Source organism: Antedon mediterranea, chromosome 1 (genome assembly GCF_964355755.1).
Source record: "Antedon mediterranea chromosome 1, ecAntMedi1.1, whole genome shotgun sequence".
Taxonomy (NCBI): domain Eukaryota; kingdom Metazoa; phylum Echinodermata; class Crinoidea; order Comatulida; family Antedonidae; genus Antedon; species Antedon mediterranea.
The window spans coordinates 23595364-23667452 of NC_092670.1; the positions used below are offsets into that span (position 1 = coordinate 23595364).

The 72089-nt window shown below is 33.5% G+C and overlaps 5 protein-coding genes across 6 annotated transcripts; 3 read left to right on the plus strand and 2 right to left on the minus strand.

Moving 5' to 3' along the window:
* Window positions 1-421: 421 nt before the first annotated feature.
* On the minus strand, window positions 422-6951 carry LOC140063498 (ADP-ribosylation factor-like protein 4C). The gene is made up of 2 exons (XM_072109841.1): window positions 6650-6951; window positions 422-5980 (listed from the first exon to the last, which is right to left on the minus strand). Exon 2 carries the CDS (start codon window positions 5895-5897, stop codon window positions 5307-5309), a length of 591 nt encoding a protein of 196 aa, XP_071965942.1. The 5' UTR covers window positions 5898-5980; window positions 6650-6951; the 3' UTR covers window positions 422-5306.
* Window positions 6952-7082: 131 nt separating this feature from the next.
* LOC140063495 (tonsoku-like protein) lies at window positions 7083-20205 on the plus strand. Its single transcript, XM_072109837.1, has 22 exons — window positions 7083-7309; window positions 10209-10446; window positions 10797-10952; window positions 11743-11901; window positions 12164-12335; window positions 12519-12633; window positions 12978-13123; window positions 13492-13644; window positions 14161-14286; window positions 14399-14591; window positions 14885-14949; window positions 15332-15421; window positions 15549-15785; window positions 15930-16050; window positions 16172-17108; window positions 17399-17549; window positions 17663-17741; window positions 18065-18423; window positions 18540-18702; window positions 18823-18998; window positions 19160-19233; window positions 19720-20205. Exons 1-22 carry the CDS (start codon window positions 7120-7122, stop codon window positions 20048-20050), a joined length of 4431 nt encoding a protein of 1476 aa, XP_071965938.1. The 5' UTR covers window positions 7083-7119; the 3' UTR covers window positions 20051-20205.
* A 2646-nt stretch (window positions 20206-22851) lies between these two features.
* On the plus strand, window positions 22852-26396 carry LOC140063499 (ATP synthase subunit f, mitochondrial-like). 2 transcript variants are annotated; one of them, XM_072109843.1, is made up of 5 exons: window positions 22852-23000; window positions 23585-23689; window positions 24014-24130; window positions 25616-25658; window positions 26020-26392. In XM_072109843.1, exons 1-4 carry the CDS (start codon window positions 22985-22987, stop codon window positions 25642-25644), a joined length of 267 nt encoding a protein of 88 aa, XP_071965944.1. In that variant the 5' UTR covers window positions 22852-22984; the 3' UTR covers window positions 25645-25658; window positions 26020-26392. The 2 variants fall into 2 exon arrangements, with proteins under 2 accessions (XP_071965944.1, XP_071965943.1); XM_072109842.1 differs by lacking the exon at window positions 22852-23000 and adding an exon at window positions 23309-23469 and having other exon boundaries at window positions 26020-26396.
* Window positions 26397-26544: 148 nt separating this feature from the next.
* Window positions 26545-32106, minus strand: LOC140063496 (AP-4 complex accessory subunit tepsin-like). Its single transcript, XM_072109838.1, has 12 exons — window positions 32008-32106; window positions 31573-31645; window positions 31262-31353; window positions 31084-31177; window positions 30303-30370; window positions 30049-30184; window positions 29379-29624; window positions 28969-29059; window positions 28754-28876; window positions 28567-28645; window positions 28336-28470; window positions 26545-28145 (listed from the first exon to the last, which is right to left on the minus strand). Exons 1-12 carry the CDS (start codon window positions 32044-32046, stop codon window positions 27291-27293), a joined length of 2031 nt encoding a protein of 676 aa, XP_071965939.1. The 5' UTR covers window positions 32047-32106; the 3' UTR covers window positions 26545-27290.
* A 122-nt stretch (window positions 32107-32228) lies between these two features.
* On the plus strand, window positions 32229-49607 carry LOC140063497 (uncharacterized). The gene is made up of 9 exons (XM_072109839.1): window positions 32229-32294; window positions 33497-33590; window positions 34098-34324; window positions 34721-34786; window positions 35229-35334; window positions 35551-35666; window positions 35810-35901; window positions 36410-36495; window positions 48632-49607. Exons 2-9 carry the CDS (start codon window positions 33570-33572, stop codon window positions 48761-48763), a joined length of 846 nt encoding a protein of 281 aa, XP_071965940.1. The 5' UTR covers window positions 32229-32294; window positions 33497-33569; the 3' UTR covers window positions 48764-49607.
* Window positions 49608-72089: the final 22482 nt, after the last annotated feature.

Below are 72089 nucleotides of genomic sequence, written 5' to 3' on the forward strand. Positions count from 1 at the left end.
GCTCTAGTTAAGTTGGACCAGGGAAGAGTGAAATTACACTCTAGTTAAGTTAGACCAGGGAAGAGTGAAATTACGCTCTAGTTAATTTGGACCAGGGAAGAGTGAAATTACACTCTAAGTTAAGTTGGACCAGGGAAGAGTGAAATTACACTCTAGTTAAGTTGAACCAGGGAAGAGTTAAATTACACTCTAGTTAAGTTGGACCAGGGAAGAGTAAAATTACACTCTAGTTAAGTTGGACCAGAGAAGAGTGAAATACACTCTAGTTAAGTTGGACCAGGGAAGAGTGAAATTACACTCTAGTTAAGTTGGACCAGGGAAGAGTGAAATTACACTCTAGTTAGGTTGGACCAGGGAAGAATGAAATTACACGCTAGTTTAGTTGGACCAGGAAAGAGTGAAATTGCACTCTACGTAGTTAAGTTGGACCAGGGAAGAGTGAAATTACACTCTTCCCTGGACTAATTTAACTGTTATGTTTAGTTTTTCCATTAAATATGTAATGAACAGTACTTTGAACATCAAGTTAGTATCAAACGAACAAGTACTTTTTGTTATGTTAACAATTTTTCTGTCAAGCATAAAGGTTATCGAATATGTCAATTGACTAAATTATTTAAAACTACGGTATTGTTTAACATTCACACAGAATTAAACGTCTCAAATTTTTCTTTCAAATAAACAAGGCATTTTATTTTCCATATAGAGTTAAAACATTATAGAAACAGACTAGTCATTAACATAGCAAAATGGCATGAAATTAAATGCATGAAACAAATTACTTTTGGATTTCTTGAACATAAAAAGTAATAAAGTATACTGTAGGTGTGACATTCCATCGGAAGCCTCTGAACAATTTCACACCAGTTGAAAATCAAATCAAAATATATTATTTGGTTACAATACGAAGGATTGAGTAAGAATCATTTTGCATGAAGAGTGCAAATAACAAATTGTGTTACTTGATACCAAAGCAATGAATCACAACAAACTGGGCATGCTCACAAATAAAACCCGCATTGTGATAGCTTCCCTTACTCACAACAAACATAACATGTTAACATTTAATTGTTAGTTTTTGTAACCATCACAATTTATGCGCACTCTGTAAGGTTTGGAAGAATGCATTGATGGATGGTTGTCACACTTCATTGATTTCTCAAAGATAGGGATGCTTATTAAAACCAAAAGTCTCATTATACTCCATCCATAACTAAATAAAATATCATCTTTACCTATGAAATTAATGTTAATAAATTTACACTATTATACATTATTCTTACCATATGATTTGACAACATAAACAAATTATTATAAAGATAAAACCAGTTTATCATAATTTAATATTTTAACTGTAATTATTGAATACATTTTTAATAATACTAATAGTAGTGCTATGAATACAAAATATCCAATATGGATTTGTCATCAAACTTTTAGATAGTGAATAAATACAATGTAATATGGATTTGAGATATAAGAAGGTAATTATAATAATAAGGAATAGTTGATTGAATTTATGGTAATTGTTGTGGCTATATTTATGTGAGAATTGGAACACATAAGGGAGATCTGCATGGGTATATTTGCAAACTGCTTTGCTGTTGATGATATAGTCCCTACAGACAGCCTTATAAAATCACCATGCATATGATGATCTATTTTTGGATCTAGCGTAATACACAAACCTACAATAAGTGTGGCTGCTGCTGCGGCGATAGCAAGCCACAATACAATACATACAATATAGTATTGATTATATTATCACGCATGAATCTGCGTTTATCATAAACAATGCATACAAAACAGAATGATCATAATGCAACCATATTTGTGTATTTTAAATACCATATTTTCCTTCAATTAATACCGTCTTATTAGTTTAAAAACCATCATTTAATGACAATGAATACCGTTATGCATGAATGGGTACATGGGTAGACTTTTTTATCGTTAAAAACAATACTGAAAATAAATACTAAACATTGGAATTTCTTCACAAAATGAATCTAAAACTAAAAGATGAATATTTCAATTTTTTTTTTACAGTTTGATATAAATAATAAATGTATCATTGCATAAAATGAAATGTTTATTTTAACTAATACCAATTAAAAACAACATAACCTTATAAACAAGTCAATCAAACCAATATGAAATAATTTAAACAATTATGGATAATATTAAATTGCAAAATGGCTTGGAATGGGTCCCTACTGTATTTATTCAAGCATGGAGAAATAAGTATAATACAGGACAATATTTCAAGGTACAACTTTAAATGTATTATAATTAAAAACACCTAATTATTAACTCTACTTCCTGAATGGAAAAATGAATAACATTATAATATAATTTAATAATATATTTACAAATATTAAATGTGTTATTTATAGGTATAAGGTGACCTTAACGTATTGATTGTCTTATGCTAGAAAATTCTGTGACTAAATTACCATGTAAAAGGGAAACGTAATTAAAGCAGTTTTAATTTAAAACCACATTAAACAAGGTCAAAGTTCATATAATCACGAATACTGTAGTAATAATACATTAAATTAAAAAAAGAATATGTTTTTATAGCAGCTCAAGTTTTTCTAGGTTTGTGTAATACAACCGCACCATAGAACCTACAAAGTTAATAGCTATATTTAAATATTAATAAGACGTGTAATATTGCTTACAAAATAATTAATGATTTTGCTAGTCTACGTTATGGTACATTTCACACAGAGCTTTAGACTATCATATCAAATGGACCAAGAATAAACCATGTAATTAAATGAAACATGTGATATTGTTTAATTGTAATACAGTAGTACAGTCAGGTTAATAAATACCACCTCAGTACTTTATTTAGATAAAAGGGCAAATTGGGTAGTTAACAGTAGCCAACATTAAAAAAGAGAGCAGTGTAGATAGGAATTATTTAACTTTTGTATAACTGCCTATGAAGAAATTAAGTCTGGTGGTACATTGTCATTGTTGTCTTATTTTGTTTATTTAATGTCATTGTGTGAATTAGGGTCAATGGTCTATGAAAATTCTACCAAATCTATTCAAAAGGTGAAAGACTCATTGTATGTTGCTATTTACACTAGCATATTGACACTTTGCATTTTCAATGCTATCTATCAGAAACATCAAGGATCTTGCCACGATTTTAGACCAGTGTGAAATATTCTGCCCACTTTTAGAACAATGTTTTACCAAATTGACAATCCCTACTTACCATAGAGATATTATAGTTCACTATAATATCTCTATGCTACTTACAAATTCCTTGCATAAAATGAAAGCAACAAATCAGGTTTGATAATGACAAAAACAACCTGTTATGTCAGAACTTTCAACAACAACTAGTGAAGTATTAAGAATAATAATGCCTGAAGGAAAGAATTAATCGGAATTACAAACTGACCACAAGCACACTTTATTCAGACATAAAGAATGTGTTTAGAAAAAGGTGAACAACAACAAAACTTCAAAGGTTTTAAAGCTAAAAATCACAACGTATAATACAACTATTCTTAATGTTAATGAATTGATTAGCAAGCTCTATCTGTAAATTAAATTTTGGAGATAAAAAATCTGCAGATATTTAGGAACTTATTTAATAGTCTTGACGATTAATTCTATCTTTATCTCTAATTTTTGTTAATAACCAAACTATAGATTGATTTTAAGTGTGCAATAAAAGCATAATTTGTAGGTAATTTAAATTTTTGCAGATAAAACAAGATAGAAGAATTAACAACTATAAATTGTTGTCCAGAGGACAGCTGTACTGTAAGAAAAACATAAGGTTGTAAATTTTATAATCTTAATTTATAGCAAACAAACATACTGATTAGATTAGATTTCACAATAGTTGCCTATCATACATGACTCAGAGCTGAACCAATTTGGATTCTAGTCATCAACTACTACAGTAGCTTGTTCGTTCGTAGTCATTTCATTATTCCATACAATCAATATACGTAGATTATCATCAGATGTCAGATGGCTGTCATCCCATTGTACTGTACTGCATTAATTAATTAACAGATGGACTTTCACCGTATTAAACTAATACTATACAACATGGTACTACTATCCACACTATACAGTAGTATGTCAGTAGGGAGGATTTTACAAAATTATTATATTATTACTGTATATAATTATGTTAAATTACAAAATTAGTGTATATGTTGTTATCAAATAAAGCATATGGTATTCATATTTGACTTTTTATGGAGATAATTTCAGTTTACAGTTATTGTTGCCACTATAGATATCAAATTTGTTAGAAAATTACAGTTGATGTATTTTACATACAACTTGGTAATCTTGAATTTAGATCTGGTTTGTCATGGAATGGCTAAGCTATCACTAAACAGGTTCTTTGTTTAACACTGACTATGGGAACAGAACAGATTAAAAATGAATTGTGGTGTATGATGAACTAAACATTTATTTTTATCATTATATTTTAATATCTTCTAAACAAAAATTGAACATAAAAACATGGTTTTGGCCATTTAAAAAAACAGTCACAATATTTTGAGGAAACGTTTCTAAATAATTAAGCAAAAATATGTTTTTTTTTTAATTATTTAAATTTATAGCACTTTAAGAAAATTATATTATTAAACTCTTTCTCAATAAATAATTCCACCTTTTCAAAAAGTATAAATTGAATACACACAGTTTAGCACAACTTATACTAATTAATACAGTACATTATTTCATTTTCACACATGTGTAAATATATAATTGGTAGAATTTCTTGTAAATGTTTTTCCTGTATATTGGTTATTTGTTACTGATTGCTTACATTACACTGATCTGGTATTGGGAAAACGAATACACCGTTCGACATTTAAAATCCTAATACTGATGGATTAGGTCATTACAGGGTCAACGTTGGATTATTCTAATTCCCGCTCCTATATGTTGAGTATAATTCCACCGCTAACGATCATTTCAAATTTATGACTGATTAAAAACCGACATGAGCTGGCGTGCAAATTGCGTTATGTGTGAAAATACACTGACAGTGACACACATTTGAGAAACAACACATACCGTACTGTACTGTGTAACAAATTAAGACAAACAGCTCATCTATGTTCTATGGATTAAAAAAAGAATTGTTTCTTGGTGAAATGACAAATTAGCATATTTCCTGTCGGCACAAACACTTAGTACATTGCGACAAGAACATTTTCAAAAGGTTCACAACAACCAATCAATTACTTGTGAAAACGTAGCTGTGTAGCGAGACATTTAGAGTTAGTATAATTTTTGTTTTTTTGTCAGCATCACCTGCCTAACTTTTTCTGTTGTTTTGTTGCTTTTTTCTTCTTTTGAATCATCGTATAGAGGGCATCAAGTCCATCGGTCAAGCCCTCGCCGGTTATTGCACAAGCAGGCTGAAGATGAACCGGACAGTGGTTTCGAATGTCCTTCATTTTTAGCTCGTGATCTAATCTATCAACCGTCAATGCTTCTGGCAAATCTTGCTTATTTGCGATAATCAACAATGGAACACCAAGATTCTCACGACACGTCGTCACTCTCTGAAGCTCGCAACGTGCTTCATCCAAACGTTCTAAATCGCAACTATCGATAACAAATATAATTCCGTCCGTGTTGCGTGTGTATGATTTCCATAATGGACGTAATTTTTCGCTTCCGCCGGCATCCCAAAATCGAAAGCTTAATCCTTTCGTTTTTCCAGATTTTGATTTAATTTTTTCAGAGTTAAATCCTATAGTTGGTACAGTGTTTATGAATTCGTCAAGTTTGTAACGGTACAGTACCGTAGTTTTGCCAGAATAATCCAATCCGATGAGGACTATATGGAGAGACTGGAATTTGGGTAAAATCCCGGTTGATGAGCTTGACCCCATCGTGAACACCAATCTAAATAAGCAACTATACCATGAAAGACTTTATAATCCAAAGATGGCGTACATAACGCAAATATCCTGACCTGCAATTCAATTGAGGATCACATTATGTTAATCATTTTTTATTTAAAACAAAAATTCCAATGTTTTTTTTTTATTCACAACCAAAATTCAAACTTTTTTTCCATTATTATTAGAATTATGTAAAGATTATTTTTGATGAAGTTGATGTGAAAGCCAAAAAAACAAATATAGAAATCAATAGAAACAAATGATCAGACAATTTATGACTCAATTAAGATTACAGAAACCAATCAATAATAATTATATATCAATATTATATTATGCATGAATAAGTAAAAGGGTAAAAACTGAAAAACATGCATGCATTTATTGCATTGCAATGCAACAACAAGGCATCATAACATTGGCCTACTTTACAGTACACACAGAAATACATGAATCCAATTTATCTGTCTATTATGCTAGGTATTACAAACAAAACCAAATGGAGTTTTCTAATAGTAATAATGTAACAGATAATAATATAGGCTAGGTAGTAGCAGACAAATCAGTTAAAATGCCTGGGCCTGTGTATCAGGAGGAATACTAGGCCTATATCCATCTCCCTTCTCTACATTCATTTTAACACCACCCACAAACATCATTATTTAATAGCATCTGTTTGTTTCACTGACGAATGGATTACACCTCCCTGAGACAAGACTGAGTGAGACAGAAAATTTACTTACGAATTCTGAAAGCTCTGAACTCCAAAATGAAACCTTTCCTACAAAAACTTCAAGCAGATGTGTTCAACTAACAATTCTTTCCTTCAAACCGGCAAATTAAGCCGACCCTCAGGGTTTTTTCAAGGATCAAACACCAACTCACCAGCAGTCCAGCTAGTCGTCTGACTACTCAGTTACTGAGGCCAGACATTTTATGCATCCTTGACGATCAATAAACAAATGACGTTATCGCCAAGATCTTTAAACGTAAACAAACTGTGGTTACCAATTTGTTATGAGGGCGGCAGTCAATCAATTATCTTTGTCACAAATGAATATTTTTTTATTACATTTTTTATTTTCTATTCTGCTTTGAGTAATAGAGTAAATAATGTAAATGCATAGGCTATGTAGAATTGGAGTTATTAAGGTGCGGAGAGAGAGAGAGTAAGCAAAAATAAAGGCTTTATGATTGATCACAGGTGTGTGCCATGTGTTTATTTTTAATGATTTGGAAAAAAACCCCCATAGATTGCGCCCTCAACAAATACCAAATAATCTCGAGCGTACACACACAACTTGACACACGACACGACTCGCGGGTAATTTGTTTTTGGGAGAAAGATTACTGTATTGTTTGGTTGTTCTTTATGGATATCCATTCGAAAAAGCAATTAAAGCGTAATTGTATATTTTGATTTATCTATCCCAGTTGTTATATGTTGTATTGTTCAAATAGGCCTAGCTAGGCCTGTATTAAACTCGGCTAGGCCAGGCCCTCCTATTATTTGCCTTCACTCACACGCTTCACGCACGGACGGTCCATAAAGGACTCGCCTCGATTCGCAGTTACTAGGCCTAGACCTACTTAGGCGAGGGCCTACTGTGTAGGCCATACCCAAGTCCTAGTAGTAATACAGATCCTGGCCCTTTTGTAGCTAGAAGAATAGAAATAGAACTATAGGCCTAGCTAGTAGAAGAAAGGATAAGGGCTAGGCTAGGCCTAAATAAATACGTTATGACTAAAGATACGGTACCGTATCCATACTTTTAAAAACTAAAGGTACGGTAATTATAGAGGGCGCTATGTAATGTGGATGTTAATCAAATAGGTTATTGCATTGGTTTTCTGCAAGCCAGCTGTGTAGCCTAGTGGGCATGTGGTGAGGCTTTGGCTTAAGGGGTTGTAGGTTCGATACTCTTCTTGACGTCTTTTTTTTATTTTTTTTTTTTTAGTTTTTAATTTAAGAGAGATTATTTAGAGGGTTAGGTTTTTAATATTTAGGAAGGAGTTTTATATTTAGGAACGAGTTTTATATTTAGGTACGAGTTTTAGGAATGCAATTTTACCGTACTTTTAGCAAACGAAAGCGCCCTCTATAATTACCGTATCTTTAGTTTTTAAAAGCATGGATACGGTACCGTATCTTTAGCAACGGCGAAATAAATAAGCTTTTATTTTATATCCCTAACACCCATTTTTTCTCGGATATTTGAAAGCTTTTTAGCGGAGTGGGTAACTAATGATATAAAAGATTCTTTAGATAGTAAGCAATTTGGTTGTCGTAGAGGCTCGTCAACTTCACACTACCTCGTAGACTTGATAAATTCTGTTGTATCTGACCTGGAAGGGGGTAGCAAATATTTAAACTTATGTGCTGTAGACTTTACGAAGGCTTTCGATCGTGTGGATCATAATGTTGTCATAAATAAATTAATATCCATAGGAGTGAGGCCGTCCATTCTTCCTACCGTTTGTAGTTTCCTCTTAAATCGCACATGCAATACCAAAGTTAAGGGAGCCACCTCTTCAAATTCTAATATTACTTGTGGGGTGCCCCAGGGCACGAAGTTGGGTCCCCTTCTCTTTTTGGTATTAGTCAATGATGTTGCTGAGGGAACTGACAGGCGGTGGAAATATGTGGACGACCTCACTCTTAGTGAAGTAGTTAGAAGTAGTGATAGACAATTGTTGCAGGACACTTTAAATCAACTTGATGATTGGTGTTTGATAAATAGAGTCCTCCCCAAGCCATCCAAGTGCAATGTGATGCGTATTTCCTTCCTAAAGTCCGACTGTCCTCCTCCCAGTTTCAATCTAAATGGCCATGATCTTAAATGTGTAAATCACATTAAACTGCTTGGTGTCACCTTGCAGGATAACCTTAAATGGGAGATGCATATTCATGATATCGTTGCTAAAGCATGTCGACGTTTGTACACTTTGATTATACTTAAGAAAGCCAAGGCGCCTTGTAAAGATTTACTACAAGTATATACTTGCTATATACGTCCTTTAGTTGAATATGCATGCCCTGTGTGGCACAGTTCAATTACGAAAGACCAAACTAAGTCAATAGAAAGAGTTCAAAAAAGAGCTCTACGAATCATTTATGGCATGAACTATGTATCCTACGAGTCTGCTCTTAAATTGTCAGACCTTCCATCGCTAGTTAACAGAAGAGTCCAACTCTTACTGAAATTTGGTAAAGGAATAATAAAGTCCGATACATTTAGAAGCATTCTTCCACCTGTTCGTGACATTAGCAGAACCCTGAGGTCTGCGAGTAAGCCTCTACTCAAAATCCCGTTTGGTCGTACAGAAAGATTTAGATCTTCACCAGTCCCTTTTTTAGTCCGACTCATTAATGATGAATATTGAATAGGCTGGCACTATTTTAACTTACAGGTGGACCAATTTTAATGTGGTAAATTATTATTATTATTTTTTTTTTTTTTTTTTTTTTTTTTTTTTTTTTTTTTTTTAAACTAGTTTTACCTTTTATACATAATGTATTTATATATTTTTATCAAATTTTGTAAAATACTACTTTTCAGCCTTTTGGCTGCCGTTGTATTTTGATGTCTTTTTATGAATAAATATACCTAAATGTATAAATAGTCTTGTTGAGAGTCTTGTTATACTATTATAATATTATCATATGATATGATATATCGGTCAGTCTATAATTAAAAAACCGAAAACAAAATAAAACAATCTAAATACCGAAAACAAACTTGTTAATGTCGCCCTCTACTGACGAGTGTTTCTAAAGCTAAGACCATGACAGACAGAAGACCGCGTGAAAAAACCAAGGAAGGCCCTAGGAAGGACATAATAGTGTTCACAAAATACAACTAAAAAGCGTACAAACTCAATGATAACACCGACCTACTTTCAGGATCTGTAAACATATTTTTATTGTAGTCTTTTGATCCAGAAACCAATGCATGTACTCCTCACACATTCATTGTGAATATTTTAATCATGATCAATTTAATTATAGATTTTATTTAATGAAATTGATAATATTAGAGACTACACTATAAAGTACAAGCTCACGATAACGATTCATAATAAAATCTATTCAGTAAAATTTCCGTAGTCAAGTTATAAAATATCATTTTATCCTTGATCACTTCAAAACGCATGCATAAGCAATGTTAGCTAACTAACTACAGTAGCTACCTTTCTTTTATTTTATTAAGTTGGGTTGTACTATTTACTAGCCTAATTTGTCTATTGTTTATTATTTAGCCCCAGAAAATTGATTCATTGTTTAATTGATGTATTGTTTAGGTTTGCAAAAAGATAAATTGAGAGCACAGTCAAATGGTAATTTCAAACAGGAAGCAGAGACTTGCAATGCAATTGGTCAGCTACTGGCAACGCATGGTGAATATGAGGCTGCTCTTGAGGAGCACTTCCAAGAACTACAACTGTCAGAGTCATTGAAAGATGTGATTGGATCAGCTGTAGCCAATCGACGGATTGGAGAGTGCTATTGCGAAATGGGTCTATATAAAAAAGCATTGAAGTGAGTTTAATAACAATGTGTTAAGGTAAAACTGTATAAATCCAATAGATGCACCGATTATGTTTTAATAACATAGGTAGTATGCAACTGACTCCAAATACAATATCTATTGTTTTACTTTTATAAGTTTAACTTTTATGTGTCTTTCCTCAAATAACAACACTTATAACAGCATTGCTCAATCTCCAGGTGCAATTGAAAGATGTATTATTGTCCATCAAAATATTGGAAAAAAATATAAAGATAAATAAAATCAATATATAGAGTTTGTGTTACGTGGCTACTTTTTGCATTTTTGTTATACCAATCAAAAAATAAAATAAAAACAAATTAGTTCTGCCATCTTTCAGATATCAGCAAAACCATTTAGAGAAAGCACAATCAGTAGATAACAGAGTTGAAGAGCAGCGTGCATTGGCAACTATTGGAAGAACTTATTTACTTCAGTCTGATATATATAATGATAAGACAGAAGCACTAAACAAAGCACAAGAAGCTTTTCATGGGTAACAGTGAAATGTTGATTTAATTATATTAGAACCCATTAAGGAGACACATTTGGTACCCAAGATTGGCATTATTATCCCTTGTTCATTAATAAGAAACTTGCTGATAATTATATGAAGAGTGGAAGTATTGTCGGCATGTTTATTTATCTGTTGATGTAACATTGTTGATTTTCTTGTACCCTTTAACTGTTTAAAATCTCCTTTAGTTTACAACCAACTCCACATTATTTCTTTGAACAATAATATTTGAACCTGAACCAGTAATGTTAACCTTTAATAGGGGTGTCCCAAAGAAGGACTTCTACTGTACCTATATTGTATTTTATTAAGTTACTTTTTGGGTAACAATTTTTGTTCCTGAAGTGGTCAATGCAGCAAGAGTGTAATCACTATTATGATTATTATTTTTTTTTTACTCTTTTGTTGTATACAGTGGTGTAACTCACAGGGCAAAATACTGGTTTAGCACTCCCAAGAGGCCCTCCAACGCTGGGTTGTTGCATTGCTCTGGAGTCCCTGGGTTTAGCCAGTGAGCGCTCATAGTCATTACGCCGCTGGTTGTATAGAATTGTTTTATTGTAGATTGGTACAAAATCTGTTCAAACCAAAGGACCAAATACTCTTTTCTAAACATTCCATTCACTTGACGTCTGTTATTCCATCAGTTAATTTTATCAATATCATGATCTATTCTTTTTTTTAATAACAAAAGTCTGAAGTTGGAAAAAAACCTAATTTTTAAATTATCTGAATATATCTGCCACAAATTAATTTAATTTTGTTTCAGGAGTCTTGATATTTGTCGTGAACTTGGTGGAAATGTGTCGGATCGTGAGCTAGCAGAGATGAAAGCTCGACTCTATCTCAATCTTGGGTTGGTGTACGATTCTCGACAAGAAGCTGAGTACTGCGCTAAGTTTATAAAACAGGCAGTTTACATTGCAGAGTAAGTTAAAGAATATTGTGTTGGAGCTGTAGCTTGGTGGTTAACATACTTGCCTTCCAATCCCAAGTTCCAGGGTTCAATTCTGACCTATTGCCAGGATCGTTGTTCACAGCTCTTTCTACTTCGCTTCCTCAAATGAGACAAGCATAATATACTTTGTCCATCTTTTAATTAATTAGTGAGTAAACTTGAAATTTAAAAGAAGCTAAAAACGACTACTGACTGAAAAGTGGCATAATTATATTTATATTGTTTTTAACAGGCAAAAAAACTTGCATGAGGATTTATACAGAGCTAAGATATCACTAGCAGGGATTTATATTAGGGATAGTAAATACTCACAAGCTCAACGCATGTATGAGGGCGCTCTTCAAGTTGCCAAGAAACTTGCTGATAAATATATGGAAAGTGAAAGTATTGTAGGCACTGCTAATGTAAGTATGTATCTATCTAAGTTAGAATATTGTACTACTTTAAATGTGTAAAATCTCCTTGAGTTTACAACCAACTCTACAGTAATTCTTTCAACTCATACTCTTTTGATTTAATAAAATGCTCTTTTGAACAATAATAATTGAACCTGATTAAATTATTATAATAATTCTTTTCACTATTAGATGTACCTGCAGATGGGAGACTTCAGTGTAGCGTGTAAATACTTCAAACAGGCATATAAGCTAGGCTCACAAACACCATTACAAAGGGAAGCTGTTATAGCAAATTTCAAAGCTGGTAATGTATTACTTTTTACTTTTCCATTGTTAACTGGTATACAAATCGCTTCTGAGGCCTTATAACTGAGAAGAAATCTAAGGTTATTTATGACCAGTAATAGATCCTCTATTAGTGCTGCCTACTGGTACATACTGGATCAAAACAGAGTCTAGTGAAGGAAACTGATCAACAGTAAGTCAGTTATAATTCAAGACTGCTGATTGATTGATAACTATATTTCAGAATGAAAATTCCATATACCGTTCATCAAACAATACAAAACGGAAAATCATAGTAAAATAGGATTTTCTTCCATTTAGTTGATTATGATTCTGTTTAAATTATTTGTTTTCTACTTTTAGCAATCCGAGGACGACGTTTAATGAAGGAATTAAGCACAAAGGGAAAAGAAGACGTTAAAAGTTTTCTGAGACTGTATGAATCACTAGGTGACCTGTACTGCAAACTTACAAATTACTCCAAAGCAATTGAATATTATCAAAAACAGGTGAATAATTGTGACTTAAACCTTATTAAAAAGACACCTTCAGGTATTGTCCATAGTGTGAAAAAAATTATATTTACCATTACATTCATGCAAACAATTTCCTAAATATGGGGTGTTCACTGAATATGGGTGTCTGCTTCAACCCTTAACCCAAGTCTTTAACACCTTTTCCGGTCTGGCATCAGCAAATTAAATTGGACGTAAATGTTTTGTTTTCACACAGCTATGCGCATATCGATTGCCAGATAGTCGTGTGGAGAGTAAAAACGAAATATTGCCGACCGGAAACATGTCGGAACAGGTGTGAAACTTAAGAATTAACATTCTAAACTTTTTTTTCAATATCTTAATTTGTTTTTTCTCGACAGCTTGAATGTGCGAAGTCCTTGAGCAAACCCGAGATAGTTTTGATTCCGATTTATGTGTCATTAGCAGCAACATACACTGATAACAAACAGTATGAAGAAGCTGTGAACATGTACAAACATGAGCTACAGCTTAGAAAAGGCAACCACAAGGAGGTACCGCAGTCACTAAGCACTCCCAAAAACTCTCTTAAATTCTGAATTTCTCAATACTTCCAACTATTAAATGTATTTTGAAAAACAGACTACTGTATTGTAAACGAATGAATAAAAAGAACAGTGTTTATGATAGTGTATGTTATGGTGGAAATGCTAATATCAGGGTTCATGGGTCATTGAAAACCTGGAAAATCATGAAAAGTCATTGAACATTTTGGTAGAAAGGTCTTAATTAATTATAGTATTCTTTGGTGAAATTCAACAGTGACCAGTGGCTAGAGTGCTCACTGGCTAAACTAGGAGCCCCAGAGCTTATGGAGGCCCCTGAGCAGTGCCCAGAGGGAAAAAAAATGCCCAAGGCCTTCAGCGTTGGAGGGCCATTTAGACCAGGGCCTCACACCTCTGCATTATGCCACTGACAATGACATGATTCCTGAACATAGTCACTAAATTAAAGCAACAATATTGATACAAAGATAGTTTGACTGAATCGTCTATATTTATACATTGCAGGCAGGAAGAACATGGTTAAACATTGCCAAGGCACAGGAAGACGGTGGGAAGCATTTTGCATTGATAAACAGCTGTCTCGAGAATGCATTGGAACGAGCTAGGAAAGCAGAACACCCTAGGTTACAAGTAAGGATGTTGATATTTTGCTTGGATGAATTCAAACATACATATTGCATTAATAGTCAACAGTGCTTCTTCACAATGAATATTATCTAAAATCGTCAGTAATTTTTAACAGTTGAGGGTTCTCAAAGAGTCTGCTGCCATTCAAGAAAAATTTGTGGAAGATGTTTTGTTGGAGAAAACGCAGCGACAACTACAAGAAGTAAAAACAAAACATGATCTGGACTCTGAGGATGATGAAATTTCAGAGGATGACTCAGAGGAGACTCAGAACGTTGAGGATGAGAGTCTTGATTTTACTGAATCGGGTATTATAATAGTTTTTAAATTGTATCTATCTACAATACAGGTACTTCGGTGCTATGTTGTTTACTTGCTTATTTAAAAAAAAAGGCCATATACTTGTCACAGCCATGCAAGATTGTCACAATTTGTTAATACATAGTAATATTAGTTCATAGCATTGCCATCATAAAACAGTGACAAACTTGAAGTAATAGATAAAAGGTCGAAATGAAAGTAATTAATAGGTTATACAATCATAGTTTATGATTGTCATTTTTCAATACAATATGTTACAAAATATTATTTTGTCTTTTAGAAGAATCAGAAGTCGATGAAAACGAAATTGTTGAAGGCGTGAGAAAACGGAACAAGAAGCCACTTGTAAGATGAAATATTACTTGTTCACAACTTTGTAGAATTTGAATGCATAACAAACTAGTTCATCGGCAAGATAAGATTAGATGGCAATGCAATTATATCTTAATTATATAATTGCTTTCAATTGTGTGCTGTGCAATCCTGGTTGGATTTTTAACCTTGCCTGTAAATAACTTAATGTAGGCTTAACAAGCGACTTTGATAACTCCAGAGGGCGCCATATTTAAAAAGTAAATTGGGACAAAAAAAGTTCTATAGGCGCTAGGGCCTAGATGGACATTTTTGTCCCGATTGACCCTGTAAATATGGTGCCCTCTGGAGTTATCAACATCGCTTATTAACATTTGAACATCAACATTATTATTTTGTATTTTCTTTTTTAAAGTTTATGCGTCGGAATGAAAAAGGTGAAACACCATTACACAGAGCTTGCATAGAGGGTAATGTTAATTTAGTCAAGAAGTACTTGGAGCAGGTATGTTACAGGCTGTTAATTTTACAGATACATAATATATAATATTAGTAGACTAGTACATTTATATATGTACCGGTTTTTATCCAATACTATATTTAAATTTTTCTTATATATTTGTTCTTTTTAGGGACATCCAGTGAATCCACGAGATCACTGTGGCTGGACACCACTACATGAATCCTGCAACCATGGTCATTATGACATAGTGGCACTTCTCTTGGACCACAAAGCCAATGTAAATGATCCTGGGGGAGAATTGTGTGGCATGGTGACCCCACTGCATGATGCCATAAATTGTGGTCATTTCAAAGTATCAGAGTTGTTGATCAGTCGTGGTGCCAATTTACACGCAGTAGATGCTGATGTATGTAATTATATTTATTTCATTATTTAGGCCTAATGCATTCATGTAGGCTTATGATTGAAAACGATCAAATACTTTTTACATTTAAAACAAATAAAAAAAAAGCTTATGGTTTCAATTTCCAATGAGTTTTACTTATTTTAGGGACAAACACCATTGAAGGCACTCTACACATGGGAAGCCAACTATAAGCATGATCTGGACAAAGAGGCTAGAGCTGCATGTGGTCGTTTAAAAAGGGTCATTGATGATGTCATTAAAAATGGTAATCTGATATTTTTGTAAACTTGTTTATATAGTCATAAAATAATAACCGTAGTTATATTGGTTTTTTGGTTTGCAGTCACATTGTTCTTTACTTAAATCCCATATGTTTATTTTGATAGGAAAATCAAATCTGTCCAATCTAAGGAATACGCTTGATAATGATCTGTTTTCTGCAGAGGATGATAGTGACCCTCTATTGGCAAGCCAACCGGAAATTGAAACATTTATGGAAACTATCCCATCACAAAGGAGATCATGTCTGTCAAGAAGTGCCAACAAAAGATTATCTCACCAGATGAGAAATTCTGCAATTGTTGAACCGGAGGTGGATTCAGATACTGACATCAGGATGGAAGAGGAAGTTGCATTGTTAAATGATGCTGACGACCCAATTAGTCTTCAGACAATAAGCACTCCTGAAGGAATCTTAGAAGATTCTGAAGAAGTCATTCCATCTCCATCACCACCAGTGTTTGTTCAAGAACCAGATGATGTATGTGACGCATACCAGCAAGCGATCAATGCAGTTGGCAGTGCTTCAAGCATCATTTCACAAAGAACACCAGTACGTCGGGAACCACCACAATCCACCAAAGAGCAACCAGCCCTAATTCCTGATGAAATTTACGCTGGCGATAATTGGTTAGTGGATGATGTCGGCAGGCAACCAGGAAAACGGAAAAGAGGGAGTCTAGATGGCATTGTTACAGTATTAAATTCAAATAGTAGAGTTCAGAATAATGCTTCACATTCTTTGACAAGATCATCAAGGCCACCGTCATCAAAACGAAGAAGAACAAAACAACTACGATTGACCAACTTGCAAGTGACGAGAGAACGAGCCCCGATAAATATTGATAGTGAAGATAGTCTTGATTCTGTAACATCACAAGAAGAAGTGTCAACTACAAATAGGCCGATAGAAGATGTCTCTGAACAAAGAAATACACCATCAGCCTCACATGAGGTAACCCACAGTGTTGAGGCACGAAGACCGGTGATGCGTGTTAGAGTTAAAGTTAAAGACAAAGCTCTGGCTATTCCAATTCCTGGCACGTGAGTATAATCATAATACAACACTCTTAATGGGACATTGTAGGGACACAACAAAGTTACATTAGTAAGGGTGGCCATAGTGTTAAAACATGGTGGTCCTTTAGGGTTGTCTCCTGTATTTTCTTGAATTATCGATCCTAAAATTAACCTTCTTGTGACTGTCTTGCACATTCTTTGTGTATCATCATAAGCATAATAGCCCTCAGCTGGTATAAAATTATTTATATGGTTTTTTGAATTTATGCCTAAAAAAACATCTATGTAAATAATCATAGCTTCATTTCACATAGAGACAAGACAATGAAATGGCTAACTGATCAAGCTTGCCAACGATATTTCAACATGTGCGGAGTTCGACCAACTCTCAAACTCCAAACACCAGAGGGAGCTGTTTTTGCTGATGAAGATATAGTGACTGACTCTGTGTTACATAATGAAGAAGTTAGTAAAAATTTGTAATTCATATTGAAATTAAACTTTGCGATGAAATAAAATAGATAAATAATATAAAAACAGAAAAAACACAATATAGACAATTTGTTGTTTGTTCGTAGGTTATTGCATTGGTGGATTCATGGGATATGCCGCCTTTAGATCAACGATACCAACGAGCTTGTCAGACGGCTAAAATAGGTACAGTATTAAGCCAATTGCATTGAATTTCAATATCTTAAGCTCTGTCTACACTATCAAACTTTATGTGACAAAACAAATGTGATGTGCCACTGTCACACACAGACACTTATCATAACTGATCAAGAGTTGATTTGATTGTCAGCATATGCTGTTTAGGGTCACCCTCTATGAATATATATGAAAAAATAAATAAATATCACTACCATATTTGGGCACATCACACTTTTTTTGTCAAACTAGTTTGATAGTGTAGACAGAGCTTTATAATTTAGGCTGAATGGTTATCTAACTTATTCTTATTCACTTTTTAATTAATTTAGATGAAAATTCTAAGATTGTAAATGCAATGCAGAAATGTGAGACAAGCTTAGAACTGGTGCTTACGAACTTAAACCTTGGTTCATTAGACTTGAACCCTGTTATCACTAGTCTTCAGTTACAGCACAACCTCCGACACCTTAAACTTCACAGTAATGCCATCAATGACGCCCTACTTCAGAGCTTAGGAGGAGACGTTATCATTAAGTTACATAATTTAGTCGTGTTGGATTTGTCGTGTAATTTAATTACGCATGAGGGGCTGCGACTTGTTAGCGATCGCTTCAAAAAAGATGGTCTGGGTCGTGATGGAAGTGATTCACACAGTTCTGAGGATGGTACTCGTCAAAAGCCTTTTCAAGTAAGAGCAATTTTAAATTGTTGTATTTATTCAACGAAATATTTGATATTAATGCATTGATGAATGTATTTGGACTTTCTACTTTCTTTATACCTCATTTATTATTTTATTTACAGTTGTTAGAAGAATTAGATCTGAGTTTTAACTTCCTGACTGATGACAGTTCTTTGCATCTTGCGTACATCGTAGAATGCTGCCCTCGTTTGACTAAATTAAAACTTCAGTCATGTGACTTTACTATGAAGTTGTTCCATCGACAGTTCATGGATGCATTGAAATGTAACTACACAATGTTTCCTCTTTTTTCACTTTTCTTTAAATTATTAAATTAATAATAATTTTTATACTCTTTGTATATGGTATAAAAATGTATAATTTCTTTCATATTTTGCTTCATAGCTCTGAGGCATCTTGAGAGCTTCAGTATATCCCATAATGCAATTGGAAGCACTGGAGTTGAACTTCTGCTAAAGAGCCTGCATCACACATCACTAAAGACCCTTGATCTAAGCTCAGTCATCAAGAATTCACATGGCAGTCCGGTGGGCTTACACCTGTCTCGATACATGTCACAGGTATAAAGATTCTGTTTTTAATTTCTCTTTTCTATATGACTACTATATTGCTGTATACAATAAAAGAACACAAAATAAATGATTTAAACTACCTCCTTGTAAAATTCCTCTCTTTATACCTTCAAATTTCTTATACCTTTTTACTGGTTATTTATCATTAGACTGATTGTTGTTTGGAGTCTTTGCGTATCAGTGATTGTTGCGTAAATGATGACGATATAACCAGTGTATCAAGGTACTGTATGTCTTCTCATAAATGTTTCCATTGTTAATTACTGTCTAAATAGTACTTCTAGAGTAGCGACCCTTTTCACCACTTGATGCAACTTTCAAGATTCAATTTATTATCACATAATATTACATACATGAAATTTGTTTTCCTAAAAAACAATTTAAAATGACAAGCATATGGGAAAAAAAAGTCTCTAAAACGGTTGGTTTTTACTTTGCATTGCCAAATTCGATAGATCTATTAAAACTTACAATACTATTTAGTGGATGAGTCACATCTTTAATTATCCATTCTAATTTATTAAGAGTCGTTTTAAACCAAACATGTGTTTCTGAGCATGCACAGAATGACTTTTTGACTCAACAGCTAGGACACATCATGAAAATGAACAGTCGCTAACAGCCATTGGTGGCATACTCACAGTTATAGATTCTTTGGCTCTTGTTGCATTAAAAATCTACTTTTTCATTACATGCTGGTTTCTTTCAGGTGTATGAACTCAAATACAACACTTTCATCTATTGACTTATCTTGCAATGACGATATCACATGTCTAGCGTTGCAACAATTACTAACCACCATCCAATCACACAAGCTTACAATAAAGAAGCTAGACTTTTCTGGCTGTCCGTTAAAATCGTTATCCGACACCTTGGCTGAAGCACTGCTTATGTCGATGTCATCTGGCTTGATAGAAGAAGTGAAATTAAATGGATGTGGATTAAAACAAGATCAGAACAGATTAAGACAGTTGTCTTCTCAACATGATACAGTTTTGAATTCTATACAAAACCAAATTTGTGAATTGTATATTAAATAGTTATAACTTACTACAGTATGCTCCTTGTTGATGCACACTGTAACCACCGCAAAGGTGGATTTAGAGAAGGGGCCAAACAAATATTAAGATGCAGCTTATAGGGATTATTTTAATAAATTGAACACTGCTGCATTAAATGAAATTACGGTACTGAAGTACATTGTAAATATGTAAATTACTGTATATTGTATACCAAATACTGATTATAGGAACTTCAATGATTACAATCTTTTTATAGCCCTCATTAGAATAATAATATCATAGTATTTCAATGCCTCGATTTATTTATTATATTACAAAAATTAAAGAACAGAGAGGATCAAGTGCAAATAAGAAGCCCAACCGTATTGATGCATTACTCTAGGCCCGATATAAACCACATTTTTTAGTTAGATAATACTTCAGTTGAAAAAAGTATTTTTTAAATTCTGTCTTTGTTGAAATACTTTTTTAATATACTTTTTATCACTAAAAAATCGATTTAATAATGGATACATTAAAATATGAAGTTGCACTATTTTATCTTTGTTTAAAAAAACGCCCTCTCCAGTCGAGCAGCAAAGTGCTCATTTAACCGTTAAAACGCTGTTTTTTAACTGCGCAGGTCACTGAGCATCGCCAAGTTATAGTGACTTCCGGTTCGCTTTTCACTTCGCGGCAAGCATTTTGCATGGGAATACCCTTACAAATCTGCTGCAATTTCCACCATCCGGGTTAAATTATATCTTTCTATATTTGGAAATTGTTACTCCTAATATGGAAGATTATTCCCGCCACAAAATTCTGGTATAAATAGCCCAGGAAAGGACGACAGGGCTTATTGAAGAAAAAAGTGCAGATGGAGGTGTTCGTTGAGGTAGGCTACATGATTTATTTGTTTGGTTTCGTAGGGAATCCGGCACTTTTCTCATCAGCACGGAACCTTTATAAAAACTTAGTGGTTGGTTATTAGGTTATTAATCTATCTTTTCTGAAAGTTTAAGCTTGGTTCAGCTTGTGGGACGGATTCAATATCCGTTCAAAGCTGGGGATATATTCTAAGCAGACTCCATCTTGGATTCGTATGTTTAGTACAGGCCGTGTGGTTGAGTAATTTCAATCCTTCAAAATCACTATGTGCAATCCGTTTTTAAACCAGTTAATATACCAAAATATGTTATTAGTAGCTTTTTTATTTTGGATTTGGTGCTAGTTTGGTAAATATTGCAATATAATTGTAGATTATTTGGTTGTAAAAAAATGTACCCAACTTGTAGTATTATCTAGGCCTCCTAGGCTAGGCCTAGCCCATTTGACGGAAACCCAGTGCTATTTGTAGGCGGATAGAGAGGGCCGCAGGCTAGTTTTTAGTGGCATATCGCCGACTTATTATAATCAATGTGAAGCCATATTATTATTATGTTTAAAATGTTGAATCTATATCCACTGGATTATGGATATATATCGTCGGATATTTAAAGAAAGGCCTAGGCCTAGACCTTTTTATTTAATTAATTTAGGACTATATTACGGGAAATTCTTTGCCAAAGAAAAGAAAATACGTTGTGGCTGTTGGAGGTTTGTAAATATATGACAATAATGTAGCCTAGGCTAGGATAGGAAGGACTGTGGAAGGATGAGGTAATTTGGATGGTCGTACATATGATATTTATATATACAGTATTGTGTATAGTAGTGATCATGGCGACAAAATTTAGGATGACTAAAGTTGACATTAAAATTATTTAACTATGAATAGCTCATTATTGGTGTTTTTTTTTTCTTTCAGGTTTCTAAGAATAAACTATCCGACTTGTGATTCATCTTGTGCTGCAAAAACAATCCTATTTTGATATTTGTAAATTGATGTACGTAACAGACGTCTTTAAAAATAAAAAAAAAATAAAAATTTTATTATCGCGATGATTTAACTCAAATATTGACATATATAACTTGATATTTTAGCCTGAGCAAGCAAGATAGTTTGATAGGCATATTTTACTTCGATGTAAATAAGATATTACATGTTATACTGTATGTAAAATACTTTTTTGTAAATAAAATTATTTAATGGTGGTTAATTTATTAACTTGTTAATTTGTTTGTTAGTTATGATGTTATACTATTAATTATTTAGTTAGTAACCAAAGTGGAGTGGATTCGTGGCAGTTGCAACTTGACTGTAATATGCATATATATAATAATATTTACTTCTTCTTGGATAAAGTTAAAGCAAAATAAGCAATAATAAAAATTAAATATTTATTTTGCCATAAAGAAAGCAAAAACTAAACATACAGTACTATATGTACAGTAATACCATGGACCTATAGGTCCATAGTAATACATACTGTAGTATTGAGCACCAGTAGCAGAGACGTCTGGACAATCGAATATAATCGTTATCAGCTGTCTGGGTACCCAAGGCTAGTGCTAGAAAATGGCGAAAATTCGTGTATTCATTCGCCGTCAGCGAAATGAATCCGGCACTTTTCTCATCAGAAGCAAATCAACAAATCCTTTTATCAGTTTGTTTTGATATATAATCTGGATAATATATATTAAAATGGCCTTGGTTCAAGCATGTTTAACAGGTAAAATCAGATTTTTTCCTACCTAGGCCCCTTAGCACTGCGGTACCCTACGCCGTGTGGGGGAACCGATCTCGGCAGTATTTCTTAAGTAGCCTATCTTTCGTAAAATCCTTAGTTGAATTTTATTAATATAAATTTAATTGTATGAATATGCTATTTAAATGTTATTGACATTTTTTTTTGCTGCATTTTGTAATTCCGCACTACTTGCTTTATCGCGATTCCAAGATGGCGGCAATTCAAATTTTGATTTGGTAATAATTCGCGAGGTCAACCACTTTGCTGCCCGACTGTCTCCAAGTCTCGTTGGTAGCGGATCACATTTTATCTTTTGCCGGTGTATTGTTCCGCTTGATTCAACATGGCCGACGGTAAAGGTGAGGTTTGCAGTAGTTTGTAAAAGTTGCATAAATGAGAATAATCTATTAAATATGAATACTTTTTGTAAGAGAATTTATAAATGAATGTCATTTGAATGTTATATTCAATTTTAAAAACGTAATGCAATAAAAGAGAAGGCCTAGAATGCGTTATTATAGAGATTAGGCTAGGCCTCCGCTCGCCTATAAAAACGACTTCATTTTTATAATATGCATGGTCGGTTTACCGCATGACCTCTGGTTGCCACCGATTTCATTGGTGACTTGAAGCATCTAGGCCTAGCTAGTAGTAGAGTAATAGTAGCGCTAACTTTGAGCTTGCAATTTCTTTCCATGGCATTGTGAGTCTAGCTTTAGTGCAAAAGAAAAAATGTGATTTGTTGGATTTTGCATTTCTTGGAAATATGCCATCCATGAATGTTCAACGAAACATGTAACATTTCAATAAAACATTTGTTGTTGAGAGGTTAGTGAATTGTTCAGGGTAAACTAAAGTCTATAGGCCCAGTCAGGACAGGTTATAATATTACCCGCTATCTAGCCAATTTTGTTAACATATAAAAAAAATTGTTCTATTTCAGCCATAGCAGAGATACCTCTTCGTGAAGTGAAACTTGGTCAGCTACCGAAGTGGCTTGCAACATGCTCCTTCACACCAAGTGGAGTGAAAAATGCTGTTGTTAGAAGTGCGTATGACAGTATTTTTGTTCTAATCTTTAAATTATAGATTGGTGTCAATCTGAATGGTGTTCAGGTTTTAGAGACTTGGCAATGTATAGGAAAATTGTTATAATGCACTAGTAAAGAGCTTACAGCATCACCTCTCATGTTGTTGCGAGTCCGGCTGTAGTGCAATAATAATACTTGCTCAAAAGACATCTTGTTATCAATTAGTTACAAGTTTGATAGACAAGCAAGTTACATTGATAATAAAAAAAAATAAGGATATACAGGTAATTAAATAATAAATAATATCTACTTTACTTAGTTCTTAAATATGGTATTCATAGATTTCTGGCGGTACCATACCAAGTACATCAATGTGAGGAAAGCTAACATTGCTCCTATTGGCCAATTTGTAGCGTTAACCATCGGACTAACATATATATGGAGATTCAAGAAAGAAAGTGAGTTTATTTTTCAAAAATGTTATACAGTCAACTCTCCCAATACCGGACTCTCCCAAAACCGGAATTCACGAAAAACCGGACTTTTTTGGAGGGCCCAATTTGTCCCTATTCTAAATGTACTGTAATTTATTATGAAAACCGGAATACCCAATTCCGGAATCCGGACAAATTATGAAGTACAAAACATGAAAATTAGCGTCTGAAAACCGGACTGACAGTTAAAAAACTCCAAATATTTACGAAAACAACGTAACATCGTCGTCGCTGACTCGGATTCAATACATTCACAATATACAAAAGCTTTTAACCATACCCTGACCATGAAGTGCGCGACGTTTCGCGGTACGATCAAATAATGTTGCCATGGAGCGCTACACTGTGATTGACAGGTCAGTTCATTGTTAACCCACGAGGCGGCAATTGCTTTGTTGCGTATCGAACTGCGGTGGGCTAGGGCTTTTTCACATCGAAGCGCAATGTCTTAATGTCTATCGTTTTTTAGCAGGGAGTTGTTAACAACTCCCTGTTTTTTAGCATATGAATTGTTCAAGTTCAATTTACATTCCACTTTGTGTCTTTGTTTTGTTTAAATTATTGTTAAATTCACAATTGCAATAGGACTTTAAAAAGGAATTGTTTCACTAAAAATGTGCATCATTATAAATTTGGAAATCATTATGGCAAAACGTAAACGGACTGAACTTGACTTAACTAGTGTTAATAAACTTTGAAATGTTACCAATTAATTATTGTGTCATTGCTTGGCTCATTTACCTAATCAATTTTCATCATTGCTATCAAATTACGTCAAAATAAAGGAGCTTAAAAAACATGTGGTCCAGGTGTGGGCGTTTTTATTTGATTATGACACCTCTGCACATGCGCATCAATCAAAGCCCCGCTTTGCTATTTTTATCACCCATGCTGCTGCTGCTAGCTAGCTCACGAAAAAAAAACCAATAAACAGACCGAAATTATGTTCACCGTACGTACGTAGGCCTTTTTGCCGTTAAAAACACATTGAGAAAAAATAATTTACTATTGTAACATGTTTTATTGGTACAGTAAATAATGTAACTTTTAAAAAAGGTAAATTGAATATTAATATTAATAAAGTAGGCCTAGGCCTATCAGTATTTATTTAATTAAAACTAGCTTGACACAATCATAGCCTAGGCCTTCCCTACGCTAGACCGCACCGGGCAGCATTCCGACCGGTGATTCAAAGCATTTTCAGTGACAACGTGATGACTTTAAAAATATGTTTTCAGGAAACCGGACTTTCGAAAAACCGGAAAATATATGCCCGCCCAAGGGTGTCCAGTATTGGGAGAGTTGACTGTACTATCAATTTTAAAGTATTGAAAACAATTTTTTTTATTTCTGCTGTTTTATCTTTTTATAAATCAATTTTGCAGTAATTCAAAAGCAGTTTCAGTTTTATGTTAATGAAATTCAAAATAAAATGTAATTTTTTTTCAGAGCACCACAGAATCAGAAAATATCACTAAACTTAAATAACAGAGTGAGTATATTGGATAGATTATACATTAACTTAATAATAGTTTTTAATTTGCATTACTTTTGAGCTTGCAATAATCTTTATTATATTACTGCGAGTCCGGCTGTAATGCTAGAACAATACTTGTTCCTTACGCAACTTGTTGATGTACAGTAACATGTTTGTGTGAAAAGGCAAGTGACAAAACCTACTTGTTTTTACTTCAGACATTAAAATATGTCGAAAAAGGCTTAAAACTGGCACCCATCTCCACAAGCTGTTTAAACCATTTAGCCATTATTTGTTGACACTCACTGATACTGTATGTACTAACATTTTTGGAGCCACTATTTACATCACTGATTATGTAATTTTTATTTTACAGGACACCACAAATTACTGAATTATCAACTGATAGACACGTAGATTACAGAATTAAAGAATTGACTATATTATCATAATTACCACTGTTGCAAATACAGTTCGTTTTTGAGTGAAAATCCATTAGTGTTTAGTGGAAATCCGTCATTATGTATCATGTACGTTAATGGATGTTAAGAAGATCTGACATGTTCATTATGGATGTTAAGAAGACCTGACATGTTCATTAGGAAGATGTGGCATAGTTTTATGTATGCCAAGATCTGTATGTTCATTATGGATGAGAAGAAGACAATCACTATGAATGCTAAGAAGTTCTTATTCATTACAAAATAATTTACCTAATCCCATAAAACATTCTTGCTGTGAACTGTTAATTATTAGCAATACAAGTTGTTATAAAGAGTTGTATTAAAAACAGATTGTTTATGTTACCTCAATAATGTGGTTGTTATGTGTGTATAATATTTGTACAGTGTTAAAACTATAAATTACAAGTACTCCTAGTTTTGGCAGGTACTGAGTCAGGTTATTGGGCAGTCTTAATTTTATGGGCAGTCGTAATTAAAATTTCCAGTTTTTCCATAAATGTAGCCACCTGGAGAGCACAGCACAATGGTTGTTTCACAGAAATTAACTGAGCACAGTGAAGGAAGGACCGGTTTCTATGCATTCTTTCCCATGTAAGTAGGCTACAGCATTATTTGTATTCAGATGGTTTTCAATTGTCATTCCTCAATCTACACTGCTTATTTTGTTTATTTGAAATGTATTACCATATATCCTCCGGTATAATCCAACTTATGGTCTAAATCCCACCCTTATTTTGTCTGATTTCACAAACGGGCATAGTCCCAGTTACTGACTTTTGGTCTGGATGTAGGCCTCTCTATAGCCAGTTCAGATGAGTTTTTAAAAGAAACGCTTACCAATTAATAGGCATAGTCCCACCACCCAAAGTCTGCCCAATTTTTTAGTTTTATACCAGAGGATATAAGATATTGTAAAGTATATTTTAAAGTAATATAACAATGTCTGTGTATAGCACACAACAGGCTGTGTTGCAAGTACTGTAGTTTCATAAGTTGTAGGGCCTATTAAATGTACATTCTCTTCCAGTGTGTGTTTGTTACAATCTTAAATTGTAAAACAAAGTCATATTTTCATGTTCGTAAGGTTTATTAAATAGATTGTTTTGGCTATGATTCACTGTACAAATATTATATAGAAATAGATTAACAAAATATTTTCTTTCAAAATGTCCAAACTGCAAATCTATTTTCGGATTGCAGATTTCATAGCCTCTTGTACAAAGTCAAATTTCTCTTGCGCTTTTGGTTTAGCTTTAGTGTCATTCTGTCCACCTACAAAATCAAAGCCTGCACTCTGCCTCCCTAACTGGAGAGGTAGAGCACTGGTTCCGCTAAGATTACTGGTAGACAGCTGCGGAAACATTGCAGCAATTGAGTTTTTATCTAGAGATTGCTGCATTTGCAGTGGAGTACTTGTTTGCATTTGGTTCAAAGGTGTTCTTTCTTTTGGTCTTCCACTCGCAATTTTAACGTCAGTTTTAAAATTTAATGAGGTTAATAGATCACCAATGTTACTTTCATCAGATAACAGATCATTAGAAGAATATGTTTTCTCTGGTTCTTTTACACAACCCTCAATTGTAGTAGAGGGATTTATACTAGAATCAGTTTCCTCTATCGAATCTTTAACATTGGCAATGGTATCCCCTTGTTTTCCATTTTGTCCAATAATTCTTGGATTGTCTCCATAACGTAAATTATGTCCTGTTTGCAAGTCCATGTTTTGTCCACTTAAAGGTATTGTATCAGCACTGTCCACACTTTTTTGTGTTTTCTCTCCGTCTAATTTATTTATACTTTTGTTTTGTTCTATTACCAAATGTGTTAAGGTTTCTGAATGTGGCAGATTGCTCTTCGCATTTTCCGGATCCTCTTTGGAATGATTAATTAAATCTAAGTTGGAAAGTAAATTTTTATCTAAATCTTTGATACTTGTATCTAAATTTTCCATTGTAGCTGGTGATACTTTTGGTTGTTGAGTTGTTAGAATGTTTCTTATTTCGTCCTGTTTGGCTGTGCTTTGGATTAGGCGTAAAATCTATTGAAAACAAAAATTAAATCAAATTTACAATACAAATCTAACCTTTTAGAATTCTATCTACTAATCAGTGTCACCTGAAAAGTATTTGAATGACCCATAGCCACTTTAAGCAAAACAACACAAAACTTTCCCCCTCTCTTTTCCATATCTCCCGATTCTCCATTTCAACTAAAGATATCGCATTCACCTTTTTGGCTTTTGAAACGGCCTGTTTGCTAGTTTCTTGAGATGAAATTATATCTTGTAAAGAACTGTGTAGTTGATGAATGTCATGTCCTAGTAGATCGGTGTTTACGAGACGTTCAATAGCACATAGTGCCCTCTATAGAAAACAATATGTAGAAGTGATTCCTAGTCATTTATTGTGTCATTTAATGTACTGCAAAAAATATTAAAGGTGAATATAAATGCTACTTACCATCTTAATAACATTTTCTGGGCGAGCAATTTTGTGGATTAGGAATTCCAAAACCTTATCACAATTCAGGGTATCACACCTAACAAACGAAACAGAGAAAATATCAATATATTGAACTTCAACCTGGCTAAACATTTGATTTTTTAATAAATGTTTGGTGAATTTATTAGAAAACTTCTAGTTCTACCTTCCTTCTAATTCGTCGAGTTCTTGACGAGAAGGAATAGACCTGCCCTCATTGGTAGTCACAATATCCTCAACACATTTAGCCTCTTCAATCCAATCTTCAACAACAGCAGCAGCTTGAAGTCTAATAATAAAACAATTCAGTTTAAAAAGTATCAATAATAATGTAGTCAATAGCTTAATATGTATGGCAGGTTAGTGGATAAATGTACATACTTCTCTGATAAAGGTGTGCTGCCGTTACTCAGATCACTGCTGATACCATCGGATGATCCATCTTCTTCCCATCCTCCCCCTGCTTTACCTCCTGTTAAAATAAGTTGAATGTCAAGTCAAGTCAAGTATCATTTATTATCATTTGTTTTAAGAAAAAACATAGAAATTCTGTTTGCTCTGTTGGCGGAGCACAATATCCAACAGACACAACACGAACTCAAAAACAAAAACATTACAAAAAAGTGTCTACATTATGTTTAAGGCTCTAATAGCTCCTGGAAAGAAACTATGACATTTTCCTGCTATATAAGCCATTTTAGTCTCATGTGCTGCCATGGACCCATACATATAAGCTAACATTGAGTGATTGACTTATTGATCATATTATATGGTTGACTTATTTACAATACCTTTATATGTTAATCTTGCTAAATCAGGATTTTCAACTATTGTACTATCTTGCTTTGTTGGTATAGTGACTTGACTAGTAGTGTGCTTAATTAAATCTCCCTTATACATACTCATACTTTCTGAGTAGCTTTTATTGGTGTCACCATGCATTGCTTTGTATGCTCTTGGTTGAGTTATGTTCTCTGTTGCAGAGAAGCTACCTGCTAATTGCTGAAATCCATTTTTAAGTTGATCTGTAAGTGTCTCTAAAAAATTAAAGTAGTAGAAATTATGTCAAGACCATAGAGATAATAATTAAACTTGACAGCAAAGTGAATATCTGCTACCTTACATCAGTTGAAAAATATTATTTAATATTCAAATACAGTACAACATTTAATAATTTATTTAATTTTTTCTATAAAAATGCATTCACACATTGATACGCTCCACTATGAGATGCAGTGGACTAGTGGTGTGCAACTGCTTGCGGGTGTGACTTCAATCTGGCATATCTGATTGGCTGATGTAATGCAGCCATATTCCGTGGTCCTTCTACATGGTGAATTAATTGAGCTCTGACTGTATTCAGAGTTCACTCTCTAGTTAATTATATACAGTATATTCTCTATGGTCAAGACAGAATTGTCAGTAAATGGTTTCTCTATCCATTACAACTTACTGACTTACTTTCATGTACTGTCTGTGTATTTCCAAATCCTCCCATTGTCTTTTTGGACTTGTTGACACCATATCCAACTGTGTTTATAGAATTTGATGTTGACGGTGATTTTTTCTCAGTGTCAAACAGGATGGATGACAATTGCTTGATAAATAAAGTACAATTATATAACTTTGTTTTTGCAATAAATTTGCATTTTAAATTACATAGTCCTTTTCAACTATTTTTCAATTATCAATAAATATGTGAAAGTATTGCATACCGTAGCAGCCTTTCTTACAGCAACATAAGGTGCATTGTCACAGGTAGCATGGGGTGGGCCACTATGCACTGAAAGAAAACAACAAAAATTAGATGTCATTTGGATGTGTATGCCCTTTGACATTTTGGAATACGGAATGTAATTTGTGGACGTTGTACAATATGCAGTGGTGTAACCGCTATGAGCACTCACTGGCTAAACCCAGAGGCCCTGGAGCTTATAGGGGCCCCTGATCAGTGCCCAGAGGAAAATTAAATTAAATGTCGACAATGCTAAAAACGCCTGAGACATCCAGCGTTAGAAGGTTCCTACACCAGGGGCATCAGGCCTCCACGTTATGCCACTGAAAATATGCCCTTTGGCCGTACAGTGAGTATGCCATTTGGACGTACTGTATGCCATTTGGATGTGCAGTAAGTATGCCATTTGGAAGGACAGTATGTCATTTGGATGTACTGTATGCCCTTTGGACGTACAGTGAGTATGCCGTTTGGACGTACTGTATGCCCTTTGGATGTACAGTGAGTATGCCGTTTGGACGGTATGCCCTTTTTGATGTGCAGTATGCCATTTGGAAGGACAGTATGCCCTTTGGCTTACATTATGCCACTTGAAGGTGTACTCCCGTTAGAGGTATAGTATGCACTTGAATGTAAAGTATGCCATTTGGAATTACATTATGTCATTGTGGAAGGGCATAATGATGCATCTTGAATGGAAGGACAGTGTACGCCATTTAGATGTACTGTATAGATGCCACTTGATGATAATACATACTTACTAGTTGCTTTATTAATACCAGTGGCATTGCGACGCAAACCAGCTGCAAAGGGTGGATGACCATACTGAACTACACGAATCATTACATTTAGAACCTGTAAAGAGTACAAAGGTTATACAATGAATGAATGCATTAAGTTCTCAGCTAATTTACTACTAGTTATAGATACACTACCCACCTTTAGTTTGACATAACACGACTGTATTTCTAGTCTATTTACCAGAAAATCAAGCAAAGCTAAAGTTTGTCCTGGTGTACCACATGTTAGATCTTGTAAAACAAAAGTAAAGGAATTTATTGAACTTTACAAGCCTCAAGGCACTCCCCAACCTTGAACTGCAAGATATTTTGTTTAATATTTCCTCCACAAAAAAATAAAAATAAATTGAGCCAAAAAAATAAAAATAAATTGACTTGAGCCAAAAAAAGAGGAGAGGGAGAGGTTGAAAGTTAGGGATGGTATTTGAGTAGTAGATATGTGAAGGATACTTGTGATTTCTTCATACAGATAACCTGGCGTTGGACTTGCGTCGTCTGATGTAGCTTTTACAAGCATGTTCATCTAAAAAATAAAACAAACATGTTCACAAAAAACAAAGAATAAAAACAAAATAATACTGTATAAGTAGGCCTATTCCATAAATTATTTGTTTACTTTTATTTGATAATTAAGGTGTTTTTGTATTATGTGTAAACGAATTAAAAAAAATTATAATTTTTTAAGCTAGGCCCGTAAGTACACATAAACATAATTGATTTTCTTTGAAATAGCGCCTGCGATAATCCTTTTTATCGTGGTCGTAACGTAAATATGTATCAAATCCGGCGAACACGCCTCGGCCTAGCTTTTATTGACGATTATACAGTGAGCAATTTGTTTTATTAGCTTAACAAGTCGCTCTGTTTATTCTTACAATAATATACCTTATTAAGAAGCAGAAATTTAGACGTTATCCCTGCCATTGTTAGTAGTTTCTCTAAATTTACGAACAACACCAATTTTACTCCAATATTCGGGTTTCCCTTGGCAGTTCGCGCACTCAGCTCAGATTTTGTGCAGTGTCGTACTCATAGGTCTATAATCAATGCGTTTTCTTTAATTGATCGCACTAAACAATTGATATGTTCGGATATTACAACAGGGAACAGGCACAGGATAGCAGCATTGGCAAAATTGTTGACCGCAGGCCTAAGGCCTAGCTAGGCTAAAGGTAATTTTTCTGCTACTTTGAGGCTGTATTTGTAATTTATATGTTAATTAAATTAATAGTAGGCCTAGGCCTAGACTTGTTTAGTCCAACCTCTGTCTGAAGATTTTTCCTACTAGCCTAGCTAGGCTACTACTTAGGCCTAGCCTACCTAGCTAGGTAGGGCCTAGCTAGGCCTAGGCCTAGTAGTAGAGGCTAGGCCTACGCCGTTTAATTGTTTTTTTTTATAAAGTAAGTAAGTAGGCTGCGGCTAGGCCCAGGCCTAAATAAGCAAGCCCTACTGTCTGTACTGTGCACAGTACCTTGGGCATGCTAGACTTGAGCATTATTATGTTATAATATAATATTAATATTAATTAATTGGTTTGTTAATATTATTAATGTTAAAATTAAAACATATGTTATGCGCGATTTGAACGATTTGCGCAATTTAAAATTGCGCAAAAAAATCCTTGCGCAATTTGAAATTGCGCAAAGAATTCTTGCGCAATTTCAAATTGCGCAATCAACTTGCGCAATTTTAAATTGCGCAAGAAAATCTTTGCGCAATTTTAAATTGCGCTGCACAATTTGTAAATTGCGCAAGATAGTTCTTGCGCAATATGACACCTTTGCGCAATTTGAAAACGAACTGTAAATTTTCCCATACATGGCTAGGCCTAGGCAGAGGAGTTTAAAATTTAGTATTTTATTATATAAATAAGACCATTTCAATGAAGATAATGTTTAATACTCACTTTTTAAGTTTTTAATATTAGTTTAATAAGCTAGGCCATGTAACCTAGTCAGTATCAGTAGTCCAGACCCTAGCTAGGCTAGAGTAGTATAGCCGACCGCCCGCGCCGCGCCCGCCTGGTGGAACACCACCGCTTCGTTTTCCTTCGTCGGTTCTTCGACGGTATGCTAACTTATAACAATATTTGCACTACTAAAATAAGGAAATGCGATATTTATCTTTAATTTTGAATCATTCTTAGAAATTACTATATAAATATGGGTGTGCATGATTTCACAATCTGTCGAAAAACCTTGCGCAATTTGCAGATTACTTGCGCAATTTAATACGTTGCTTGCGCAATTTGAAACACATGTTTCAATTCAAATTGCGCAAGGATTTTTTTTGCGCAATTTCAAATTGCGCAAATCGTTCAAATCGCGCATAACACATACATGATATAATTCTTTTTTTCTGCTTTATTTAAAAGATTAAATTTTAAAAAGTACCAAAATGACATGTACTGTACAGTAGTCTAGGTAGCTAATAAACTAAAAACCAAGATGGAGGCTCTGTTAAAACAGGTAAATAAGTGTGCTTGTTTTTTTGTGTTAATCTCTATTTTATGTATTATTGACACTGCAAAAACACTACATCTTTTAACAAAAGGTTTTGTTAATTTGGTGTTTGTAATTAAAACGGAAAAGTAAGTTTGGGTCCCTGCCTAACTAAGTATGATTTACATTCATGTTTCTTTTTTCTCATGATCAAAAAAAACTTCCCAAAACTAGAAGTAGTTTGCACAACCACAAGCATCAGTTGGCATGACCTATCGCTTTGTGATTGGTCAAATTACTTTTGGTGGACTTACTGAGGGACTTACTGTTGTACGTCCGTGTGGGAACCAAGATTAATTCCCCTCCCTCCACCCCCACCTGGACAGCAACCAACCAACCAAGTGTCTTTCACACTAGCTCGTACTTAAATAAAATATCAAACAACGTAAATGAATCCCCAGCATGTGATATTACTTCCAAACCTACACTTCCGGTCGCAGCAATTCACATGCACAAGAAAATGAAAAATTACAGGTACTAGAAAGCTTGAGAACATACGGGCTCGGAGATATTACTCCGCACGATATAGAAGGACTACTAGTCGGTGATCCAAATACATTATCAGAGACAGTTACTTTAAATGAAGATTGTCCGGGATCGGAATCGAAAATCACACAATGTGCGGAAGTAGAAACTGGATACCCTCGAAGTCCTTTGTACCTACATTTGGCACACCGATTACAGAGTTGGATGAGCTCAAGGTTAGACATGTTTTAATTATAATTCGAGCTATTTAAATCTCTAAAACCCTTATCACAGTTAATAGAAATATTTTGTATGAAGTATATTCTAAACAAAATTACCGTCTACATGCATCTCAATACTATCAGCAAATGTTTTCATAGACTCTCTACTCTGAGACATGCTTTGAGGTTTGAGCATGACCCGTCTGAAAATCCCAAATCTTTCAGCCTGTAGAACTATAGCTTCCGCTTAATGTTTATGTCCTCTGGAATATAACTGCTTAAAGGTGCGGTGCAAAAACTGAAATTAATGTTGCTCCTTCTCGCCTCCAAAATTATAGCTATTTTATTGTAAGTCTAATTTTATTGTAAGTCTATTGCAGTGTTTTTGACAACATATTATTTTTGTTTAAGGTCTTTAGAAGTAGTTGCACTTCAAGAGTTTCAATGTCTAAATGAAGGAGAAAGGGCCAGTGAAAGGTATGTGTGTAGGCTAAGAAACCTCGAAAAGAAGTCGACCAAAGGGCTTCTTTTTAAGATGGGCTTCTTTTTGAGATGGTCTTCTTTTCGAGATAAGCTTCTTTTCGATAGTACTTTTGCTTCTTTTCCAGGTTTTACGTTATTGAGAAAGAGATATTTATTGAAATAAGATATTTTTCCTTCCTGTCTCTGCTATAAGATGTGAATGTATGGAAATATGAAGGATTACTTGACCAACACTTGACCTTCAACAAATTTATGTGAGCCTGTGATTCAAGTTGAGTCTCAGTTAAGGTTACTTTTCTCGCAACTAATCATGTCGCTTTATCTTTCCTCGGTTTATTTTATTCAAATTGTCTTCTATAGTATCTCCCTGATAATAGATGATATTCTTTCTACATTATAAGTAGCTGTGTTTTGTTTAAACATGTTTTCATCCTAGAAAAAACCTGTTTGCTGCCCTCTCTGGTGACATTGGTACACTCCAAGATTTACTTACTGAGAATAATTTAGCAGCAAGTACAGATATGTTGATATTAATTCTTAAGGTACAAATAATAGTTAATATTGTTAATGTATTTTTTTATATTAAATAGAAAGAATATATTCACACTCACAAATAGTATAAATGTAATATAGCACATTCAATAAACGTGATATAGCATATTCACTTGTAAAACAATGTAAGTATCGCATCATGATGCAACATCTTTTTCCAGCGTAACTGTTGTTGGAGTTTAATTTATTTACTAATATTTTTTCAGAAATTAAAAAAACGAGGAATTTTATCTTTACTTGGACTGCGAAATACAGAGGGCTCTGTTGAAATGCTGCCCCCTGCACGATCAAGTCTTGAAAAGAGCTTCAAGCAACAAAATAGGTAATTGATTTTGAAAACATATTCATGTTTTGTAAGATACTACAACACTACGAAACTGAGTTAGACATCAGCATGCATAGTTCCTAATTCTGTGTCTATCACTCACACAAGATGCAAAATAATTATGTACTTTGTATTCACAGTGCAAATAGTCAATTGTCTGTTGGAGCGAGGGCGCTTGCAAAGCATTGTCATCGAGACCAGACAGCATCTTGGTGGGGTAAATCAACTGGAAGTGAGTATGTTTTAAATTCTATGTGTGTATTGCTAATAACTAGGAGTGAGAATTGAATAAAGCAACATAGATTCTAAATTTGCGAACAGAGGGCACATGTTGATATTTCGACCCTTTCTTTTTTTTATTTGGAAAATTATTTTAATAACCAATTTTCTTGAATGTTCTGTAAGTATACCTATTTTCACCGAAATATTCAGAATGGTAACTTGAAAATTGTAGGCGCTATCGTGCTAACAATCAAATAAAATAAAGCAAGTACTGTACTATACTTGGCAAAATTCTATTTTGCCAATTAATATAAAGATAAATGCAACAGTAAAAACATGACATGTTTGTCCTTCAATGCCAGATTTCTGGGTTCAATTCTTTAGTGCAGTGCCCATGGTATTACTCTTCGTCAAAAAGGGTAAATAGTGGACAGATTAGTAAGACTTAAACAATCTGATTATTAAATACATTTATATACATTGATTGCATTCATTATTGAGAATGTATTTATTAATAGGTGAAGGCGCAAAGAATGATCATGCAAACGCAATCATGAATTGTATACTTGACCAAGCCTCATGGATCAACATACATTGCTTACCGGTAAGACCATCTTAAATTTTACAATAGCCCCCTCTATCCATTCCTACATTATAAAGGCCAACTATCTGAAGCTCTGTCTACACTATCAAACTAGATTGACAAAAAAAGTGTGATGTGCCCAAATATGGTAGTGATATGCCCAAATATGATATCATCATGTCCATATATGAGCACATCACATTTGTTGTCACATAAAGTTTGATAGTGTAGACAGAGTTTAAAGTAGCCTACACAATAATAATACTGTACATGATATCTATGTTTTTTACCATTAAAACAGTTTTTTAAAGTTGCATACTGTATTATATATAAATATAATTTTACATCACTGGCGAACATACAACAACTTATGAAATATTTAACTTGGGTCCTTTCAGAGCTCAATGTTTATAGTCTAATAAATTCTAGAGCGTAGTGAAAAACAACTTGGTCTATATAGTAAAAAAACTGCAATCTTACATTACAATATATTTAGAAAACATTGCCAGCAACACTGTCATTATTTAAGTATTATTTTTGACTAGAAAAAGAACCTGAACAAATGGAATCTAACTCACTAGACCTATAGGCTGAGAAAATAAAAATTAAATAAACGACAAAGATTTCTGTACACCAAGTGATTTGATTTTAAGTTACCTTAGATTTGAAATTGAGTTTGTTTATGTACGTAACAATGAGACATGTGTGAAGTATTATGTGTGGTATTTGTGACAAAAGTAGAACTTGTAATTAGGTCATAGGCTTGCAGGCACTTTCCCTTGTTCTTCCTTTCTTTAATGTTATTTTATCTGATTTGTCAGTCATTGTAAATAAAACGGCAATATGCTGAGCTTATTATATAAAAACAGAGACTGGTGGCATTTCGTAATCGCTTATGTCGCAGGATATGGCGCGAATAAACCTCAATTGATAACGATCTGTATGGCTTAAGGCTGTTATGTTAACCTATTCCAATATACGAAAATATATTAATAGTTTTAATACACTGTTTACATTGCTATTGTTGCTAGTTATACTTAATTTATCAATATAACACGTATAATAGAATTATGTATAGATTTAATAGTTTGATATACAATTCTGGCTTTGTTTGTCTAGTGATCCTTTATATTCTGTATGAAATTGACGTCATCGTGAAGTTAGATAAGGTTTTTAAAAACTAAAATTGCATTATTACACTTTTCAACTCAAACAACTGTACTTTTATTTAGCTGTATACATTACAATAACAATGTAATACCCGTACTGTACTTTTATGCGTTAAACTATATTGTACTTTTATTTATTTATTATTTGTACTATTTTAATACTCGGAGGTCAAAGTACTAGTACTCTTTCAAATTTAATATGAAGATGAAAAAGTAGATTGACACAGGATTTGAAATTTAAATTAGTATAGCAATATTCTGACATTATATCATGTTAATTTTACAGAAAAGTACAAATATTATAGGGTTACAATATTAATTTTCTATACTGATTATCAAAAATCAATATTTTGGCAATTATTATAAACTTGATCAAAATAGATATTGTAATAATTCTTGTTCTTTCATATGAACATCCTTGATAAGAAATTGTCTTTGAGAAATATTATTAAAAATAGCAATAGACACTGCAAAACAATACGTCATTATTAAGAATAAATCTTTTAATTCTATTCTATGCTCTAAAAAAAATATTTCCTTCGCCAAACACAACAACAAGGTGTAATATAAATTCTAATCATTTAGATTTCCTTTTCAGTTAATGTTTTATTACATTCAATATTCAATTTCCAACATTTATTATTTATATATTATTAAGAATTAAACCACATTTTATTACTGTACATACAAACAACCCTTAAATATAAGTAATTCCAATACATCATACAGGCATTATTTGTTATGCGATATTGGATTCAAACATATGTGTACGTGCTGTATTCACGTTCAGGCACACGCGCACTAATACGTGTATTGTTAAGTCCTATATACGAAGTCTGCCACACTCTTAATTACAGCAACATATGTTGACAGTAACAGTAATTTATTTAGCCTCCATGATCGTATGAATTCATCTTAAGTATCTGTCGTTTTCATGGCGCCTCCCCTTCTTCTTCGAAGGTCAATGCAATCAATCTTCCAGTCCATTTTACTCTTTGTTTAATTTAAAATTATGATATGAAATAAAAGTTTTTGAAGTGACCAATATGTATTTTAAAATGTTCCCATTTTAAAATATCATCAAGTTGAATTTGGAAATCTAAATGAGTGTAGAATTAATGAAATTAAAACTTCTATTAAGAGGACATTATAGGGACCCAATAGTGTTTATGTAGTTAGTGTAATAGGGGTGTCCTCTGAATGTGTGTGTGTCTTCTGAATGGGTGTTGGGCTGAGTGTTAAATATGTATTGTCCCTCATCCCCTTTATAGTTCGTGTCTCCTGTGTATGTGTGGCACATTACAAAGACTGGTTTCTACCAGTCAATAATAAATGGTTTATCCTTTTTTGTTCTCAAGAAGGAAATATTATAGAGAAAGGTAAATAATAGAGCTGTAGCGATGTAACAAATCTATTTCTTTATCATTAATTTAAAGACAAAAGTACAATACTGATTCATGTATAAGCCTACCCTTCCTCTACACAAATTTGTCCCACTATCAGTGGTTTAATGCAGAGGCCTGAGGCCTCTGGTTTAGGAACCTAAAGTGGCCCTCCAACGCTGGAGGCCTCGGGCGTTTTTAGCCTTTTTTGACATATTTTAATGCCACTCATAGCCATTACGTCACTCCCCGTAGTAGGTTTTATGTCTACATAATTTCTCATTCCTACTTAGCCTACAGCAGGGGACACACTAAAGCTCTTGAATGTGCCTACTTAATAATAATAGCTGTTCTTCCGAATGTCCCAAAAGAGGCGTTCTAGTGTATAATCCATTATGGACTACTGTAGTAATTTATGTCATGCGGCATTTTAACAAGTAATAATTTCAGCAGTGGACTCCTAAGATGAGTTTCTACTTTTAAGGTGCAATAAAATTCTTATTATCTCAGTTGTGATAATTGTTCTATTTTAAGACAAATATGAGATTACACATGTTTTGCCAGAACTAACTGAAACAATACTCATTATAGGGCACTTAAAAACATTTGATCAATTTAACGGCATCTATATTTTTAGCGAGCAGTATGGTATTAGTTATTGATAGCTGGCTTGGTAAAATCATGAACATTTTGAGACTGATAAATGTGGTTGTTTCTTGATAAATATAAAGAGATTGATTTAAACAACATGATTTAAAATGATGAATAAAAATAAACGAATCAACATTTGCATGATTTTTAATAATTTAAGATATTATTTCATTTCATGGTTAATCAAACAATTATTAATATCGGAAATGCCACTTTAGCTTTTCGAAAAGTAAGAGTTGAGATAAGATCATTTCTTTCAACATTTCATATTAAAATAAATATGCATTGTACCATGTTTCCTAAAAAATATCTTTTATTAATTTACATAACTGGGCACAATTGACTGTGTTTCCTCAAAATGATCTGATTAATGTTTTTCATTATTTTTTTTTATTGAACCACTTTAAAAACTAAATTTGGAAAGTATAGTACCTTGTGGCGAAAGAAAGAGGGAGAGCAGACATAACATTTACATTTTTATTATTTCTTCGCACGGTTTTTTGGTACTGTATCTAAAAAATACAAGGAAATTTCTGTAATAATAGGATTACATGTTTAAATTTTGATGTTATGTTAAATAATGTCACATATGACAATGTTCCCATGATACAAGCTTCATATGTTATGTACGTGACACTGTATTATAGAACTTGTAGAATCAACTCATTTGATAATAAATATTTAACTATACTTTGTTAATGTTATCTTATACCAAATATTGAAGAATTTGCAACACTGAAGTAAAAAAGCTATGATTACAATACTGTTACTATTGTTGGTGTACATTGTATATCGCATACATAATGAGGTCTTTATGAACTGTGTGTCTTGAAAAAGAAAAAGAACAACGCAACATCAACATTATATAATACAAATTGGCGATCAAATAAAATAACAAATAATTGAATAATGTGTTACTAATTTTTATTATATTTATCTTTATTTCAGATATTTTTTTATTTTTTATATCTATTTATTTGGTTATTTCACTAAACAGAAGAAACCAATAATGTAGAATTGAAAACATCAAAAAACAAATTGTTGGTTCTAAACAAAAAATATTACGACTTCAAGTTAGTAACCTTGGCCTAAGAGGGGGTGGATTTGCTCTGCACTTTAGATATGTTTCTAAATAATATGTTAAAATTGGATTAATTGAATATTTCACATATTGTACTTTATTTTAAACTTTCCATTTCGTTCACAACTGAACAAAGGAACTTAAAAAGTTTGTTGACATTTCTGTTGATCATCCGTAAAAAGATGGTTTCAATCATAAATAAAAACTTCATAAAAGAAAATGCTTATTCCATCAGCGAGTGCATTCAAGCGTGAAGTTATTTTTATATCTAACTGTATAATTATATTTGGTTATTTCACTAAACAAAAAAAAGCAAATAAATGTAGAATTCGAACATCAAAATTCAAAGCCTAATGATAAATGTATTGGTTCTAAAGAATTAAAAAAATAACGATTTCAAGTTAGTAAACTTGACCTTAGAGGGGGTGCATTTGCTCTGCATCTTAGATATGTTTCTAAATAATATGTTAAAATTGAAATAATTAATTTAATATTTGACACACTGAACTTTATTTCAAACTTTCCAGTTAGTTCACAACTGAACAAAGGAACTTAAAAAGTTTGTTGAAATTTCTGTTGATCATCCATAAACAGACGCTTTCAATCAAAAATAAAAACTGCATAAGAAATGCTTATTGACTTTTGCAATTGCATAGAATTTCTATCAGCGAGTGCATCCAAGCATGAAGTTATCTTGCCACTTGGGCATTTCACAGAGTACATACAGTACATCAGTAGATTCCAAACAAACTTGAGAAAATAATTAAGAGTAATTGGCCATTTGGGTTGTAGTCATACTTGGCCTTGACTAATGAGACCAGAATATTTCTTATTGAGTGTGACAGTGTCTTATGGCCTAATAAATATTCAGGTTTTAATACTAGATAGTACAATGACATAAATATTTCAATTTGTACTTTTCGTTCATCCCCCTACTTCGTTCTCATCAAACATTTTTATTGCAATATTTTCGATTAACTCGATATTTTAATGTCTATTTGTAGACATTTGTATTTATTAGATTAGTTGATGACCGAATGCAATTTTGTTGGAATTAAGTGATGGGATTACATCATAGCTGTCTTGGCGTAATCAGATCAGTAGAGTAGTACCCAAGTACAGTAAGATTTTGGTAGGTTCAAGGTCCCATTCTTGGCGTAAAATTAAGCATTCAGTAGTCAGACATTAATTGTGACACTGTCTATAGCATAACATTATTCAAACATAATTTGTACTTTTCAAATTAATTTCTCAGCAACATCACTTTTTATGGTAGACATTTGGTGTTCTAATTATAAAAATATAAAGGATATTCATCAGGGCCTCACCCTCTTAGATGACACTCAAGGGGCATAGGGTAGTGCTTTTGACTGCTACAATTAAATTATGATTTATTTTTTGATGTATCTATTTTTTACACTGTCAGTGTTAATATTATATGTTAGCACTTTTCCATTGCTGGATCTGCCCCTGATTATCCCAAATATGGTTGTGATATGACAATCATCATCATGTCCATATATGGGCACATCACATTTTTTAGTCACATAAAGTTTGATAGTGTAGACAGAGCTTTATATGCTTATAAATATAGATGTATTTTTATTTGACAAGTTGGTGACACAAGGGCACAGCTAATAAAACTTAGGATGGGAAGATGTTGAAGAGTGGGTGACAAGATTTGCATTTAAGTCTCAGTTGAATTTTAGGTTAGCCTGGAGAAATATGGTTCATGTCAGCAAGTCTCAACATTTTGGAGTGTGATCTTCCATCTTTCATCACCAGATTTCAATTGCTTGAGCAAAAGTGTGCCATGTGGCATAGGTGACATTCTAGATGCTAAGTTCGGCCTATACTATTAACATTACAGCAAAATAGGTTTTGGAAAAATATAACACTTGTGTTGTCCTTCTGAAAAAAACAATTTTGTTTAAATATGCCATTTTAATGTTACATAATAGTTATCCACTTTGACCAAAAATTGGATCAAACAAAAATTTGTTTGCATAAAAGTTTGTGAAAAAACCATTAAAAAAAATAAATAAAGCAAAAAATTGCCATTGCCAGCCAACAATGGGTTTTGGTTGTCATTTTAAAGTAAAAACTACAAAATTACCTATTCAAAGTCTTATTTAATTAATCTTCAATTTTCATGTTTTTGGGGGACAATACATCTTTAACAGAAAAGAAATGAAAATATTGGACAATTTTATTTTTTCATTGTCAATGGTATTTTTTTGCTTATGATTTAAAAAAAAATTGATTTTCTGTTAGATGATTATTTCTATGGAACACTCAATTTATATTGATTTTTATCCTATACTACATTTATCTTTGCCAAATATAGAATAAATATTAGAATAGAAAAACAAATTATTTATTTCAATCGTTTTGCTAAAGCATAAGGAAAATCTATTATTTATTTACTATTATTTTAGTGCAATTATTTTCTCCTTAGCTGTGAAATGTGACTCGATAAAATAACACAATTTTTTATTATACAATAGATTATTAACTTTGAAAATGTAATGTGTGTTTATCGAGAAGAAGACTGTTAAAAAAAAGATTTTGAATGTTGTGAATGTTTTGTAGTGTCTCTCTTTGGTTTGATTGTTTACAGTACTTTTATTTTATGGGAGTGGGTGGGGGTAGCGGGTATTGTCTGTAGGCCTATCGATGAGTACATATTTCAATCAACACGTCACAGGCAAATACTTATTTTCTATGTTTTACATCTGCTGATAAGTTTTCCATCAAAGATTATCCTACCATAACATATTATAATATTCTATTCAATATTTAACTGTAAAAATGTCCTTAAAATACATTTACTTAGATTTACAAATAACCTCTAAAAATCCAAAAGTAAAAACCAAACATTTGACAATATTTATATTAATTTGCTAAAATGATAGGTGATCATTTTTCATATAAGAATCTATAGGAAAAGCATAAGTCCACTACTATATCAATATTATGCATTTCTTTCATTTTCGATATTCTTATGATTCCACATGATTATCTCTCAAAGGGGTAAACCTAACCTTGGGAATTATCGTCATTTATCCATAATAGGGATGAATTAAAGGAAAGGAGAGTCACCCCCTCCTTCCCTCAGGCATGTCCACCTCCGTGATCTGTTTGTTTTCGTCTTTGGATTTATCCCTGTCAACAGATCACAAATAAGAAAGATACTCATGAATGAGTCCTTGACCATACAGTGAATACTAACTGCACGCATAACGCAATTAAGGTTTTTATATACTATATAACCTGTTTAATATCAAACTTTATTTTTTTCCCTCGAGGCATTTTTCTGGTTTATTCAACTGTTTATTACAAATTTTAACATTGGCTTTCTATTTACAATATGTATTATCTCAACATGATAGGTTGTTCCATTTATGGATAAAAGAGGGTTTCCGATTTTGCGAGATTGATATCTTAAAATTCCGGATGGAAGTTTGTGCCAACAGGTTTATCCACTCAGTCAATTTCAGAGACAGAGATAAGACCTATAAATAGATAGTTACCCCAGTAAATCATTCTCAATTTTTAAAATTCTTTAAAACATGATAGCAATTATGTTATAGCACGTAATGTTTGGAACATACCAAATGTATAGTACAGTATGTAAATGTATTATTGTCTTAAGCTCTGTCTACTCTATCAAACTTTATGTGACAAAAAAATGTGATGTGCCCATATATGGACATGATGATGTTATATCGCTACCATATTTGGGCACATCACACTTTTTGTTAAACTAGTTTGATAGTGTAGACAGAGCTTTAAACGATCTCCTACTCATTTCTTTATTATCCACATGTGCATTGCAATTGTATGTAAACATCCCAATTCGAAGGATGAGACAATGAGAGTAAAGTATCAGGCTTGCGGCCACTTATGTGTTATGGAGCTTGTTGCTGTCGCAGCCCATTGTGTAAAACAAATAAATGAAAACTGAAATGAAATAATATGGCACTGCACAGGTAGGTGTTAAACTCATGCCTCTCACATGCAGTCCGATATGTTACCATTACCCCATGCCCTGGTTCTATCTTGGAACCATCAGAGGTATCATTTCTTATACCTTTTATTGTTGAATGTGTTCTTTTTTTTTCTGTAGTACTTTACATAATAAATATCTAGATTAACTTGACCTCTTTGCCATGTTGTTCCACATTTAAGTGTAAATACTTGAAGGGTCTGGCGCTTAACATCAGGTGAAGACACCGGATGACAACAAGTGTCATATCTGTTAATAGACTTTATTATTCATGATTGTCTATGCATTACAAAGATAACCAACACGCAAATCACTACTCAATACTGTGTGTTTTAGATAAAGTTGTAGCGTTTGCAAAGTGTGCAAAAGTCCTTGAGTCGTTGGGACGCTAGCGTCTTTGATATTCAAAATATAATCTGATTGGTGAAGGACTATGAAAGGATTTATTATGGCAAAGTTCGCAAAACTTTTTTCATCCTTCGAATGAAGGGGCCTTGGATCCACCCCTCATTTAACTATCATCTTTGCATCCAACAAACCTACATTTATGTTTTGCCAAAACTAAGCATTACCTCTTTGAAGCCCCACACAAATTTTGTTGCACAATCCATGGCTTCATTTTTTTATCCACTAATGGACACGATATAGTATTAATATCCTGTGATGAGTTATAGGTGTAAATTAGACGGTAAAAATGGTGATTATTTTTACACTTTGTTGGCTCATACAGAATGCTGTCTCCTTCACTACAATGCACTTATTTTTGAAGAATTAGACAAAATAATGTATTTTTAGATAAGCGTACTCTAGCCAAGACTGTACATTTTATTTAAAAAAAAACACCCCAAATTTTCTAAAAAAATTGTACTAAAAAAATTGTAAAAATGGAAAATAATTCATATTGCACAGAAGGAAAATAATTACTATTAATATAATTGCACTAATATGGTTAACCCAACATTTTTAAATTGACATTCTTGAGAAAGTTCTGACTGTCTGAAGACAGAATTTGGCAAATACTGTAGAAGACCTAAATTTTGTTGGGGCAACTTCAGATTCTTGTTTTTACTTTCAGTTAGATTATGTATTTCTAAGACAACATATGCAATTGGCACAAAGGCAATTCATAAAGTTCATATAGATAAAAAAAAAATAATAGTATTACTATAACACTTGTTACTTTGATCATTATTTGTATACGAAATAATTGATACAGTAACCTTCTAGTGCTTATCCATTTAAAGTACTATCGCTTGTAGACAAAAGATATCACAAACAAATATAAACAACCTAGCACGCTTTGCTTGTGATGAGACGTTATCTCGTTCCCACCCTTATTCACCAGCATTGTCGTACTCGAGAGAATATGCGGTGCCAGTTATATTTGGTGCTTGCGTGTTTTTTATCAGTTTTATATCGCCTCTATGCAAACATGATCGGTAGGTCTTGTTGAGGGTCGTATGATTATCATCATTATCGTCCACTTCAAAACCATTGATAATGAATAGTATAACACAATAATAGAAAATTTAGCATCATGTTTATGTTTACCCAACACATGAAAATGTTATTATGATTATATGCTTGTAAATTCTAGCCTGGAGTCCATAGACCTTAAGATAACATAATAGTTTGGTTCACAATCAAGTTTCTTGGGTGGAAGTGAAAATGTTGGGTTGGGTTGAAAAACAATAAATAAAACCATTATATCAAAGGTTTGTTGAGTTAGTGCTGTGTTAAAATAAACAATTCCCAGTGTATGACAATATTTGTCCTGTATCTTAGTTAATTCTCTAATACAGCATCCCATGTGTATCACATGTGGTGCCTACTTATGTACATTATCATCAGTTAGGTTAAGGTTTGTTACCACATGAAACACATGAGATACAGTATGATACAGTTAATACAAATAATTGGCTGGCTTTAATGTTGGTTGGAAGATTTTGAAAGTGGGTTGTTGCCCACCTCTAATTAAACATCCATGCACCAAATCTAGTGGTCTCATTAAGGGTCGTATGATTATTTTCATTATCTTCATCCACTTCATGCTCATTGATTATAAATAATATAACACGATAATACAAAATTAAAATTACCCATACATTGTACACGTCTTTTTTCCAATACATATTAAATTATTTTATTTTATGACTTTGGCACATGGCCAAGGATTACCAATAGTAAATTAAGCACTGTCTTATCCCCTCACATAGGGGCTGTTTTAGAACCAGTTCACTGGAATAACACCCTACCCCTCTTGAATGATGAACTGTGGTCTTTAAAGTGCACGCAGGCACTGTTTACATGAAGACATTCTGCCGGTCCACAGAAAGGCATTCAAAGTTGAACAACCACCCATCTTTCTATGCTTGTGTTGGGACGCTATGTGTTATCTCAATCCCACCCTTATTATTAATGTTTGGCATTGGCAAAGAGAATATAATGGTGCCTGCCAGAGGTATTTGGTGAATATGATATATGCGTGTTCACTATCAGTGTTTCTATCTCTATTCAAACATAATCAATAAGCCTCATTGAGGTTTGTGTGATTATCGTTATCGTCCACTTGAAAACCTTTGATAATGTATAGTATAACACGATAATCACAAATTTAGGATCATGTCTGTGTTTACCTGACATAGTATTTCAAACCACAGTACATCAATGTAAACATTGGAATTATGGTATTCTATATGAGTAACTTCCGACCTGATAGCATGGTTTGGAAGCTGTTAGGGCACAAAATGATTTATAACCATGAATTATGGTATAATATACTATTAATAATAATATAGGATATATTGAAATGTTGTGCAGTGGCTAACAGCTATGAGCACTCACTGGCTACACCCAGGGTATTCTATAGCAGTAACTTCCAACCTGTAATGGTCTGAAAGCTATTTGGGCACAACATTATTTATACCCATAGATTATAGTATAATATATTTACAGTATAGGATATATTGAAATGTGGTACAGTGGCGTAACAGCTATGAGCGCTCACTGGCTACACTCAGGGTTAGAGGCCCCAGAGAACGAGCAGTCAAATGCAACTACCCAGCGTTGGAGGGCCTTAGGAGTGCTAAACCAAGCCCCTTTGCCTTGTGCATTACACCACTGTGTGGGTGTACCTGAAACACATGTATCAGATCCCATTAGTTGGCATAGGATGTCTTTTATCCCAAACTCCAGATAATCAAGGTAACACCCCTGTGCAGTGCTTCACTAAATTTTGCTTACAATTATTATTTTCCTCTTTTTTTTTATATGATCTATGTATATTGTTTGAGTATTGATAATGTATATTTTTACATTGTGTTCTTTTTAATGTGAGCACAAAATAAACTGATTTATGATATATTTGCAAAATAGAAAGAAAGTCTCTTACCCACTAAGCATATGAACAACTGTTTTAGGAATCCTTTTTTTATAGGCATCTATTACCTTGTCAACACTTTGGCCATTATCACCTACACTACCACTGGAGAAGGTGGTTAACAAACCTACTAAACATTACATATTTATTAATATTACAATTTTGATTGTAATTGTACCCGTTGAAACTGGTATAAATGAAATTGGTATTAATATAGTTAATCTGAAATTCCTACTGATGTACACTACATGACAGCTATATTAAGCATCAGTGGTGTAACTCAGAAGTTTAGAGAACTTAAGTCGCCCTCCAACACTGGAGGTCTTGGGTGGTTTTAGCCTATATTTTAATGTTTGTTTTTTCTTCTGGGCCCTGCTCAGGGGCCCCCATAAGCTCTAGTGCTTATGGGTTTAGCCAGTGAGCACTTACAGCCACACTACTGTTAGATTTACACATTGTTAAAATGTTTTTTCTTTCTTCATGCAGCACAGTGTTGTTACTCTTGAGATTAGGTGTCTAGAGGGCTATGGAGCTCGCTGGACTGCGGATGGCACAAGCTTCAGAGGATTTTTGGAGCCACAGATGGAAGATGGTCACTCTGTAGGTTGGAAGCACTGAAGCGATGCATAGCAGTTTAGCGTTGTATAGAAATAATAATTAACTAAGCATGTTGGATGGTTGTAACACACTAACTAGTTGATTGTGTTTAAAGAGATGAAATAAAATTCCCTAGGTAAAAATATTAAAATTGTGGAAGAGTGAAATTTTACTCTTCCCTGATTATAATAAATAAAATGAATGGATAACATCTTCTAAAAGAGGACTAGATGATGGGGGTTTAAAATTGTTGCCACAGAAGAAGGATGGCTTATTTCCAAGGTGTCATTGAATAATTGGTGCCACATAATTATATACATAAACATTTACCAGAAAACTATTATACAGTAATCATGACTAGTAATCGTGATCAGTGATCGTGATCAGTGTTTGTGATCAGTGATCATGACAAGTAATCGTGATCAGTGATCTTGATCAGTATTCATTACAAGTGATTGTAATCAGTAATCATGGCTAGTAATCGTGATCGTAATCAGTAATCATAACTAGTGATCGTGATCAGTATTGTGACCAGTCGGAAGATGCTGTAAAAGGTGAAACTACAGAGAAGAACATACGAATGTTAGTGATGAATGGTAACATTTGGAATTAACAACAATGTGTTGGATAACATGATTTTATATAATGCCATGAGATAATATGAATGTGAATAAAAGTGGTGTTTGTGCCACAAAGGAGAAAAAAAACTACAGAGAAGACAAAAATACACCAAGTTGTGAAGAGTTTTAAGAGATTAATGAGTCCAAAAAAGGTTTTAAAGAAATATATTGATGAGTGATGAGATCTATTTTGATATTTGTCTGTAATTTGTGTAATAATTAAACATGTGGACGTGTACAGATATAAAATAATATTTTGTTTACAAACACGCTGTCATTGTTTTCTTTGTCAAAATACTCTTTGTGTAAAATGAGCATCACATCCGGAAATCCGAGGATCGCGTGCTTTGATAATTCTTTACCATTTATTTAAGTCTTTTGCGATTTTATTTCTTAAATCTTTTTATATTGTTGTTTATGTTGCCAATCACGCGATGTGATTGCGTGTCTGCAAATGTGCGTGATGGATTATTATGTTCTCGTTTAGAAATCACTCCGATATACAATGCCTTCTATTCATAAATTAAAATGACGATCTTTAATTGGTAAATCGTTACGTTTTATTGTAGCTAGCCAGCACTAGCTTAGTCGTATGTCGTTGGGTTTTAATATAATCGCAATTCGGTTTAAATCCTGTTTCTAAATGCGAATTTATTCGCGCAAATCGTAAGAGTCGGTTTATACACATGCGTATTCGTATTTTCAACTACTTTTGTGACTTAAAATAATGCGCAACGAATCAGATTTCAGGAACGTTGGATTTGGTTTCTCGCGAATATGTCTTCTCCTAGTGGAAAAAGAGGATGTAATGCCCTATAATTACGCCGAATATTTATGTTATATTAAAATCGTGATGTTAGAATATGTTCATTCTCACCAAAGCATTGTTAAAAGTAGCTTTATTTTGTTTTCGTTATTGTAAATAGTTGTTAGCATTTAACATATAGGCCTATAATTGTTTGCAGAGATTAGGCCTAAATGATGCTTTTATTTGAACACGCAACCAGTTGCTAACAGAGTTTTGTTGAGACCCCTATTAATCTGTGTCTTATTCAAGCATTTATTAAGTTCCAAATATATTTCATATAACATTATGCCAAAAAGTAATTCTCGGATGTGATCTCCAGATCACTAGCCTGGCGTCTATACATCTACACCTGACGCAAGGCTGCAGCTGCACCGCAGTGTATAGTTATAAAAAATGGTTTCGTTTTGCATTAAAAAAAATTGAAATTTTTTTTTAATGACATTACGTTATCATTACAAACTAAATATTTTAGGTAAACAGCAACTTGAATTTGTATTGAAAATGTCAATACTTTTTTTTTATAAAGTTTTTTAACGAGGTCTACTCAATATTCAAAACGGTATTCGTTTTACCAAGAAGAAATTAGCATCACTTCTGGGAAGGTATAGACCTACAGTATAAACGATGACACATTTTCCAAAAGAAGAAACATAGAAAAAAAAAACTTGTATGTCGCGTGCGGACAACATAAATTCATATTTAAGCTAATACTCATCAGGTATTATTTTTAATCGTCATGGGTATTTAACGGTGTGTAATTACATTTTTTTCGTCACGGTTTGATTCGCCCTATTCTATACACGAAAGAGTGCCTAATACCGTGTTCGTACGGCGATTGAAATACACGTTTATTTGGTTTTTACCCTTGGGGTAAAACCCATACGACGTTCGTACGAATAAACAAAGTACCGGTAAGCTGACACGAAACCAATTAAGATCAGAATTCTTAGGTCAAAAAGCGCCCTCTGTGCGTCGACCCATATCAATTGACATGGCGTGTTGACATATTCAACTGGATATTGCATGTCGTTTTGTGCGCGAATCGTTCAATTATTATTTTTCAATCGACAACCAGACCTATATATTTATAATACATCGAATACAATTTATTTTTTAACTAAATAATGATCGAAAATCCTGCTAACGTATGTTGTTTGTTGACCACGTGTATTTATCGTGCGAGCCGAACTATTGTTGTGGAAATTCCATTTAATGTACACGCACTGTACCCCTCTTGTAAAAATCACCACGTGTATTTATCGTGCAAGCCAAACTATTGTTGTGGAAATTCCATTTATTGTACACGCACTGTACCCCTCTTGTAAATCGTGGGAGCCGAACTATTGTTGTAAAAATTCCATTTAATGTACACGCACTGTACCCCTCTTGTAAAAATCACCACGTGTATTAATCGTGCGAGCCGAACGGTTGTTGTGGTGAAGTCACAGACACCAGGCTACCACAATACAGAACTCCCTGCCGTTACATGTACATTATAAGCCACCGATTCGCAAGTTCAGGTCACCGGAGAAAACCAACGAGTTGATTATTTACATATAATTTTACAAAACAATAGATATACATTCGCATTAACGAAAAAGAACATTTTAAACAATAATTGCTAAACAATCAGAAAGCTTATTTGAGGTCGTGATTTGACATGACCCCGTTAACGCTTGATTAATTATACCCCGAGGCAGTGTGTAATTGGAATGGGATTGAAATAACCAGTAAAGTTGGTGGATTTTTCGTCCAGATGGTTTTCTAAATTTTTATAGCCAGAGGCGTAAGTTAATTGCCACACGCGACCTCACAGTTGGAAGTACACGGTAGTTTCAGCCCCGTCCGAACGGGCCCTAAGGTTATTGCTCTTCAGGTCATTGAAAATGTCGTAGACCACCGAGGTGTCGCACGCAACATCCAGCCGTAGACCGAGGTGTCGCACGCAACATCCAGCCAGTCACGCACATTTGTTGTTTGTATGTTGTTTTAAATTGTTTGCGGATTAATATAATAAATGGCACATTTAAAGTAATACGTTAGCCTAATGTTGTAAACAAACTGGATTTATTTTGATTGGGTTTAATTAAACTTACACGCAATATAACCGGACATGACCGGAGTTCATGATTTAATTAGATCTGTATCGTGCCATAGGAGGATTGAAAGACACTAGTTGCGTGCCATATTAGCATAGTTAAGTATATCGCGTTTACATTAAGCTATATATTGCGTGTTTGAAAATATTTGCGTGAGAAAAGAAATGCTAGTTGCGTGAAGTACTGTATATAGCGTTTACAATAAGATCTTTATATTGCGTGTTAGATACAGACCTGCTTGCGTGAGAGAATATACGTGAGTTTCCTGCCATTTTTCAATTCAATTCAATTAAATTTTTTTTCCACATATTACAACCTAGGATGAAGGGTGCAGAGCATATTTAAGCTAATAACATAAAAGCAGTGAATGAATAAGTAAATAAATAAATAATTAATTCCATACGGTATTTCATATATATTCATTCAGCGTTTTGTATCGGATTGTTTACATTTCCTAGATTCTTGCGTGCGAATACTCGTGCGTCAGAGAAATAGTTGCGTGAATGGGATCGCGTGAGGGAGAGTTGCGTGAATGGGATCGCGTGAGGGAGAGTTGCGTGAATGGGATCGCGTGAGGGAGAGTTGCGTGATTGGATTAAAGTAGGCACCGGTGAAGTAGGTCGCGTTTACATTGAGATTCTCGTGTAAATACTCGCGTGATAGAAACAAAGTTATATATATAAGCCCTAGTTGCATGATGTGGGATTGGGTGTGGAGGGAGTTGCGTGAGGGGATTGAAGTAGGTCGCGTTTACATTGAGATTCTCGTGTGAATACTCGCGTGATAGAGACAAAGTTATAAGCCCTAGTTGCATGATATGGGATTGCGTGTGGAAGGAGTTGCGTGAGGGGATTGAAGTTGGTCGCGTTTACACTCAAATTCTTAATGTGAATATTCGCGTGAGAGAAGAAAATGTTTGAACTTGACATGGAATTCAGATGGCGATTTATGGATTATTATAATAAAACCAGTTCTTTGAATACTTGGCATGAAAGAATATAGTTTGAGTACGGAAGCGATCCTGATATAGGTTTAATGTGTTCCTTCTTATTTACAAAAGTTACTTAAATTCTATTTACAATCTTTGCGTGACAGGTTGACCAGCACGCGAACTACGGAAACAAAGAAAGAAATCAAAAGAATCCATTTTACAATTTCCCTTAATGACTCTGTGTTTAAATATTATAACAATAGTTAAATCAGAAGCAGGTTTTTTTTATTTACCTACAAGTTTTATGTTGCCTTTACAATCCTCTTTCATTTATTTTTCTTCCGATACATACGGGCCCTCGAATTTATGTATTCAATTAAATTTCTTAAATAAGTAACTTACGGTAGTAATTCAGAATAATATACTCCATGTTGGTAGCAATTGAGTTTTACCATTTTACTTTATTGTAATTTTAAACACAATATTTTTGTCTTATTGTTTGACACTGTTACAAATAATTATGATTATTTAATGATAATAATAAATATTATTATTATAGTGATTTAAATTGTTTTCTGTTATGTTAGGTCGTCATTTTAATTTTCAATTTTCTTTTCTAATTGATGTTAAATTAAAATTTACATAAAATGTAAGACCTAATGGCAAAGTGAGTGGTATAATATCTCGTGAATGGGTTCCTAACATTCCCACTTTATAGGTGAATATTTACTTGTTACTTTAGGTATTTTCAATTGTGTGAAGATAAAGCTTAAAACTGTTGGTTTTTTTCAGAGCGGTTCGAGTTACTCTCCTTAAAAGTTTAAACATAAAGGGCAGGTATTATAGTGTGCATAGACGCTTGCGTGACTAGCTGCTGTTGCGTGCGACACCTCGGTACGAAACAACAAATACACGATTTTTTTTCAATGACCAGGGGAACAATAACCTAAAGCCATTCCGTGTAAATGAAAGGGTGGTGACGACATGAATAACGTGACGACGAGGAAATCATACTCACGGCGACCGAAAACAATACATGCTAACATATCTATATATACTTATTTCACTTTCAAGTACAAAACATGGTAAATTTAGAGAATATTTCTTTTCAATTTTGCTGAAACTGTAAAATACATATATTTATTACTTTTAGTTCATCATCATATGCATTTATTTACAATTTCGTATATCTTTTATTGTCTTATTTTTTAATAGTTTATTCTTTATTTTTTTCACTGACTTAACAATATTTTATTTGCTCAGACAACTGAAAACGTTTTTTTACAACGTGTGTAATACCATAAAATAAACGTTTAATATATGATTTCATTTGTAAATTATATTATTATTTACTATAATAAAGATTTTTATATACTATTTAATTCCTTTCAAATTATAAAGCTTAATACCGTATACAATGATATTGTACAATTTAAACAAATAATGAATAAATTAGATTCAAGATAATTAATATAGAATTAATTAGTCCCACATTGAATATATAGTTAATCACATTGTCCAATCCGATGTTGGCGTTTGTACGTATTGTAATCAATCGTTTAAGAAAGAGTAAAATTACAATGTATTATTAGTCTTCCTTGGTTTATACCCTTTGCGTAAGTTACTTGCGATGCGTGTTATATTAATGCGCTATTGCCACGCCATGAATCGTGTGAAGCTACCGCGACGATATATGGAAGATGTCGTTCACCTAGTTTTTCATTATCTTTTAATTGATAATTCATATTTCTTTTTGTGAAAATATAAAGGTATTTATTGATTTTTGTGTAATTGGAATCGTGTTCGGAGACTCGCGTGAGAGTTTAATGTGCCAATTGCACGCTATCATCAAAAGGATAAAATGCTTTGCGTTTTGTAGCTTTCATTAGTGTTTCCTGGTGACTTGCCCGTTTGAATGAATAAATACATCTACATATTTTATAAGTAATTTTAGAATCCGATTGTTAGCGATTTCGAAGAACATTCTATGAAAACAGATGCTGACAATCGAATTTTATTGTGTTGTATTTCTTACACCAAGGATTTCTTGCTATGTATACAAAAAAAGTACTAACATTTTTTTTTAAACGCGCAGCTAGCAATATACTGAACATTATATTAAATTGTTAAGTAAAGTTGTGTTTAAACTACTGTAATTGTTAATAGGAATCTAATGATGAAAAAGGTCACGTTTGACGCTGACTCTCCTTGCTAATTATTATATTTTGAATTATAAATGAGGAAAACATTGAATTTCTTTCCGTTTAATATTGAGTTATAGGTCTATACGTTTGTGTTTTTTCTATATATAGGCATAAATTACTCTATCGTAGAATATTGTACAGAGATACATCACGTATCCTTTACCTTGTAAGCTATAATAATGTTGTAATTGATAAATCAGTGTTATTTGTTTAAGCTGCGTCTGTGTTCTAAATCACACATATATAGGTTGCGGGGACGTTTAAATATAAAGCTTGATTCCCACTAAGACGCAATGCAAGAACGTTAGCGAATGAACGCAAGTAATTTTGCACGATTTCACGACAACATCCCGGATGATAATCCTTTCCGTCGTTTTGATTGGTCAAATAGGGAATCAAGTGTAAAGACCTGTTGCGTGAGAAGGAGACGTCATTTTTAGTACATTTTGATAAATAAAGCAGCCTAGTTTAAAGTATATTGTGTTTACTGTGTGTATTTATTTTAACCTTGTTATTGTATAATATCCGTTACTTATCATTGTGTTTCGCCTCTTCAATGGATCAATAAGTTTCAAATAAAAGAACAGAATTTAATCTGGAAGATAGTTGCGTGACAGTGTGGATATCGTTGCGTGTGACACATCGGTACGGCACAATAACTGCGATCATTTTCAAATACCTTAACAATTACCCCTATTCGAGCAAACACCGTAAACCTTGCTGAGAATACGTGATTTGCTACAATCTCCTGTTCTTTTGTACGATTCTTTGTTTGTTTTGTTAACATCATTCACTGGAAATTCAGATTAGACCATGCGGACCCATGTCAGCCAGCAAACTTGTGCCTACACAGAATGGTAGTGGCTAATGTATACAGTGTATTAAACCCGAGTATTCTCCCTATGTAGGCCTATTTTAGAAATGCAATAATGAAGAAATTGAATTGCGTCATTTGCCTTATTTTTTTATTTACAGGCATATGGCCACATTTAAATTCTGAAAAATAGAAAAAACTGTTGGTATTAATTTCTGTTAGAAGCTCCTATTTGAAACGTTTACATCTTAAAATATCGACAAATGAATATAAAACATCGGGTAACAAGTAGGCCTACCGGGAATTTCATCAGGCTTCTTAAATTATGGCGTTCACATTAAAATGGCATTTAATCTGATTCGTACGTTCCGGCTAATCTAGAATGTATTTCCGGTAGCCTTTCTCATTCGCGTGTGTTTGATTGTGATGTTCGCACGCAATGTATACGATTTGTTCTACTTTTCTTGAGCTTTCTTTTATCTAAACCCTTGACCATGTTGATACAATACACAGGACAAGACAACACCTGTTCAATTGGAAGGCAAAGTAGTAATGTCTGTTAACATGAACTTATGTTCGTTCTTATGAATTGATTTCTGATTTTTATAAATATCAACTCTGAAAAAAAATTTTTAATTAACTTACTTATTTCATTTATTCATTAAATTTATTCTTTATTATTTCGTAATCAATGTACATATACGACAGATATACAAAATCTCTTTATGAACATTTTATTTTTTTACTTTGTTTTTTAGTTTTCATATTTAATTTACTCGATTTATGAACTTTATTTGAGAAACGTTTCGTAGTGAACTAATGAACTAATCTATTTCGCTATGGGCATTTTTATAGGCATGAAAGGTGTGTAGACATTTGTGTAAATGTGTTTCTTGCTCCTAATATGACCCCGCAGTATCGAAACTATTCATAATATGTTTGAAGTCATAGTTCATCAGTATATTTTTTGCTCAGTACTGGTTGTAATTAAAACTATATGGACATTCTAGTTGATGAGTGATCACGTGCGTAGCCAAGTGACACTAAAACTCTTGTTTGTCACGAAAGTTTGAAAAGTCAACAGAATTAAGTAGTTAACATTCAGAGTTAGGCACGAAATGCGGTGATTACCGCACCACTATCCAGACTCGTACAATTCTTGAGTTTACGGGGAAAACTTTTACCTCACCTAAATTTATTTAGTTGTTAGGGGTTTAAGAGAATAAAAGAAGTACATTTGTACAGTACTTGGAAACATTGTGTTACATTAAATTGATGAATAAAGATGGGAGGAACTCATAAAATAAAAAAAGATAATAGACCTGGCAGATATAGAAGATGGATATATACGTGTATTATTCATTTATTACAAACTCTGGGAAAAAAAGATAATAAAATGAAATGCAATAAAATAATGATAAAAGGTCACTTTGGTAGGTGCCTGGAAAGATAGAGAAAAACATCTTGTGATGGGCGAACCTTAAAAAGAAATGATAATAATTAGGATAGGAAATTTAAATAGGCCTAAAAATAAAACAAATTAAAAAAAAAGGAACAAAAAAAGATTGCCTTACACCAAAAATGAAATCGTACTAATACTATTCATATATCGCATGTGGCCATGTCATTCTAACAAATTAGAAAAGGACAAGCTCCTTAAAAAAAGGACACATATTCGTATTTTAATCGCACATTTCTGGTAATTAAAATCTTGATTTGTTATTTGTTTATGTTATTTCAATTCACAATCAACAGGGGGGATCCCGCCATACAGACTGGAATACATAAAACACGAGACAAAAGAACATCGGCAAAGTCTACAAAAACCAATTACAAACATTTCTTAATTTTGTATTTAAGTAAGATAAACAATTAAAGAAATAGTGTCAAGGCAATATATGAATTTTCTGTGTTAAAAGTGATCTTACTAGCGGTTTGTTTTGGTGAATTTGCGTGATAATCCGGTCACGCAACCAAACAGTCAACAAAGCCGCATTATGAGGCGTGACAATTTCTGTAGGCGATTTAAAAGTTTAATTGGATGATCGCGTGTGTTTGGTATACCATTGATAGATAAACTAATTTTCAATAAGAATTACTGTCTAACTGATACTTAATTGTTCTCATTTCTAGGTCCATGATTGTATGTTGTGTTTATATCATGTATATAGTCTTTGTAAATGCGGCGAAGTGCAGACCGAGCTTCACGCATTATGCGAATGCCCATTTACTGCACACATACGCCAAACTTGTTATATATATTGCCATAGTCTTTTGTTTTTATTTTCTTTATATTAAACCTTTATTACTGTTAAAATTTGTTTTCGAAGCTCTTAAAGTTATTGAAAATATTATCTAAGTTTGTTATTGATATTTTCATGCTTGTATCGCCTACTATTTGTGTGCCATGTTGGATACTGTTGTCCCCAGTTGACAATAAATAATAAGAATATAAATAATATCTCGTGATTATAGATTGATTATGTCAAGTTTTAATTTTGTAAATTTTCTTTCAATTAGTAAATGAGTCATTAAATCGGTCAATGCTTTAAAATTAGATCTATTATGGACATAGGAAAATAAAATACTTTTCTCCTAAACGTAAATAAATTAAGTATTATAGTATTTTCAATCAGTTTTGAACTTTACTCAATCGTGTCTAATCACTGGCCGCCACTTATCAGTCGACTCAGGAAGCAACGCAAAAACGTACGCGCAAAATTTTACCAATCACAATCTAAAGGTTACATGATCCGTTTCTTACTTGTTAAGCGTGGTTCCCACTAGCGACGTAACACAAGGACGTAACGCAACGCAAGTGAATTGACCAATCACAAGCGATGGCTTATTCGCTTTTGATTGCTAACTGTCTATAACTTCGCTTGTCATTGGTTAAAACGCTTGCGTTGCGTTTACGTCCTTGCGTTACGTTCTAGTGGGAACTAAGCTTTAAACTGAACACGCATTTTATCTGTAAAATTGACAGTTAAAATAAAATAAAAGTGGGCTGCCTTCACGAAAGAGACAGAAACAACAAGAATAAAAACCCGTCTACTTCAAATTTTAGTTATGATTCAAGCATTTTTTTTTGGCTTTGTCATTGTGCTATAGTGATGAATGACAAAATAATTGTTGTCTGTAGAAAACAATTCTTGGGATTACCGCCATTAAACTTGATTCCGTTCAACATCATTCAGCACTTCGTCTGCTAATTTACGCAAAGCCAGAATCATTTTCCTTACCGCAACCACATTCAACCAATCCCGTCGGTTTCTTTACCGTCCACATTCAACCAATCAGAAACAAGTATTTTAATTAACACGTGTAGAAACATTTGACCAATCAGAATGTATAATTATTACTGCTGCTCACACATTCAACCAATCAGTGGTTTTTTTTTATTAGCTGATCAAATTTGTCATGATTATGGGTTATACTTGCCCCATGCTGGGATCGTCGGTATTAGTTGTAGGGGTGAATAAAAAGGTGATCTGATATGAATTACAAAATAGCTTCAACCAACGCCCTCAGATGAACCATAGTTGCAAGTTATCAATTTCTCTCCAATATTTTAAAAGTAAATGTGCAAGATACATATTTAAATTGTTAAAATTATACTTTAAAATGCATAATTAACGTTGACGAGAGATTTTTACCAAAAGACTAATATCTATCCTGTTGGTTCTTCGGTGTTTACTCTGCTTTGTTGCTTATTTACTTGTTTTACATTATTGTTGTTTTAAAAAAGAGATATTTGAAGTAGGCTTTCAAATTATTGAATTCAAGCTCTATAATTAAATATTGACAGAAACTTCACTACGCTGGAGGTCTGATATAGTCTGCTGCGTCCACCTGTGCGTGGAGCAGACGAGAGGTCTAGAGAACAAAAGTCCTCGCAAACTTTACGTTCCAAGTTTTAAAGTTACAAAATTATCCGTTTACCGAACTACGGTACATCTTTTCTTATCGCTTTATATTATCATCGTCCTCTGAACTCGTGCGTATAGAAGCGTATCGTTATTATCCGTATTTGGAGGCGTGCGTACTAAAGTACTAGTTACTAGTGTTTTAACGCGCGCGTACAGAAAAGTATCATTATCAGCGTTCTGACACGCGCGTACTAAAGCGGTAACAGCGTTTGAAGGCGCGCATAGTTCTTTTCCCTCTTGTTTAACTGATAATATACGAGAAAATTCCGTGGATTTGTTTTTTTATTTTCCAAATTATACAAAACGAAAGTGGCAAATATTGAGGCAATTCCAATTGCATTTCTTCTCAATATCCTCCTCCCCGCAAGACGATTGGGAATGATATAAATGAATAAGATTAATCATTATTATTAATACAACTGTCTTAATATTAATATTAAAGAAATATTTCTTAAGAAATTTACTTGACATATATACTTGTGGTTAGTTAGCAAGAAAATGTAGGCCAGGGTTGTGCAGTTCTTTATAGATATCCGCCTCGGACTGGTTGGTCACCATCCAAGTTATCAATCTTGATATTAAATATTCCCGTCTTTAATTTATCAAGACATAAATTTTAATTACACGTGGTGGATGTAGATAAGTGATGACTAGCTTAATTATTTTTCTGCTTAAAAACACGGTAAGTTTTAATATTTAAGTGTTATACACTTTATTGTAATCAACTCACAGCCTAAAGACACTAATATACGACGATTTACAGTTAATACCGGAGAACATACATGATTATGGTTATATAAAGTTTACATGAAAAACTACACTGAAAAAGACGCAACAAAATTACGGTCCTAGAACTCGTCACTAGGACGAGTTGGTAAGTGATCAGCGCGCAAACGCAAAAGGACTGGTGACAAAAGCATTTACCTACGAAAGACATGTAGGCCCTATCTCCTAATAGGCCTATATCTTGACTTCCACAATATAACCAGTACTATTGATGAAACATCCGTCCATTTTTAAACGGAAAATTGTATAAAAGTTACCATTTTCGATAACCGGTATTAATTGAGCAACGACATTATTCGGTTTTTCCGTTTGATTGACATTAGTAAAAATGATCAATACTGTATTTTAAGTACCATTGTTATCGCCTTATTACGGACACATTAATGAATGTCAAAGAGATTAGATATTCCAGACTGCTTGATTGAGTCTGACCTTTATGTTAACGACAGGTTTTAGCGTTTCAAAAGACCGGATTTATTACCATTTAGCGGGCTCTACAATATTGTAACGGACGTCTGTACCCTAAATTACGAACGCATAATGTACGTAATTGAGGAGTTCCATGGACCAGTGGTTCGTGGCCCTTAAATCCCCCCATGTTCGAAATGTCGCCATGTCACATTTTTTATATCTTCTTTTTGTGTATTAATTTAAGTCAATATATGAAAAATATCTTCCAGATGATATTTTAATGTTTAAAACCCCCAATAAATACCATTCGTTTTTCCTTTTTTTTCCATTTTAATTGTTACAAATTTTTGTATTTTGCTTTTGAGTGTTTTAGTAATTTTAAAATAAAGTTTCTGTATCATATCTGTCATCCAAATCAATGATGTGTGGTTGAAAATGTTATCATGTAATGAAATAATGTATGCAACAAGACTCATAAAAATCAGACATAGCAATAGGTCTAAGTGCCAATATGGAAGTCTGAGGTGTAGGCCTATTCATAACAAACATTCCATCATATATAATAAAGAAAATAAACTTCTGGTAATCTGTTTATCACGACTGGTTTAAATTAAGCACTTGTTTAAAATCTGGTTTAATTACTGTAGTATGGCCACCAAATCAGTTGTTGCGTGTTTGTATATGAATTGATACTAAACAGGGTTATTTACTTCAACCGGGATTGTATATAACCATGGAGAAATAAGTTAACTTATTTCTCCATGATATAACTGAGACGAAAAACCGCGGTGGTATTGCGAAATTTCCAAATCTGTAATAGCCGATGCAATAAACCGCGGCGGTATTGCGATCGACTTTATGTATTCGAAGTCGGTGATAACAAATTACGATCATCGTTCAGTTCTTTACCGCGGTAGTGTTGCGGAACTTATTCCAAATCTGTAGGCCATAATAACAGCGGAGGCGATAAACCGCGGCGGTCCGGAACTTATTCCAAATCGGTGATAACGGTCATCGCTCAGTCTTTTGCAGCGGAGGTGATAGACCGCGGTGGTATAATGCGGAACTTATTAGAAATCTGTAATAACGGTCATGGTTCAGCTCCAGGCCTATACACAGCAGAGGCGAAAACCCGCGAAACTAAAACAATATTTAAATTTTATTTAATGCATATCTGCATTCATATCTATCATTCAATTAAGATATTCGTACCATTGGTACCGTACTATACCATGTTTCCCCTGAAAACGGGAGGCCTTTACTCTTTACAAGGTGACAGTAATAAGTGGAACGTGACCACTTAGTATTAATCATATGTCTACGTATATTATAATTATCACATATGGTTAAGATAGTAATTTGAATTTTAAGGGCAGGTGGCGGAGACACAACGGAACGTCTCACAGTGATTATACTTTTTAACGCACGTTTTACCCAATTTTTACTCGGGGTACCCGAGTCTAGTACTTACTCATTTTCTCCTTCTCTTCCTCCATCTGGACACTATTGAGTAAAAAGTGCGATTTTTAAAGTACTACTCCTCCCTTATTCGTTATAGTATTGAGCTGGGATTTGGCATGAACATACTACAGGGACATGTCCTCAAAGCTATAGAGCCGGATTTTTAATTTTTTGTTAATTAATTTGTTTAATTAAGAAGCCACAATGTGTGACACACACCACAGCGTTATGTAGTTATATGGTTATATGCGGATTCTTGGCGTAGTGGTTATCACGTTTGCTTAACACGCAGAAGGTACCTGGTTCGAGCCCGGACGAAACCTTTTTTTTTTAATTTATGGTGAAAAGTACTGTATACGCAATATGATAATTATACAGAGTATATCTTATTTTTATTATTTTTTAAAATACTTATTTTGTGTAATCGGTAATTATCACTTTTACACATGTTTATTTTGCTTTGTGCTTATTACCATTTATTTGTAATTTAAATGGATTAAAAAACTTTCTGTAACCCACATTTTTAATGTAAGAGGTTTCGTAGTGTAGTGGTTGTCAAGTCTGCTTAACACGCAGAAGGTCCCGGTTCGAGCCCTGGCGAAACCTATTTTCTTTACTTTCTAACTGTATACGTCTGTATACAGCTTCTTTCGCTGTACCCCGAGTATTGCACATTCGTGCTTGTTTTTATAGTAAAACTCTTTTGGACGTAACAGTTTTAAAGTAGTTTTTGCCAGTCTCTAATTTGTCTCTCTGTTAATTTTGGTAAAACATTCCAACCCGTTCTGGTGAATAACCAGCTCCATTTTTTATTTTACACTACCCCATTCTTGGCAATGTTTAGACAACATCTGTAATACACGGTCATCTAAATCATAGACCATAAACATAAATGTATTACTTACAGTCGCAATTCATTCATTCATTCATTCATTCATTCATTCATCAATGGAAAATTATTTCCATTTATTGTCATTGGAATATAAAATATACAAGCATTCAGTGCCCGAATGGCAGCTGGATAAAAGCGTTACAAAACCTATTTGGACGAGAGACGTCTACCGTAACACGTCAAATACATCATGCATGGGAATCTTGTAATATAGAATGTGATATGAGACACTGCATTTTATAGAATTTACCTCTAAAGGTATATTTTAATGTCATATGTTGAGATAAAGTACAGAAATGAAATATATTCAGCGATTTCTTACGCACTATATATGAAATGAAATGTAATTTTAGTATATTATGTTAGATTGATTTATATATATATGATTAAATACATTAATGGATGATGGGTATTTTAGGGAATTAAATTGGGAGAATGCTTCATAAATAATTGATGATGATTTGAGAGTGACTGTTCCTTGATAACGGGACGTGAATATGAAAAACGGATGTTGAGATTATTAATTGTTTTGATCAGATTATTATGATATTAAAAAAAATTCAATTTGACGTGTTGTCCACTTCATCGTGTTTGCAACACGATGTAAACCAATACAGAATTGCAATTGAGTAGACAGTGCTTGCGATCCCACTTTTGCGAGTTACTCTACTCTGAGCTATTTTAGTCGAATTCCCACATGGAAGTGTTTTTGCCGGAATTGATTATTTAATGTGATATTCATGTTCGTGACGGGCAAATAACCAGGCAAGTAGGTACCGTAGAAAAAACTCAACTAAACCATTATATGCTATAAAAGATAGATACAGAAATGGGCTGATAGGCCTCCATTATACTTAAACCAACAATAGAACGGTAACTGTGTGCGTGCGAGCTGTCGTGTGATGGGACAATTTTTAGTTTAACTGCGCACCATGTTATGGACACAGGCGACAAATTTGATATGAAAACACCAATTAAACGAACGCCTTGCAGCAATATTAGATGTTGGTCCGTCTTTATTTACGCATTCCTAGTCAATTTAGATTTTTGTGATTTGTTATTACGTTTTCGGTATAGTATTTATTGTGTCAAAGTATAATAAAACGCGTCGGGGGATTAGCCGTGTAAGCTGTAACGAAGCACAAAAACAAACACATTAAAGGAAAATCGATTTTGAACTTACATGAGAAGTGGATTTTAAATCTTAAATTTTAATCGGTATTCAGGGTCAATGTTAAGTGGGGATGGAATGAAAAGTATGGCATATCGGAAACAAATTGGTTCCGAGTAGTTTCGGTTTAAATCGTCATAAGATGACTTTATTTAGAATGTTTTTCTAAATTACAGCTATTTTGACATATAGCGCATAGAGACATTTTATATCATTTTATATGCGCTGAAATCTTAAATAAAGATTTCGAGCTGAAATAATTTGAGACGACAGGAATATTTTGTTAAAAATGAACAACAATATTACATATTACTCCAATATGAAAATAGTATGTTTTATGAAACGCCAAAACGCCAATCGTTAGTGCCGAAAGAAAGAATGAACAAGCAGTAACTAGAGTGACTTTACGGGTGGTGGTGTTGGTAGTAGAGTAGTAAGTAGAACTAATATATATAACTTTATTCACAATCTCAGATAATACAAAGTACATGCAAAATTAATTGAGGTTGTGAACGGGGTTAAGCTGTAAGCTAATGCTTTAGACGCAAAGCCCCTTAAAAAGAGAAAAAAAAAAAAAAAAAACAAAACAAACAAAATTGAAATTGAAATAGATAAATAATTAAATAAATAAATAGATAAAAACTGTATAATGTACCATATTAATTGTAACGATAAAAATACTAACAATGGAAATAATGCAGTGATAATAACAAATCAAATGTCGAGAGAAAATGAATTAACCAGTAGCTTAAAAATAAAGATAACTGGTGACAAACATATCATGAATTTTATGTTTGAACATACCAATACTGGTTGACATTTTAATGTCATTGGGTAGTGAGTTCCACACATTAGTGCCTCTGTATGTGACACTTTGTTGGCCCAATAGGGTCCTTTTGAAAGCAGTGCTTAAATTGTCTTTAGCCCTGGTCTCATAATTATGTTTGGAATTGTTTGTAGCAAAGAAAGAGTCAAAAGTAATAGGCAACTTCTTATGATGAAACTTAAACATGAATATCGCAACACTTTTTTGGTACAGCTCAGATAATTTTAATGTTTTTGTGCGGGCAAAGAGTGGTAGAGAAGGATGATGAAAAGGAACGTTGCAAACATTTCTAAGTGCTTTCTTTTGTAAAATATAAAGACGATTTAAAATAGTTTGATTAGTAGATCCCCATAGTGTTATGGCATATGTTAGGTTAGGTAATATGAGAGAGTTGTATATTTTTAATAGGATTTCGTATGGGAGTACGCATTTTATTTTATTCATGGTGCCTATAGCTGTTGAAACTTTCTTTGCGATTGAATTTATATGATATGCAAATGATAATTTCTCATCTAGATGAACACCAAGAAACTTTGTTTGATTTACTCGTTCTATAATATCAGTATTAATTAGCAAAGTTAGATTTGACGTGTCAATTTTTACATTTCTACTAGTAAATACAATATAATTCGTTTTTTTGGTGTTCACAGTTAATCTATTTGCAATAAACCAGTTAGAAAGACATGCCATTTCATAGTTTAAAATATCGAATGCTCTTGTAATATCATTGTGTTGCAGGAACACATTAGTGTCATCTGCATACATAATAACGTTTGTGTTTCTACAGGCAAATGGCATATCATTTATAAAAATCAGGAATAGTAAGGGTCCAAGAATGGACCCCTGTGGAACACCGTACTTAATGTATTTGGTTTCTGATTTTTTACCTTCTACGTTTACAAATTGTTTTCTAGTTGATAAGTAACTCTTAAACCAATCTAAAACGACACCTCTGATACCGTAATGTCTCATCTTCTGTAATAAAATGTGATGATCCATTGAATCGAACGCTTTTGATAAATCTAAAAATATTCCTATCATAAAGCATTTTTGTTCGATTGCAGAGGTAATTTTTTCAAATGTATCTAATAATGCGTGAATAGTAGAATGTTGTTGTCGGAAACCATATTGTGATTTATTAAGTACATTGTTCTTATTTAGGAATGAAATAGTTTGATTGCTAACAACCCGTTCATAAACCTTCGAAAGACATGGCAGTATAGATATGGGACGGTAATTGTTAATTTCTGATTTGTCTCCGTTCTTGAAGATAGGTATTGTTTTTGCAATTTTAAGTTCGTCCGGAAAACAACCGGTGGCGAGTGATATGTTGATCAAATGAGTAATCGGTCGTTTAAGATAGTTTGAGTATGGTTTTAGATATAGTGCTCCAATGTCATCGTGCCCAGGTGTTTTATTAGTTTCCAAATTTTCGAGGAGAGTTTTAATTTCATCCTCAGTAACAGGTCTTAGAAACATAGAATTAACATAGTTTCCTGTTAAATACGAAGATGATTCTGTTATTTGTGGTTCTTGTGAGATTCGTTTTGCCAACGTTTCTCCAATGCTTGTGAAATAAGTATTAAACGCATTTGCTTTTTCTGAGGGGGTGTTAAATTGCTTAAAGTCATGATTTATTGTTGGTGGTAGTTGTCGTGTTTTTGTCCTTCCCATTATAGTGTTAATCGTTTTCCATGTCTTTTTGGTATTACTTTTATTATTTTCAAATTGAGTAAAGTAGTATTCTTCTTTTCGTTTCTTAATAAGTGCTGTAAGTTTGTTTCTGTATTTAGTATATTTCAGTTTATTTGAGGGAGTGGGATTTTTTCTGTATGAACTATACAACCTGCCCTTAGTTGTTATTGACTTTGCTATGGCCTCGGTGATCCATGGAGATCGATCTTTATTTGCTTTTGCCTTAATTTTTTTCAAAGGAAAGTTTTTATCAATTAAATGTTTGAAGTTGTGAGCAAATGTTGAATATGCAATGTTTGCATCTTCTGTTCTTAGGACAGGTTGCCAGTTTTCAATTGCCAAGTCTTCCTTAAAGGATTCGACTTGCTGGTGGAAATAAGTGCGTTTTAAAATAAATGACTGTTTTGTATTTTTTTTACGATTCTCAGATTTTGTGATTGCAAATATAGGATAATGATCTGATATATCTGTGTAAATAATTCCAGTATTGATATTGTGATTATTTGTAGAATTACTATATATATTATCAATAATAGAAGATGTATTTTCTGTTACACGAGTCGGTTTATTAATCAGGGGCAAGAAAGAATTGGAAACAGTGGCGTCCACATGACATTGAACATTACAGTTTGAATGGTATAGGTTAAGGTCGAGATTAAAGTCGCCCATAAGGTATGAGTGCGTCTTTTCTTTGGTAATTATATTCATAACTTCTGTAAATTGATTATTAAATATACTGATTTTAGATTCAGGTGGTCTATAAATGACCCCAGCTGAAATATATTTCCCGTCAATTATTATATCTATGAATAAGGATTCAGCTTCAGTAATTAATTTAGATAAATCATCTCGTGGTTTGTAACACAAATTGTCAGAAATGTATAGAGCTACGCCTCCGCCCCGTCTACCCGTACGATTACGATTTACAAGCACATAGTTCGGCAAGTTAAAAAATGAAACTTCATCATTATCGCTCAACCATGTCTCTTGAAGGGCAATGACAGAGAACTTATAATTAAGTGAGTCAATAAATTGTGAGAACTGGTCAAACTTGTTGACGATACTACGACAGTTAAGTGACAGAAAAGAAACATCATCTGATATGTTTGAAATTTGTCTAAATTCTTCAACATGGTAGTATTTAGATTCATTATACTTAAGATAGGGATTGAGATCTTCATCATCATCATCAGTAGTATTGCTTAAAAAAGGTAACATTAATAAAAAGAAAAATAAAAAAAAAAAAAAAAAAAAAAAAATAAATAAATAAATATATATATATAGTTTAAAAAAAAATAAATAAATAAAATAAATAAGTTTAATTAAAAAATATTACTATATACTGTAACAGATGTTTATACAGTAGAGTAATAAGATAACTATCTAGGCCTATCTAGTGTATCCGTCATGTTTACGTCAATGAGAAACTCAAAGACATAACATAAATAATAATACACAGTACGTCGGTACATTATATAGTTATAATACAGATGTATTATATAAAATATAAAAAAAGAAAAAGAAGCAGCAATATAAACATACCGGTACTATTTCAGCCATTTTCTAGATAGTACGTACAATTAACTAGACAATCACATGTTCGTTATAGACTGGAACATCCTCTCACCTGTATCCCAATGTGTCTTGGATTAGGTTACTTTAGTAATTGATTAGCTGGTTTGTTTACATACAGTGGTAGTATGGCAGCAATATGTGTTTGACATGGGACATTCTCTCATCTGTATGCAAATGATTGTTACTTAATTGTGGCGTAATAGTAGGTGAGAACAATAACACGTTTGACAGGAGACACCCTTTCATATGCAAATGTAATTGATTGTTTACATACATCGTAGTTTTTACGAAGACTTTGTTGACAAAAAACAAAAGTCGTATGAACGGCTTATGAGTGGAGTTTTCCGTTAATATAGAGGTTCCCGTTTCTAAACACTGGTCGTTTCCTTTCTCCGTATGCTTTTGCCATTATTTCTCTGAGATTACGTTTCTTTTTAAGGTCAGTTTCTGGTAAGTCCTCTAGTACGAAGATCCCCTTATTTTTCAACACATGACCTGTTTTGGCTTGCATCAGTACTTGGTAGCGTTGCGGTCGAAACAGGAATTTAGCGATAATATGTCTAGGTGCTCCGGTCGGTGAAGTACGGGGTTTGCCTGTACGGTGGGCATTTTCGACTGTAATGTTCGGTAGTTTCAGATCGTTCTTTATAATTTCATTAATTTTCTCAATTGGAATTTCATCTATACTTTCTTTAATTCCACCGAATCTCAAATTAAAACTTCTAGTGTATCTCTCAAGTTTAAGGATTTGATTTTGAAGTAATGTGACGTTGTTCCGGTCGGCGTCCATTGATGTCTTAACCGCTTCAATGTCCGTACAAAATGATACGATTTTCTTCTCTATCTCTACGATTGAATCACTGGTAAATGCGATCGATTTTTCTAGTTCCGTTTGTTTATGTTCGATCTTGTCAATTCGTTTAAGTAAGGCCTCTTGATTTAAAATGATCGAGTTTAGCTTACCCTTGATGATGGTTTGAAATGTTCGAAGTTCCCGCCTCAGCATACCCACTTCTGTTGCTTCGGTTCCGTCAGGGTCCCCGCATTCAGAGTCAAGAGTTGATGATTCTGGGGCTAGTAGAACTCGATCTTTTTCTTTATCTTTTTTGTTATTTCTTCTTTCTCGGCTCATGTTGACGTGCAGTTGTATTCACCGTTTATATATATATATTCAAATGTGAGTTGGTTTTTTAATAGATGGCTGTATTTTAAGTATCATTATTGACGGATCAGATAGCCGATGTGTGTGTCTGTTACGAGCTCATCATCATTTTCCCATCATTGAGTAGTAGGCCTAATACACAAAAACAACCATCATGGGCTACTGTACCTTTAGAGGGTAATGAAAGTTCTTTATTGCATTTTACAGAAAGTCGAAATACCCTTTGGCAACCGAGTCGTTAATCTTACCTTGTCTTTCTGGGCCTGGGACTTACGTTAGGGGCTTTCAAACTCCCTTGAGCAAAACCCATTCATAGCTACATGAAATTAGATCATAATGATATGTCAGTATATGCTAACCGCAGACCCATGTTGCATAAATGATTTACAGCCGGCAGCAATTGGCAACACAGCTTATTTTGAAAAATTAAGCCTCAAAATAACGCTTTATGATGATTTATTGCAGAATGATTCACCATGATAGCATAGCTTGTTAATTTCACGCCATTTTCTAAACTATCATTAGTGTTAGACCTTAAATAGGTGTTTGGAATCTAAAAATACCTAGTTCATTCTCGTAAATTTAAGTTGTTTGCTACTCCTGTGCCGTGACATCAAATTTCAGACCAAATACGACTCAAAGCGATGCAATGATGAGAGACATTCACTATTTTGCATTACTTGTCGATAAAAAATTTATTTTAAAAATCGAGTTATTCTATTATAGCTATTATAAAACATTACTGTCCACATTACTGTCCACATTACTGTCCACATTATTGTCCCCATAAAACTGGTTCATCGATGACAAATTAGCTAATGTATCTATAACTTTCATTATGCCTGTACAATTAAGTCACAAAGTTATTTAGGCAGTAGCAGCACCTACAAACGGCATTCAACCCTCCCCAACCTAGATTCGTCACTGTTGAGAGCAGCGTGTTATACGGTGATTGATAAAACAAGTAACATCCACAGATAACCAAAAACGCTGCCATCTTGTTGTCAAAGAACATTAAATGAAATTCTAATGTAATTGAACATTACACACAGTACCTTAACGACAGCCAGTTTGCTTGACACTTAGGACCCCAAATCATTCTGTCACTCTTCAGAAAACTTACAGACTACGATCCAAGTGATTCTTTGACCGAAAACTATGAGACTGCAAAATTGAAAACAATCAATCAATCAAAACGTTATTATTTAATTTAATGATGATAACGTTTATTCATGTTTTTTCAAAGGGAACCATAATACAGTTATTAACAATAGGCCCTACACACATATGCTTATATCAGGGAAGAGTTAATTTAATTTAACTCTTCCCTGGTTCATATTGTATTGTCTGTATTGTATTCTACAGATCTATGAGTGCATTTACCTATACATTAACAAGCAAAGAAAAAAAACCTTCACGTTTTGATACGAGATTCACAAATTATAGTAGGTTGGCACCGTTGGCGTCCCATAGTTTACAACAATATTTTTCGCTTATTATCGAGGGAGTCACTACTATAAAAATAACTTTACTGAAAGGACTTCCCTAGTTAGCTAGTGTGCATCTGAAACATTATCAATGTAATCGCTCGATGACATTAGTTCCCTATGGCAATGTTGAATTTTAAATTACATTAATCATGTCAACACCAACGTCTTACGAAAGTGTTTTGCGTGGGAGGGCGGAAATAATCAAGAGTATCATCAGGAACCGTCCCTCGTGCGATGAAATGTTATCTTTTAAATAGTATTGGACAGTTGTACGAAAGGAGCGTACTACTACCAAAATGTAACTGATTTATTAGGATGTATATTCACACGTACTGAGAAGTAAGTCTGGCGTATCGTCCGCCTTTTCTTGTGAACTAGACAGTGGCGTCATCGGCGTACGACAGCTACATTCCTCATCTTTAATGTATTTTGCGACTTGAATTTGCACAGATAACTTATGAGTTAGAATTGTT

Coding starts and splice junctions, on each gene's coding strand:
- LOC140063495 (XM_072109837.1), top strand. CDS start 7,120: ATGTGTTTATTTTTAATGATTTGGAAAAAAACCCCCATAGATTGCGCC. Junction 14,592..14,884: donor TCTTGATTTTACTGAATCGG/GTATTATAATAG, acceptor TTTGTCTTTTAG/AAGAATCAGAAGTCGATGAA. Junction 15,422..15,548: donor TCAAGAAGTACTTGGAGCAG/GTATGTTACAGG, acceptor TGTTCTTTTTAG/GGACATCCAGTGAATCCACG.
- LOC140063497 (XM_072109839.1), top strand. CDS start 33,570: ATGGAGGCTCTGTTAAAACAG. Junction 35,335..35,550: donor TGTTGATATTAATTCTTAAG/GTACAAATAATA, acceptor ATATTTTTTCAG/AAATTAAAAAAACGAGGAAT. Junction 36,496..48,631: donor TCAACATACATTGCTTACCG/GTAAGACCATCT, acceptor TTCTTCATGCAG/CACAGTGTTGTTACTCTTGA.
- LOC140063496 (XM_072109838.1), bottom strand. CDS start 32,046: ATGGCAGGGATAACGTCTAAATTTCTGCTTCTTAATAAG. Junction 29,625..30,048: donor TACACAGACAGTACATGAAA/GTAAGTCAGTAA, acceptor TTAATTTTTTAG/AGACACTTACAGATCAACTT. Junction 28,146..28,335: donor CCGTTTCAAAAGCCAAAAAG/GTGAATGCGATA, acceptor TGTTTTCAATAG/ATTTTACGCCTAATCCAAAG.
- LOC140063498 (XM_072109841.1), bottom strand. CDS start 5,897: ATGGGGTCAAGCTCATCAACCGGGATTTTACCCAAATTCCAGTCTCTC.
- LOC140063499 (XM_072109842.1), top strand. CDS start 23,421: ATGTTCAACGAAACATGTAACATTTCAATAAAACATTTGTTGTTGAGA. Junction 23,470..23,584: donor AAAACATTTGTTGTTGAGAG/GTTAGTGAATTG, acceptor GTTCTATTTCAG/CCATAGCAGAGATACCTCTT. Junction 24,131..25,615: donor ATGGAGATTCAAGAAAGAAA/GTGAGTTTATTT, acceptor ATTTTTTTTCAG/AGCACCACAGAATCAGAAAA.